Source organism: Pseudophryne corroboree, unplaced genomic scaffold (genome assembly GCF_028390025.1).
Source record: "Pseudophryne corroboree isolate aPseCor3 unplaced genomic scaffold, aPseCor3.hap2 scaffold_519, whole genome shotgun sequence".
Classification (NCBI taxonomy): domain Eukaryota; kingdom Metazoa; phylum Chordata; class Amphibia; order Anura; family Myobatrachidae; genus Pseudophryne; species Pseudophryne corroboree.
The window spans coordinates 216351-286436 of NW_026970122.1; the positions used below are offsets into that span (position 1 = coordinate 216351).

Below are 70086 nucleotides of genomic sequence, written 5' to 3' on the forward strand. Positions count from 1 at the left end.
TGGGCCCAGCATGCTTCCATTGCAGTACTCTGCTGCACATGTAAGTTCAAGAGATCCTGAAGCACTCACTCATCATGGGAAAGTACCAATGTGTTTCTTCGTTGGTTGATGGAAGAAACATCTTACAAAAACTCTCCAGATTATTGACTTTTTAAAGTTTTTCTAGGAAACGTTTTAGATGAATGCTTATTAGCCTTTGTCAGTATGAACTTTTGCAAAGTGTCTCTGTGGCGCAATCAGTTAGTATGTACGGCTATTAACCAAAAGGTTGGTGGTTCAATCCCACCCAGGGACCTAATTGACCTTGTTATCATATTTTGGTGATCTTTAAGTAGACAAGTCAAATTTCATACCCCCTGTTATGGTGTAGGGTATCTGGCCTTCTCTGATGTAATCAGAGTTAGATTTGATTCAGTGATTTTATAAAAACATCTAGGAAGCACAATTTAGCAGTGGGTTGCAGAGAAAAAGAAATATGCTGGCAAAAAAATCAAATTGCGTGATTAAACAGCTCTTCATTTTCTGGCTTTATTTTTATGCTAACAAATTTGTACTCTGAAAAGTGTCCACAAAGCCAAGTCTCTGATTAACACCTTTGTAGGGATGGTTTTTCACCTATTACTAAATTAAACTTGCTTCATTGGAAAGGCAGCAAGATGCATCCTCATTTCAATGTCTACTGAAATAATACAGGTTGACACCAGGAAACATTAACGCCACTGCATCCTTGCTGCTTTCTCATGTGGAAGTCTGTTTAATGTGAAAACAAGGTGATATCTTATTAGCACACAGGTAAGGAATTAAGAAAATCTTTATTTAAGGGTGAAGATGTTTCTCACAAAATCGTTGCCCCAATGCATCATTGAAATTCAAGCTGGAAAGATGATTTTAATATATTACTTGTACATTTTGTATTGCTCTTCTGGTGACAATGTAGTTTGTTTTTGTCAATTACCATTTTAATAATAGGGTAAAGAAAATGAAGTGGATTTTTGAAAGAAAACAATACTGTCAATATACTATTAAAACAAATTAAAATGGTAAAAGTTATTGTACTATAAGTAAAAATAAAAGAACCAAAATATCAATCCCAGTTTTGGATTACTTTAATTAACAAAAAAAAAAAAGCATACAGCAGAGGATAGTTTCAATCTGCCTACCTCTGGGTTATGGGTCCAGCATGCTTCCATTGCAGTATTCTGCTGCACATGTAAGTGCAAGAGATCCTGAAGCACTCACTCATCATGGGAAAGTACCAATGTGTTTCTTCGTTGGTTGATGGAAGAAACATCTTACAAAAACTCTCCAGATTATTGACTTTTTAAAGTTTTTCTAGGAAACGTTTTAGATGAATGCTTATTAGCCTTTGTCAGTATGAACTTTTGCAAAGTGTCTCTGTTGCGCAATCAGTTAGTATGTACGGCTATTAACCAAAAGGTTGGTGGTTCAATCCCACCCAGGGACCTAATTGACCTTGTTATCAGATTTTGGTGATCTTTAAGTAGACAAGTCAAATTTCATATCCCCCTGTTATGGTGTAGGGTACCTGGCCTTCTCTGATGTAATCAGCGTTAGATTTGATTCAGTGATTTTATAAAAACATCTAGGAAGCACAATTTAGCAGTGGGTTGCAGAGAAAAAGAAATATGCTGGCAAAAAAATCAAATTGCGTGATTAAACAGCTCTTCATTTTCTGGCTTTATTTTTATGCTAACAAATTTGTTCTCTGAAAAGTGTCCACAAAGCCAAGTCTCTGATTAACACCTTTGTAGGGATGGTTTTTCACCTATTACTAAATTAAACTTGCTTCATTGGAAAGGCAGCAAGATGCATCCTCATTTCAATGTCTACTGAAATAATACAGGTTGACACCAGGAAACATTAACGCCACTGCATCCTTGCTGCTTTCTCATGTGGAAGTCTGTTTAATGTGAAAACAAGGTGATATCTAATTAGCACACAGGTAAGAAATTACGAAAATCTTTATTTAAGGGTGAAGATGTTTCTCACAAAATTGTTGCCCCAATGCATCATTGAAATTCAAGCTGGAAAGATGATTTTAATATATCACTTGTACATTTTGTATTGCTCTTCTGGTGACAATGTAGTTTTTTTTGTCAATTACCATTTTAATAATAGGGTAAAGAAAATTAAGTGGATTTTTGAAAGAAAACTATACTGTCAATATACTATTAAAACAAATTAAAATGGTAAAAGTTATTGTACTTTAAGTAAAAATAAAAGAGCAAAAATATCAATCCCAGTTTTGATTACTTAAATTAACAAAAAAAAATGCATATAGCAAAGGATAGTTTCAATCTGCCTACCTCTGGGTTATGGGTCCAGCATGCTTCCATTGCAGTACTCTGCTGCACATGTAAGTGCAAGAGATCCTGAAGCACTCACTCATCATGGGAAAGTACCAATGTGTTTATTCATTGGTTGATGGAAGAAACATCTTACAAAAACTCTCCAGATTATTGATTTTTTAATATTTTTCTAGGAAACGTTCTAGATGTATGCTTATTAGCCTTTGTCAGTATGTACTGTTTGCAAAGTGTCTCGGTGGCGCAATCGGTTAGTGTGTTTGGCTATTAACCAAAAGGTTGGTGGTTCAATCCCACCCAGGGACGTAATTGACCTTGTGATCAGATTTTGGTGATATTTAAGTAGACAAGTCAAAATTTCAAACCCCCTCTTATTGTGTAGGGTACCTGGCCTTCTCTGATGTAATCAGAGTTAGATTTGATTCAGTGATTTTATAAAAAAACAGCTAGGAAGCACAATTTAGCAGTGGGTTGCAGAGAAAAAAAATATGCTGGCAGAAAAATCCAATTGAGTGATTAAACAGCTCTTCATTTTCTGGAATTTATTTTTATGCTAACAAATTTGTTCTCTGAAAAGTGTCCACAAAGCCAAGTCTCTGATTAACACCTTTGTAAGGATGGTTTTTCACCTATTACTAAATTAAACTTGCTTCATTGGAAAGGCAGCAAGATGCATCCTCATTTCAATGTCTACTGAAATAATACAGGTTGACACCAGGAAACATTAAAGCCACTGCATCCTTGCTGCTTTCTCATGTGGAAGTCTGTTTAATGTGAAAACAAGGTGATATCTAATTAGCACACAGGTAAGAAATTACGAAAATCTTTATTTAAGGGTGAAGATGTTTCTCACAAAATTGTTGCCCCAATGCATCATTGAAATTCAAGCTGGAAAGATGATTTTAATATATCACTTGTACATTTTGTATTGCTCTTCTGGTGACAATGTAGTTTTTTTTGTCAATTACCATTTTAATAATAGGGTAAAGAAAATTAAGTGGATTTTTGATAGAAAACTATACTGTCAATATACTATTAAAACAAATTAAAATGGTAAAAGTTATTGTACTTTAAGTAAAAATAAAAGAGCAAAAATATCAATCCCAGTTTTGATTACTTAAATTAACAAAAAAAAATGCATATAGCAAAGGATAGTTTCAATCTGCCTACCTCTGGGTTATGGGTCCAGCATGCTTCCATTGCAGTACTCTGCTGCACATGTAAGTGCAAGAGATCCTGAAGCACTCACTCATCATGGGAAAGTACCAATGTGTTTATTCATTGGTTGATGGAAGAAACATCTTACAAAAACTCTCCAGATTATTGATTTTTTAATATTTTTCTAGGAAACGTTCTAGATGTATGCTTATTAGCCTTTGTCAGTATGTACTGTTTGCAAAGTGTCTCGGTGGCGCAATCGGTTAGTGTGTTTGGCTATTAACCAAAAGGTTGGTGGTTCAATCCCACCCAGGGACGTAATTGACCTTGTGATCAGATTTTGGTGATATTTAAGTAGACAAGTCAAAATTTCAAACCCCCTCTTATTGTGTAGGGTACCTGGCCTTCTCTGATGTAATCAGAGTTAGATTTGATTCAGTGATTTTATAAAAAAACAGCTAGGAAGCACAATTTAGCAGTGGGTTGCAGAGAAAAAAAATATGCTGGCAGAAAAATCCAATTGAGTGATTAAACAGCTCTTCATTTTCTGGAATTTATTTTTATGCTAACAAATTTGTTCTCTGAAAAGTGTCCACAAAGCCAAGTCTCTGATTAACACCTTTGTAAGGATGGTTTTTCACCTATTACTAAATTAAACTTGCTTCATTGGAAAGGCAGCAAGATGCATCCTCATTTCAATGTCTACTGAAATAATACAGGTTGACACCAGGAAACATTAAAGCCACTGCATCCTTGCTGCTTTCTCATGTGGAAGTCTGTTTAATGTGAAAACAAGGTGATATCTAATTAGCACACAGGTAAGGAATTACGAAAATCTTTATTTAAGGGTGAAGATGTTTCTCACAAAATTGTTGCCCCAATGCATCATTGAAATTCAAGCTGGAAAGATGATTTTAATATATCACTTGTACATTTTGTATTGCTCTTCTGGTGACAATGTAGTTTTTTTGTCAATTACCATTTTAATAACAGGGTAAAGAAAATTAAGTGGATTTTTGAAAGAAAACTATACTGTCAATATACTATTAAAACAAATTAAAATGGTAAAAGTTATTGTACTTTAAGTAAAAATAAAAGAGCCAAAATATCAATCCCAGTTTTGGATTACTTTAATTAACAAACAAAAAAATGCATATAGCAGAGGATAGTTTCAATCTGCCTACCTCTGGGTTATGGGCCCAGCATGCTTCCATTGCAGTACTCTGCTGCACATGTAAGTGCAAGAGATCCAGAAGCACTCACTTATCATGGGAAAGTACCAATGTGTTTCTTCGTTGGTTGATGGAAGAAACATCTTACAAAAACTCTCCAGATTATTGACTTTTTAAAGTTTTTCTAGGAAACGTTTTAGATGAATGCTTATTAGCCTTTGTCAGTATGGACTTTTGCAAAGTGTCTCTGTGGCGCAATCGGTTAGTGTGTTTGGCTATTAACCAAAAGGTTGGTGGTTCAATCCCACCCAGGGACGTAATTAACCTTGTGATCAGATTTTGGTGATATTTAAGTAGACAAGTCAAAATTTCAAACCTCCTCTTATGGTGTAGGGTACATGGCCTTCTCTGATGTAATCAGAGTTAGATTTGATTCAGTGATTTTATAAAAAACAGCTAGGAAGCACAATTTAGCAGTGGGTTGCAGAGAAAAAAAATATGCTGGCAGAAAAATCCAATCAAGTGATTAAACAGCTCTTCATTTTCTGGCTTTATTTTTATGCTAACAAATTTGTTCTCTGAAAAGTGTCCACAAAGCCAAGTCTCTGATTAACACCTTTGTAAGGATGGTTTTTCACCTATTACTAAATTAAACTTGCTTCATTGGAAAGGCAGCAAGATGCATCCTCATTTCAATGTCTACTGAAATAATACAAGTTGACACCAGGAAACATTAACGCCACTGCATCCTTGCTGCTTTCTCATGTGGAAGTCTGTTTAATGTGAAAACAAGGTGATATCTAATTAGCACACAGGTAAGGAATTAAGAAAATCTTTATTTAAGGGTGAAGATGTTTCTCACAAAATTGTTGACCCAATGCAACATTGAAATTCAAGCTGGAAAGATGATTTTAATATATCACTTGTACATTTTGGATTGCTCTTCTGGTGACAATGTAGTTTGTTTTTGTCAATTACCATTTTAATAATAGGGTAAAGAAAATGAAGTGGATTTTTGAAAGAAAGCAATACTGTCAATATACTATTAAAACAAATTAAAATGGTAAAAGTTATTGTACTTTAAGTAAAAATAAAAGAGACAAAATATCAATCCCAGTTTTGGATTACTTTAATTAACAAAAAAAAAAATGCATATAGCAGAGGATAGTTTCAATCTGCCTACCTCTGGGTTATGGGCCCAGCATGCTTCCATTGCAGTACTCTGCTGCACATGTAAGTTCAAGAGATCCTGAAGCACTCACTCATCATGGGAAAGTACCAATGTGTTTCTTCGTTGGTTGATGGAAGAAACATCTTACAAAAACTCTCCAGATTATTGACTTTTGAAAGTTTTTCTAGGAAACGTTTTAGATGAATGCTTATTAGCCTTTGTCAGTATGGACTTTTGCAAAGTGTCTCTGTGGCGCAATCAGTTAGTATGTACGGCTATTAACCATAAGGTTGGTGGTTCAATCCCACCCAGGGACCTAATTGACCTTGTTATCAGATTTTTGTGATCTTTAAGTAGACAAGTCAAAATTTCAAACCCCCTGTTATGGTGTAGGGTACCTGGCCTTCTCTGATGTAATCAGAGTTAGATTTGATTCAGTGATTTTATAAAAACAGCTAGGAAGCACAATTTAGCAGTGGGTTGCAGAGAAAAAAAATATGCTGGCAGAAAAATCCAATTGAGTGATTAAACAGCTCTTTATTTTCTGGCTTTATTTTTATGCTAACAAATTTGTTCTCTGAAAAGTGTCCACAAAGCCAAGTCTCTGATTAACACCTTTGTAAGGATGGTTTTTCACCTATTACTAAATTAAACTTGCTTCATTGGAAAGGCAGCAAGATGCATCCTCATTTCAATGTCTACTGAATTAATACAGGTTGACACCAGGAAACATTAACGCCACTGCATCCTTGCTGCTTTCTCTTGTGGAAGTCTGTTTAATGTGAAAACAAGGTGATATCTAATTAGCACACAGGTAAGGAATTAAGAAAATCTTTATTTAAGGGTGAAGATGTTTCTCACAAAATCGTTGCCCCAATGCATCATTGAAATTCAAGCTGGAAAGATGATTTTAATATATCACTTGTACATTTTGTATTGCTCTTCTGGTGACAATGTAGTTTGTTTTTGTCAATTACCATTTTAATAATAGGGTAAAGAAAATTAAGTGGATTTTTGAAAGAAAACAATACTGTCAATATACTATTAAAACAAATTAAAATGGTAAAAGTTATTGTACTTTAAGTAAAAATAAAAGAGCCAAAATATCAATCCCAGTTTTGGATTACTTTAATTAACAAACAAAAAAATGCATATAGCAGAGGATAGTTTCAATCTGCCTACCTCTGGGTTATGGGCCCAGCATGCTTCCATTGCTGTACTCTGCTGCACATGTAAGTGCAAGAGATCCTGAAGCACTCACTCATCATGGGAAAGTACCAATGTGTTTCTTCGTTGGTTGATAGAAGAAACATCTTACAAAAACTCTCCAGATTATTGACTTTTTTAAGTTTTTCTAGGAAACGTTTTAGATGAATGCTTATTAGCATTTGTCAGTATGTGCTTTTGCAAAGTGTCTCTGTGGCGCAATCAGTTAGTGTGTACGGCTATTAACCAAAAGGTTGGTGGTTCAATCCCACCCAGGGACGTAATTGACCTTGTTATCAGATTTTGGTGATCTTTAAGTAGACAAGTCAAATTTCATACCCCCTGTTATGGTGTAGGGTACCTGGCCTTCTCTGATGTAATCAGAGTTAGATTTGATTCAGTGATTTTATAAAAACATCTAGGAAGCACAATTTAGCAGTGGGTTGCAGAGAAAAAGAAATATGCTGGCAAAAAAATCAAATTGCGTGATTAAACAGCTCTTCATTTTCTGGCTTTATTTTTATGCTAACAAATTTGTTCTCTGAAAAGTGTCCACAAAGCCAAGTCTCTGATTAACACCTTTGTAGGGATGGTTTTTCACCTATTACTAAATTAAACTTGCTTCATTGGAAAGGCAGCAAGATGCATCCTCATTTCAATGTCTACTGAAATAATACAGGTTGACACCAGGAAACATTAACGCCACTGCATCCTTGCTGCTTTCTCATGTGGAAGTCTGTTTAATGTGAAAACAAGGTGATATCTAATTAGCACACAGGTAAGGAATTAAGAAAATCTTTATTTAAGGGTGAAGATGTTTCTCACAAAATTGTTGACCCAATGCAACATTGAAATTCAAGCTGGAAAGATGATTTTAATATATCACTTGTACATTTTGTATTGCTCTTCTGGTGACAATGTAGTTTGTTTTTGTCAATTACCATTTTAATAATAGGGTAAAGAAAATGAAGTGGATTTTTGAAAAAAAACAATACTGTCAATATACTATTAAAACAAATTAAAATGGTAAAAGTTATTGTACTTTAAGTAAAAATAAAAGAGACAAAATATCAATCCCAGTTTTGGATTACTTTAATTAACAAAAAAAAATGCATATAGCAGAGGATAGTTTCAATCTGCCTACCTCTGGGTTATGGGCCCAGCATGCTTCCATTGCAGTACTCTGCTGCACATGTAAGTGCAAGAGATCCTGAAGCACTCACTCATCATGGGAAAGTACCAATGTGTTTCTTCGTTGGTTGATGGAAGAAACATCTTACAAAAACTCTCCAGATTATTGACTTTTGAAAGTTTTTCTAGGAAACGTTTTAGATGAATGCTTATTAGCCTTTGTCAGTATGTGCTTTTGCAAAGTGTCTCTGTGGCGCAATCAGTTAGTGTGTACGGCTATTAACCAAAAGGTTGGTGATTCAATCCCACCCAGGGACCTAATTGACCTTGTTATCAGATTTTGGTGATCTTTAAGTAGACAAGTCAAAATTTCAAACCCCCTGTTATGGTGTAGGGTACCTGGCCTTCTCTGATGTAATCAGAGTTAGATTTGATTCAGTGATTTTATAAAAACAGCTAGGAAGCACAATTTAGCAGTGGGTTGCAGAGAAAAAAAATATGCTGGCAGAAAAATCCAATTGAGTGATTAAACAGCTCTTCATTTTCTGGCTTTATTTTTATGCTAACAAATTTGTTCTCTGAAAAGTGTCCACAAAGCCAAGTCTCTGATTAACACCTTTGTAAGGATGGTTTTTCACCTATTACTAAATTAAACTTGCTTCATTGGAAAGGCAGCAAGATGCATCCTCATTTCAATGTCTACTAAAATAATACAAGTTGACACCAGGAAACATTAACGCCACTGCATCCTTGCTGCTTTCTCATGTGGAAGTCTGTTTAATATGAAAACAAGGTGATATCTAATTAGCACACAGGTAAGGAATTAAGAAAATCTTTATTTAAGGGTGAAGATGTTTCTCACAAAATCGTTGCCCCAATGCATCATTGAAATTCAAGCTGGAAATGTGATTTTAATATATCACTTGTACATTTTGTATTGCTCTTCTGGTGACAATGTAGTTTGTTTTTGTCAATTACCATTTTAATAATAGGGTAAAGAAAATGAAGTGGATTTTTGAAAGAAAACAATACTGTCAATATACTATTAAAACAAATTAAAATGGTAAAAGTTATTGTACTTTAAGTAAAAATAAAAGAGACAAAATATCAATCCCAGTTTTGGATTACTTTAATTAACAAAAAAAAAATGCATATAGCAGAGGATAGTTTCAATCTGCCTACCTCTGGGTTATGGGCCCAGCATGCTTCCATTGCAGTACTCTGCTGCACATGTAAGTTCAAGAGATCCTGAAGCACTCACTCATCATGGGAAAGTACCAATGTGTTTCTTCGTTGGTTGATGTAAGAAACATCTTACAAAAACTCTCCAGATTATTGACTTTTTAAAGTTTTTCTAGGAAACGTTTTAGATGAATGCTTATTAGCCTTTGTCAGTATGGACTTTTGCAAAGTGTCTCTGTGGCGCAATCAGTTAGTATGTACGGCTATTAACCAAAAGGTTGGTGGTTCAATCCCACCCAGGGACCTAATTGACCTTGTTATCAGATTTTGGTGATCTTTAAGTAGACAAGTCAAAATTTCAAACCCCCTGTTATGGTGTAGGGTACCTGGCCTTCTCTGATGTAATCAGAGTTAGATTTGATTCAGTGATTTTATAAAAACAGCTAGGAAGCACAATTTAGCAGTGGGTTGCAGAGAAAAAAAATATGCTGGCAGAAAAATCCAATTGAGTGATTAAACAGCTCTTTATTTTCTGGCTTTATTTTTATGCTAACAAATTTGTTCTCTGAAAAGTGTCCACAAAGCCAAGTCTCTGATTAACACCTTTGTAAGGATGGTTTTTCACCTATTACTAAATTAAACTTGCTTCATTGGAAAGGCAGCAAGATGCATCCTCATTTCAATGTCTACTGAAATAATACAGGTTGACACCAGGAAACATTAACGCCACTGCATCCTTGCTGCTTTCTCATGTGGAAGTCTGTTTAATGTGAAAACAAGGTGATATCTAATTAGCACACAGGTAAGGAATTAAGAAAATCTTTATTTAAGGGTGAAGATGTTTCTCACAAAATCGTTGCCCCAATGCATCATTGAAATTCAAGCTGGAAAGATGATTTTAATATATCACTTGTACATTTTGTATTGCTCTTCTGGTGACAATGTAGTTTGTTTTTGTCAATTACCATTTTAATAATAGGGTAAAGAAAATTAAGTGGATTTTTGAAAGAAAACAATACTGTCAATATACTATTAAAACAAATTAAAATGGTAAAAGTTATTGTACTTTAAGTAAAAATAAAAGAGCCAAAATATCAATCCCAGTTTTGGATTACTTTAATTAACAAACAAAAAAATGCATATAGCAGAGGATAGTTTCAATCTGCCTACCTCTGGGTTATGGGCCCAGCATGCTTCCATTGCTGTACTCTGCTGCACATGTAAGTGCAAGAGATCCTGAAGCACTCACTCATCATGGGAAAGTACCAATGTGTTTCTTCGTTGGTTGATAGAAGAAACATCTTACAAAAACTCTCCAGATTATTGACTTTTTTAAGTTTTTCTAGGAAACGTTTTAGATGAATGCTTATTAGCATTTGTCAGTATGTGCTTTTGCAAAGTGTCTCTGTGGCGCAATCAGTTAGTGTGTACGGCTATTAACCAAAAGGTTGGTGGTTCAATCCCACCCAGGGACCTAATTGACCTTGTTATCAGATTTTGGTGATCTTTAAGTAGACAAGTCAAAATTTCAAACCCCCTGTTATGGTGTAGGGTACCTGGCCTTCTCTGATGTAATCAGAGTTAGATTTGATTCAGTGATTTTATAAAAACAGCTAGGAAGCACAATTTAGCAGTGGGTTGCAGAGAAAAAAAATATGCTGGCAGAAAAATCCAATTGAGTGATTAAACAGCTCTTCATTTTCTGGCTTTATTTTTATGCTAACAAATTTGTTCTCTGAAAAGTGTCCACAAAGCCAAGTCTCTGATTAACACCTTTGTAAGGATGGTTTTTCACCTATTACTAAATTAAACTTGCTTCATTGGAAAGGCAGCAAGATGCATCCTCATTTCAATGTCTACTAAAATAATACAAGTTGACACCAGGAAACATTAACGCCACTGCATCCTTGCTGCTTTCTCATGTGGAAGTCTGTTTAATATGAAAACAAGGTGATATCTAATTAGCACACAGGTAAGGAATTAAGAAAATCTTTATTTAAGGGTGAAGATGTTTCTCACAAAATCGTTGCCCCAATGCATCATTGAAATTCAAGCTGGAAATGTGATTTTAATATATCACTTGTACATTTTGTATTGCTCTTCTGGTGACAATGTAGTTTGTTTTTGTCAATTACCATTTTAATAATAGGGTAAAGAAAATGAAGTGGATTTTTGAAAGAAAACAATACTGTCAATATACTATTAAAACAAATTAAAATGGTAAAAGTTATTGTACTTTAAGTAAAAATAAAAGAGACAAAATATCAATCCCAGTTTTGGATTACTTTAATTAACAAAAAAAAAATGCATATAGCAGAGGATAGTTTCAATCTGCCTACCTCTGGGTTATGGGCCCAGCATGCTTCCATTGCAGTACTCTGCTGCACATGTAAGTTCAAGAGATCCTGAAGCACTCACTCATCATGGGAAAGTACCAATGTGTTTCTTCGTTGGTTGATGTAAGAAACATCTTACAAAAACTCTCCAGATTATTGACTTTTTAAAGTTTTTCTAGGAAACGTTTTAGATGAATGCTTATTAGCCTTTGTCAGTATGGACTTTTGCAAAGTGTCTCTGTGGCGCAATCAGTTAGTATGTACGGCTATTAACCAAAAGGTTGGTGGTTCAATCCCACCCAGGGACCTAATTGACCTTGTTATCAGATTTTGGTGATCTTTAAGTAGACAAGTCAAAATTTCAAACCCCCTGTTATGGTGTAGGGTACCTGGCCTTCTCTGATGTAATCAGAGTTAGATTTGATTCAGTGATTTTATAAAAACAGCTAGGAAGCACAATTTAGCAGTGGGTTGCAGAGAAAAAAAATATGCTGGCAGAAAAATCCAATTGAGTGATTAAACAGCTCTTTATTTTCTGGCTTTATTTTTATGCTAACAAATTTGTTCTCTGAAAAGTGTCCACAAAGCCAAGTCTCTGATTAACACCTTTGTAAGGATGGTTTTTCACCTATTACTAAATTAAACTTGCTTCATTGGAAAGGCAGCAAGATGCATCCTCATTTCAATGTCTACTGAAATAATACAGGTTGACACCAGGAAACATTAACGCCACTGCATCCTTGCTGCTTTCTCATGTGGAAGTCTGTTTAATGTGAAAACAAGGTGATATCTAATTAGCACACAGGTAAGGAATTAAGAAAATCTTTATTTAAGGGTGAAGATGTTTCTCACAAAATCGTTGCCCCAATGCATCATTGAAATTCAAGCTGGAAAGATGATTTTAATATATCACTTGTACATTTTGTATTGCTCTTCTGGTGACAATGTAGTTTGTTTTTGTCAATTACCATTTTAATAATAGGGTAAAGAAAATTAAGTGGATTTTTGAAAGAAAACAATACTGTCAATATACTATTAAAACAAATTAAAATGGTAAAAGTTATTGTACTTTAAGTAAAAATAAAAGAGCCAAAATATCAATCCCAGTTTTGGATTACTTTAATTAACAAACAAAAAAATGCATATAGCAGAGGATAGTTTCAATCTGCCTACCTCTGGGTTATGGGCCCAGCATGCTTCCATTGCTGTACTCTGCTGCACATGTAAGTGCAAGAGATCCTGAAGCACTCACTCATCATGGGAAAGTACCAATGTGTTTCTTCGTTGGTTGATAGAAGAAACATCTTACAAAAACTCTCCAGATTATTGACTTTTTTAAGTTTTTCTAGGAAACGTTTTAGATGAATGCTTATTAGCATTTGTCAGTATGTGCTTTTGCAAAGTGTCTCTGTGGCGCAATCAGTTAGTGTGTACGGCTATTAACCAAAAGGTTGGTGGTTCAATCCCACCCAGGGACGTAATTGACCTTGTTATCAGATTTTGGTGATCTTTAAGTAGACAAGTCAAATTTCATACCCCCTGTTATGGTGTAGGGTACCTGGCCTTCTCTGATGTAATCAGAGTTAGATTTGATTCAGTGATTTTATAAAAACATCTAGGAAGCACAATTTAGCAGTGGGTTGCAGAGAAAAAGAAATATGCTGGCAAAAAAATCAAATTGCGTGATTAAACAGCTCTTCATTTTCTGGCTTTATTTTTATGCTAACAAATTTGTTCTCTGAAAAGTGTCCACAAAGCCAAGTCTCTGATTAACACCTTTGTAGGGATGGTTTTTCACCTATTACTAAATTAAACTTGCTTCATTGGAAAGGCAGCAAGATGTATCCTCATTTCAATGTCTACTGAAATAATACAGGTTGACACCAGGAAACATTAACGCCACTGCATCCTTGCTGCTTTCTCATGTGGAAGTCTGTTTAATGTGAAAACAAGGTGATATCTAATTAGCACACAGGTAAGGAATTAAGAAAATCTTTATTTAAGGGTGAAGATGTTTCTCACAAAATTGTTGACCCAATGCAACATTGAAATTCAAGCTGGAAAGATGATTTTAATATATCACTTGTACATTTTGTATTGCTCTTCTGGTGACAATGTAGTTTGTTTTTGTCAATTACCATTTTAATAATAGGGTAAAGAAAATGAAGTGGATTTTTGAAAAAAAACAATACTGTCAATATACTATTAAAACAAATTAAAATGGTAAAAGTTATTGTACTTTAAGTAAAAATAAAAGAGACAAAATATCAATCCCAGTTTTGGATTACTTTAATTAACAAAAAAAAAAATGCATATAGCAGAGGATAGTTTCAATCTGCCTACCTCTGGGTTATGGGCCCAGCATGCTTCCATTGCAGTACTCTGCTGCACATGTAAGTGCAAGAGATCCTGAAGCACTCACTCATCATGGGAAAGTACCAATGTGTTTCTTCGTTGGTTGATGGAAGAAACATCTTACAAAAACTCTCCAGATTATTGACTTTTGAAAGTTTTTCTAGGAAACGTTTTAGATGAATGCTTATTAGCCTTTGTCAGTATGTGCTTTTGCAAAGTGTCTCTGTGGCGCAATCAGTTAGTGTGTACGGCTATTAACCAAAAGGTTGGTGGTTCAATCCCACCCAGGGACCTAATTGACCTTGTTATCAGATTTTGGTGATCTTTAAGTAGACAAGTCAAAATTCCAAACCCCCTGTTATGGTGTAGGGTACCTGGCCTTCTCTGATGTAATCAGAGTTAGATTTGATTCAGTGATTTTATAAAAACAGCTAGGAAGCACAATTTAGCAGTGGGTTGCAGAGAAAAAAAATATGCTGGCAGAAAAATCCAATTGAGTGATTAAACAGCTCTTCATTTTCTGGCTTTATTTTTATGCTAACAAATTTGTTCTCTGAAAAGTGTCCACAAAGCCAAGTCTCTGATTAACACCTTTGTAAGGATGGTTTTTCACCTATTACTAAATTAAACTTGCTTCATTGGAAAGGCAGCAAGATGCATCCTCATTTCAATGTCTACTAAAATAATACAAGTTGACACCAGGAAACATTAACGCCACTGCATCCTTGCTGCTTTCTCATGTGGAAGTCTGTTTAATATGAAAACAAGGTGATATCTAATTAGCACACAGGTAAGGAATTAAGAAAATCTTTATTTAAGGGTGAAGATGTTTCTCACAAAATCGTTGCCCCAATGCATCATTGAAATTCAAGCTGGAAATGTGATTTTAATATATCACTTGTACATTTTGTATTGCTCTTCTGGTGACAATGTAGTTTGTTTTTGTCAATTACCATTTTAATAATAGGGTAAAGAAAATGAAGTGGATTTTTGAAAGAAAACAATACTGTCAATATACTATTAAAACAAATTAAAATGGTAAAAGTTATTGTACTTTAAGTAAAAATAAAAGAGACAAAATATCAATCCCAGTTTTGGATTACTTTAATTAACAAAAAAAAAATGCATATAGCAGAGGATAGTTTCAATCTGCCTACCTCTGGGTTATGGGCCCAGCATGCTTCCATTGCAGTACTCTGCTGCACATGTAAGTTCAAGAGATCCTGAAGCACTCACTCATCATGGGAAAGTACCAATGTGTTTCTTCGTTGGTTGATGTAAGAAACATCTTACAAAAACTCTCCAGATTATTGACTTTTTAAAGTTTTTCTAGGAAACGTTTTAGATGAATGCTTATTAGCCTTTGTCAGTATGGACTTTTGCAAAGTGTCTCTGTGGCGCAATCAGTTAGTATGTACGGCTATTAACCAAAAGGTTGGTGGTTCAATCCCACCCAGGGACGTAATTAACTTTGTGATCAGATTTTGGTGATATTTAAGTAGACAAGTCAAAATTTCAAACCTCCTCTTATGGTGTAGGGTACATGGCCTTCTCTGATGTAATCAGAGTTAGATTTGATTCAGTGATTTTATAAAAAACAGCTAGGAAGCACAATTTAGCAGTGGGTTGCAGAGAAAAAAAATATGCTGGCAGAAAAATCCAATCGAGTGATTAAACAGCTCTTCATTTTCTGGCTTTATTTTTATGCTAACAAATTTGTTCTCTGAAAAGTGTCCACAAAGCCAAGTCTCTGATTAACACCTTTGTAAGGATGGTTTTTCACCTATTACTAAATTAAACTTGCTTCATTGGAAAGGCAGCAAGATGCATCCTCATTTCAATGTCTACTGAAATAATACAAGTTGACACCAGGAAACATTAACGCCACTGCATCCTTGCTGCTTTCTCATGTGGAAGTCTGTTTAATGTGAAAACAAGGTGATATCTAATTAGCACACAGGTAAGGAATTAAGAAAATCTTTATTTAAGGGTGAAGATGTTTCTCACAAAATTGTTGACCCAATGCAACATTGAAATTCAAGCTGGAAAGATGATTTTAATATATCACTTGTACATTTTGTATTGCTCTTCTGGTGACAATGTAGTTTGTTTTTGTCAATTACCATTTTAATAATAGGGTAAAGAAAATGAAGTGGATTTTTGAAAGAAAGCAATACTGTCAATATACTATTAAAACAAATTAAAATGGTAAAAGTTATTGTACTTTAAGTAAAAATAAAAGAGACAAAATATCAATCCCAGTTTTGGATTACTTTAATTAACAAAAAAAAAATGCATATAGCAGAGGATAGTTTCAATCTGCCTACCTCTGGGTTATGGGCCCAGCATGCTTCCATTGCAGTACTCTGCTGCACATGTAAGTTCAAGAGATCCTGAAGCACTCACTCATCATGGGAAAGTACCAATGTGTTTCTTCGTTGGTTGATGGAAGAAACATCTTACAAAAACTCTCCAGATTATTGACTTTTGAAAGTTTTTCTAGGAAACGTTTTAGATGAATGCTTATTAGCCTTTGTCAGTATGGACTTTTGCAAAGTGTCTCTGTGGCGCAATCAGTTAGTATGTACGGCTATTAACCATAAGGTTGGTGGTTCAATCCCACCCAGGGACCTAATTGACCTTGTTATCAGATTTTTGTGATCTTTAAGTAGACAAGTCAAAATTTCAAACCCCCTGTTATGGTGTAGGGTACCTGGCCTTCTCTGATGTAATCAGAGTTAGATTTGATTCAGTGATTTTATAAAAACAGCTAGGAAGCACAATTTAGCAGTGGGTTGCAGAGAAAAAAAATATGCTGGCAGAAAAATCCAATTGAGTGATTAAACAGCTCTTTATTTTCTGGCTTTATTTTTATGCTAACAAATTTGTTCTCTGAAAAGTGTCCACAAAGCCAAGTCTCTGATTAACACCTTTGTAAGGATGGTTTTTCACCTATTACTAAATTAAACTTGCTTCATTGGAAAGGCAGCAAGATGCATCCTCATTTCAATGTCTACTGAAATAATACAGGTTGACACCAGGAAACATTAACGCCACTGCATCCTTGCTGCTTTCTCATGTGGAAGTCTGTTTAATGTGAAAACAAGGTGATATCTAATTAGCACACAGGTAAGGAATTAAGAAAATCTTTATTTAAGGGTGAAGATGTTTCTCACAAAATCGTTGCCCCCATGCATCATTGAAATTCAAGCTGGAAAGATGATTTTAATATATCACTTGTACATTTTGTATTGCTCTTCTGGTGACAATGTAGTTTGTTTTTGTCAATTACCATTTTATTATAGGGTAAAGAAAATTAAGTGGATTTTTGAAAGAAAACAATACTGTCAATATACTATTAAAACAAATTAAAATGGTAAAAGTTATTGTACTTTAAGTAAAAATAAAAGAGCCAAAATATCAATCCCAGTTTTGGATTACTTTAATTAACAAACAAAAAAATGCATATAGCAGAGGATAGTTTCAATCTGCCTACCTCTGGGTTATGGGCCCAGCATGCTTCCATTGCAGTACTCTGCTGCACATGTAAGTGCAAGAGATCCTGAAGCACTCACTTATCATGGGAAAGTACCAATGTGTTTCTTCGTTGGTTGATGGAAGAAACATCTTACAAAAACTCTCCAGATTATTGACTTTTTAAAGTTTTTCTAGGAAACGTTTTAGATGAATGCTTATTAGCCTTTGTCAGTATGGACTTTTGCAAAGTGTCTCTGTGGCGCAATCGGTTAGTGTGTTTGGCTATTAACCAAAAGGTTGGTGGTTCAATCCCACCCAGGGACGTAATTAACCTTGTGATCAGATTTTGGTGATATTTAAGTAGACAAGTCAAAATTTCAAACCTCCTCTTATGGTGTAGGGTACATGGCCTTCTCTGATGTAATCAGAGTTAGATTTGATTCAGTGATTTTATAAAAAACAGCTAGGAAGCACAATTTAGCAGTGGGTTGCAGAGAAAAAAAATATGCTGGCAGAAAAATCCAATCGAGTGATTAAACAGCTCTTCATTTTCTGGCTTTATTTTTATGCTAACAAATTTGTTCTCTGAAAAGTGTCCACAAAGCCAAGTCTCTGATTAACACCTTTGTAAGGATGGTTTTTCACCTATTACTAAATTAAACTTGCTTCATTGGAAAGGCAGCAAGATGCATCCTCATTTCAATGTCTACTGAAATAATACAAGTTGACACCAGGAAACATTAACGCCACTGCATCCTTGCTGCTTTCTCATGTGGAAGTCTGTTTAATGTGAAAACAAGGTGATATCTAATTAGCACACAGGTAAGGAATTAAGAAAATCTTTATTTAAGGGTGAAGATGTTTCTCACAAAATTGTTGACCCAATGCAACATTGAAATTCAAGCTGGAAAGATGATTTTAATATATCACTTGTACATTTTGTATTGCTCTTCTGGTGACAATGTAGTTTGTTTTTGTCAATTACCATTTTAATAATAGGGTAAAGAAAATGAAGTGGATTTTTGAAAGAAAGCAATACTGTCAATATACTATTAAAACAAATTAAAATGGTAAAAGTTATTGTACTTTAAGTAAAAATAAAAGAGACAAAATATCAATCCCAGTTTTGGATTACTTTAATTAACAAAAAAAAAAATGCATATAGCAGAGGATAGTTTCAATCTGCCGACCTCTGGGTTATGGGCCCAGCATGCTTCCATTGCAGTACTCTGCTGCACATGTAAGTTCAAGAGATCCTGAAGCACTCACTCATCATGGGAAAGTACCAATGTGTTTCTTCGTTGGTTGATGGAAGAAACATCTTACAAAAACTCTCCAGATTATTGACTTTTGAAAGTTTTTCTAGGAAACGTTTTAGATGAATGCTTATTAGCCTTTGTCAGTATGGACTTTTGCAAAGTGTCTCTGTGGCGCAATCAGTTAGTATGTACGGCTATTAACCATAAGGTTGGTGGTTCAATCCCACCCAGGGACCTAATTGACCTTGTTATCAGATTTTTGTGATCTTTAAGTAGACAAGTCAAAATTTCAAACCCCCTGTTATGGTGTAGGGTACCTGGCCTTCTCTGATGTAATCAGAGTTAGATTTGATTCAGTGATTTTATAAAAACAGCTAGGAAGCACAATTTAGCAGTGGGTTGCAGAGAAAAAAATATGCTGGCAGAAAAATCCAATTGAGTGATTAAACAGCTCTTTATTTTCTGGCTTTATTTTTATGCTAACAAATTTGTTCTCTGAAAAGTGTCCACAAAGCCAAGTCTCTGATTAACACCTTTGTAAGGATGGTTTTTCACCTATTACTAAATTAAACTTGCTTCATTGGAAAGGCAGCAAGATGCATCCTCATTTCAATGTCTACTGAATTAATACAGGTTGACACCAGGAAACATTAACGCCACTGCATCCTTGCTGCTTTCTCTTGTGTAAGTCTGTTTAATGTGAAAACAAGGTGATATCTAATTAGCACACAGGTAAGGAATTAAGAAAATCTTTATTTAAGGGTGAAGATGTTTCTCACAAAATCGTTGCCCCAATGCATCATTGAAATTCAAGCTGGAAAGATGATTTTAATATATCACTTGTACATTTTGTATTGCTCTTCTGGTGACAATGTAGTTTGTTTTTGTCAATTACCATTTTAATAATAGGGTAAAGAAAATTAAGTGGATTTTTGAAAGAAAACAATACTGTCAATATACTATTAAAACAAATTAAAATGGTAAAAGTTATTGTACTTTAAGTAAAAATAAAAGAGCCAAAATATCAATCCCAGTTTTGGATTACTTTAATTAACAAACAAAAAAATGCATATAGCAGAGGATAGTTTCAATCTGCCTACCTCTGGGTTATGGGCCCAGCATGCTTCCATTGCTGTACTCTGCTGCACATGTAAGTGCAAGAGATCCTGAAGCACTCACTCATCATGGGAAAGTACCAATGTGTTTCTTCGTTGGTTGATAGAAGAAACATCTTACAAAAACTCTCCAGATTATTGACTTTTTTAAGTTTTTCTAGGAAACGTTTTAGATGAATGCTTATTAGCATTTGTCAGTATGTACTTTTGCAAAGTGTCTCTGTGGCGCAATCAGTTAGTGTGTACGGCTATTAACCAAAAGGTTGGTGGTTCAATCCCACCCAGGGACGTAATTGACCTTGTTATCAGATTTTGGTGATCTTTAAGTAGACAAGTCAAATTTCATACCCCCTGTTATGGTGTAGGGTACCTGGCCTTCTCTGATGTAATCAGAGTTAGATTTGATTCAGTGATTTTATAAAAACATCTAGGAAGCACAATTTAGCAGTGGGTTGCAGAGAAAAAGAAATATGCTGGCAAAAAAATCAAATTGCGTGATTAAACAGCTCTTCATTTTCTGGCTTTATTTTTATGCTAACAAATTTGTTCTCTGAAAAGTGTCCACAAAGCCAAGTCTCTGATTAACACCTTTGTAGGGATGGTTTTTCACCTATTACTAAATTAAACTTGCTTCATTGGAAAGGCAGCAAGATGTATCCTCATTTCAATGTCTACTGAAATAATACAGGTTGACACCAGGAAACATTAACGCCACTGCATCCTTGCTGCTTTCTCATGTGGAAGTCTGTTTAATGTGAAAACAAGGTGATATCTAATTAGCACACAGGTAAGGAATTAAGAAAATCTTTATTTAAGGGTGAAGATGTTTCTCACAAAATTGTTGACCCAATGCAACATTGAAATTCAAGCTGGAAAGATGATTTTAATATATCACTTGTACATTTTGTATTGCTCTTCTGGTGACAATGTAGTTTGTTTTTGTCAATTACCATTTTAATAATAGGGTAAAGAAAATGAAGTGGATTTTTGAAAAAAAACAATACTGTCAATATACTATTAAAACAAATTAAAATGGTAAAAGTTATTGTACTTTAAGTAAAAATAAAAGAGACAAAATATCAATCCCAGTTTTGGATTACTTTAATTAACAAAAAAAAAATGCATATAGCAGAGGATAGTTTCAATCTGCCTACCTCTGGGTTATGGGCCCAGCATGCTTCCATTGCAGTACTCTGCTGCACATGTAAGTGCAAGAGATCCTGAAGCACTCACTCATCATGGGAAAGTACCAATGTGTTTCTTCGTTGGTTGATGGAAGAAACATCTTACAAAAACTCTCCAGATTATTGACTTTTGAAAGTTTTTCTAGGAAACGTTTTAGATGAATGCTTATTAGCCTTTGTCAGTATGGACTTTTGCAAAGTGTCTCTGTGGCGCAATCAGTTAGTATGTACGGCTATTAACCATAAGGTTGGTGGTTCAATCCCACCCAGGGACCTAATTGACCTTGTTATCAGATTTTGGTGATCTTTAAGTAGACAAGTCAAAATTTCAAACCCCCTGTTATGGTTTAGGGTACCTGGCCTTCTCTGATGTAATCAGAGTTAGATTTGATTCAGTGATTTTATAAAAACAGCTAGGAAGCACAATTTAGCAGTGGGTTGCAGAGAAAAAAAATATGCTGGCAGAAAAATCCAATTGAGTGATTAAACAGCTCTTCATTTTCTGGCTTTATTTTTATGCTAACAAATTTGTTCTCTGAAAAGTGTCCACAAAGCCAAGTCTCTGATTAACACCTTTGTAAGGATGGTTTTTCACCTATTACTAAATTAAACTTGCTTCATTGGAAAGGCAGCAAGATGCATCCTCATTTCAATGTCTACTAAAATAATACAAGTTGACACCAGGAAACATTAACGCCACTGCATCCTTGCTGCTTTCTCATGTGGAAGTCTGTTTAATATGAAAACAAGGTGATATCTAATTAGCACACAGGTAAGGAATTAAGAAAATCTTTATTTAAGGGTGAAGATGTTTCTCACAAAATCGTTGCCCCAATGCATCATTGAAATTCAAGCTGGAAATGTGATTTTAATATATCACTTGTACATTTTGTATTGCTCTTCTGGTGACAATGTAGTTTGTTTTTGTCAATTACCATTTTAATAATAGGGTAAAGAAAATGAAGTGGATTTTTGAAAGAAAACAATACTGTCAATATACTATTAAAACAAATTAAAATGGTAAAAGTTATTGTACTTTAAGTAAAAATAAAAGAGACAAAATATCAATCCCAGTTTTGGATTACTTTAATTAACAAAAAAAAAATGCATATAGCAGAGGATAGTTTCAATCTGCCTACCTCTGGGTTATGGGCCCAGCATGCTTCCATTGCAGTACTCTGCTGCACATGTAAGTTCAAGAGATCCTGAAGCACTCACTCATCATGGGAAAGTACCAATGTGTTTCTTCGTTGGTTGATGTAAGAAACATCTTACAAAAACTCTCCAGATTATTGACTTTTGAAAGTTTTTCTAGGAAACGTTTTAGATGAATGCTTATTAGCCTTTGTCAGTATGGACTTTTGCAAAGTGTCTCTGTGGCGCAATCAGTTAGTATGTACGGCTATTAACCAAAAGGTTGGTTGTTCAATCCCACCCAGGGACCTAATTGACCTTGTTATCAGATTTTGGTGATCTTTAAGTAGACAAGTCAAAATTTCAAACCCCCTGTTATGGTGTAGGGTACCTGGCCTTCTCTGATGTAATCAGAGTTAGATTTGATTCAGTGATTTTATAAAAACAGCTAGGAAGCACAATTTAGCAGTGGGTTGCAGAGAAAAAAAATATGCTGGCAGAAAAATCCAATTGAGTGATTAAACAGCTCTTTATTTTCTGGCTTTATTTTTATGCTAACAAATTTGTTCTCTGAAAAGTGTCCACAAAGCCAAGTCTCTGATTAACACCTTTGTAAGGATGGTTTTTCACCTATTACTAAATTAAACTTGCTTCATTGGAAAGGCAGCAAGATGCATCCTCATTTCAATGTCTACTGAAATAATACAGGTTGACACCAGGAAACATTAACGCCACTGCATCCTTGCTGCTTTCTCATGTGGAAGTCTGTTTAATGTGAAAACAAGGTGATATCTAATTAGCACACAGGTAAGGAATTAAGAAAATCTTTATTTAAGGGTGAAGATGTTTCTCACAAAATTGTTGACCCAATGCAACATTGAAATTCAAGCTGGAAAGATGATTTTAATATATCACTTGTACATTTTGTATTGCTCTTCTGGTGACAATGTAGTTTGTTTTTGTCAATTACCATTTTAATAATAGGGTAAAGAAAATGAAGTGGATTTTTGAAAAAAAAACAATACTGTCAATATACTATTAAAACAAATTAAAATGGTAAAAGTTATTGTACTTTAAGTAAAAATAAAAGAGACAAAATATCAATCCCAGTTTTGGATTACTTTAATTAACAAAAAAAAAATGCATATAGCAGAGGATAGTTTCAATCTGCCTACCTCTGGGTTATGGGCCCAGCATGCTTCCATTGCAGTACTCTGCTGCACATGTAAGTGCAAGAGATCCTGAAGCACTCACTCATCATGGGAAAGTACCAATGTGTTTCTTCGTTGGTTGATGGAAGAAACATCTTACAAAAACTCTCCAGATTATTGACTTTTGAAAGTTTTTCTAGGAAACGTTTTAGATGAATGCTTATTAGCCTTTGTCAGTATGGACTTTTGCAAAGTGTCTCTGTGGCGCAATCAGTTAGTATGTACGGCTATTAACCATAAGGTTGGTGGTTCAATCCCACCCAGGGACCTAATTGACCTTGTTATCAGATTTTGGTGATCTTTAAGTAGACAAGTCAAAATTTCAAACCCCCTGTTATGGTTTAGGGTACCTGGCCTTCTCTGATGTAATCAGAGTTAGATTTGATTCAGTGATTTTATAAAAACAGCTAGGAAGCACAATTTAGCAGTGGGTTGCAGAGAAAAAAAATATGCTGGCAGAAAAATCCAATTGAGTGATTAAACAGCTCTTCATTTTCTGGCTTTATTTTTATGCTAACAAATTTGTTCTCTGAAAAGTGTCCACAAAGCCAAGTCTCTGATTAACACCTTTGTAACGATGGTTTTTCACCTATTACTAAATTAAACTTGCTTCATTGGAAAGGCAGCAAGATGCATCCTCATTTCAATGTCTACTAAAATAATACAAGTTGACACCAGGAAACATTAACGCCACTGCATCCTTGCTGCTTTCTCATGTGGAAGTCTGTTTAATATGAAAACAAGGTGATATCTAATTAGCACACAGGTAAGGAATTAAGAAAATCTTTATTTAAGGGTGAAGATGTTTCTCACAAAATCGTTGCCCCAATGCATCATTGAAATTCAAGCTGGAAATGTGATTTTAATATATCACTTGTACATTTTGTATTGCTCTTCTGGTGACAATGTAGTTTGTTTTTGTCAATTACCATTTTAATAATAGGGTAAAGAAAATGAAGTGGATTTTTGAAAGAAAACAATACTGTCAATATACTATTAAAACAAATTAAAATGGTAAAAGTTATTGTACTTTAAGTAAAAATAAAAGAGACAAAATATCAATCCCAGTTTTGGATTACTTTAATTAACAAAAAAAAAATGCATATAGCAGAGGATAGTTTCAATCTGCCTACCTCTGGGTTATGGGCCCAGCATGCTTCCATTGCAGTACTCTGCTGCACATGTAAGTTCAAGAGATCCTGAAGCACTCACTCATCATGGGAAAGTACCAATGTGTTTCTTCGTTGGTTGATGGAAGAAACATCTTACAAAAACTCTCCAGATTATTGACTTTTGAAAGTTTTTCTAGGAAACGTTTTAGATGAATGCTTATTAGCCTTTGTCAGTATGGACTTTTGCAAAGTGTCTCTGTGGCGCAATCAGTTAGTATGTACGGCTATTAACCAAAAGGTTGGTTGTTCAATCCCACCCAGGGACCTAATTGACCTTGTTATCAGATTTTGGTGATCTTTAAGTAGACAAGTCAAAATTTCAAACCCCCTGTTATGGTGTAGGGTACCTGGCCTTCTCTGATGTAATCAGAGTTAGATTTGATTCAGTGATTTTATAAAAACAGCTAGGAAGCACAATTTAGCAGTGGGTTGCAGAGAAAAAAAATATGCTGGCAGAAAAATCCAATTGAGTGATTAAACAGCTCTTTATTTTCTGGCTTTATTTTTATGCTAACAAATTTGTTCTCTGAAAAGTGTCCACAAAGCCAAGTCTCTGATTAACACCTTTGTAAGGATGGTTTTTCACCTATTACTAAATTAAACTTGCTTCATTGGAAAGGCAGCAAGATGCATCCTCATTTCAATGTCTACTGAAATAATACAGGTTGACACCAGGAAACATTAACGCCACTGCATCCTTGCTGCTTTCTCATGTGGAAGTCTGTTTAATGTGAAAACAAGGTGATATCTAATTAGCACACAGGTAAGGAATTAAGAAAATCTTTATTTAAGGGTGAAGATGTTTCTCACAAAATCGTTGCCCCCATGCATCATTGAAATTCAAGCTGGAAAGATGATTTTAATATATCACTTGTACATTTTGTATTGCTCTTCTGGTGACAATGTAGTTTGTTTTTGTCAATTACCATTTTATTATAGGGTAAAGAAAATTAAGTGGATTTTTGAAAGAAAACAATACTGTCAATATACTATTAAAACAAATTAAAATGGTAAAAGTTATTGTACTTTAAGTAAAAATAAAAGAGCCAAAATATCAATCCCAGTTTTGGATTACTTTAATTAACAAACAAAAAAATGCATATAGCAGAGGATAGTTTCAATCTGCCTACCTCGGGGTTATGGGCCCAGCATGCTTCCATTGCTGTACTCTGCTGCACATGTAAGTGCAAGAGATCCTGAAGCACTCACTCATCATGGAAAAGTACCAATGTGTTTCTTCGTTGGTTGATAGAAGAAACATCTTACAAAAACTCTCCAGATTATTGACTTTTTTAAGTTTTTCTAGGAAACGTTTTAGATGAATGCTTATTAGCATTTGTCAGTATGTACTTTTGCAAAGTGTCTCTGTGGCGCAATCAGTTAGTGTGTACGGCAATTAACCAAAAGGTTAGTGGTTCAATCCCACCCAGGGACGTAATTGACCTTGTTATCAGATTTTGGTGATCTTTAAGTAGACAAGTCAAATTTCATACCCCCTGTTATGGTGTAGGGTACCTGGCCTTCTCTGATGTAATCAGAGTTAGATTTGATTCAGTGATTTTATAAAAACATCTAGGAAGCACAATTTAGCAGTGGGTTGCAGAGAAAAAGAAATATGCTGGCAAAAAAATCAAATTGCGTGATTAAACAGCTCTTCATTTTCTGGCTTTATTTTTATGCTAACAAATTTGTTCTCTGAAAAGTGTCCACAAAGCCAAGTCTCTGATTAACACCTTTGTAGGGATGGTTTTTCACCTATTACTAAATTAAACTTGCTTCATTGGAAAGGCAGCAAGATGTATCCTCATTTCAATGTCTACTGAAATAATACAGGTTGACACCAGGAAACATTAACGCCACTGCATCCTTGCTGCTTTCTCATGTGGAAGTCTGTTTAATGTGAAAACAAGGTGATATCTAATTAGCACACAGGTAAGGAATTAAGAAAATCTTTATTTAAGGGTGAAGATGTTTCTCACAAAATTGTTGACCCAATGCATCATTGAAATTCAAGCTGGAAAGATGATTTTAATATATCACTTGTACATTTTGTATTGCTCTTCTGGTGACAATGTAGTTTGTTTTTGTCAATTACCATTTTAATAATAGGGTAAAGAAAATGAAGTGGATTTTTGAAAGAAAACAATACTGTCAATATACTATTAAAACAAATTAAAATGGTAAAAGTTATTGTACTTTAAGTAAAAATAAAAGAGACAAAATATCAATCCCAGTTTTGGATTACTTTAATTAACAAACAAAAAAATGCATATAGCAGAGGATAGTTTCAATCTGCCTACCTCTGGGTTATGGGCCCAGCATCACTGTATGCAAATCCGTCTTCTGCAGACCTTCCCCCAGGAATGCTTGTACTAGTTGTTGCATTTGGTTTGTTGTTTGGGGGTGCTTCAGTATTAGGCAGCCTTCTGCCCTCCCATGTTCATTTGAAAATATGTGTTCTCCCTGCAGTTGTTGTCCCCAGATGAGAGTTCCCTTGTGCTGCCTCAGTTGAATCGCCTTTACTTGACAGAGATGTGCCTGAGCAGCGGCCCTCCCCAGCCCTATCCCAAATCATACTTATTTTGCATAGGAGATATCATGGTCATGAAGATTGTTCTCCCAGGGTGAGGTTCATTCATTGCATTCTGGGTATGATGACCCCTGTGATTTCCCCAAATATGGGAAACTCGACTGCATTATTTGTGGTAGTGGGGGACTGTGTTTGTGCTTTCCTCTGGTCAGCTCTGGTAAAAGTCAGATTTCTTTGTCTCAGATCTTCCTCTAGCCTTGTTCTTCTTTCGAGAGTTCCCTTGTGCTGCCTCAGTTGGATCTCCTTCACTTGACAGGGGGGTGCCCGAGCAGCGACCCTCCCCAGCTCTAGCCCAACTCCTACTTACCTGCCAGGTGAGATACTATGATCAGGAAGGTGCTTCTCCCAGGGCAAGGCTCACCCATTGCACTCTGGGTGTGCTGCCCCTTTGATTTCCCCAAATGTGGGACACTTGACTGCATAATTTGTGTTTCCCCTGGTCGGCTCTCATATAATTCAGATCTCTTTGTCTCAGGTCTCTCTTCAGCCTAGTTTGCTGTCTGTTTCCACTTCTCTTTTCTTGAGCCGCTCCCTTCTATGCCCTTGCACACTAGCCTGACTTCTCCCATCTGCTTACTTTGTGCCTTCCAACGCACAATGCGAACTACAGGTAGTGCTGCAGGGCCCACACCCTTTTACTTGCCTTACAGAGCAGCTCTGGAGCTGTTACAGTGCCCAGCTGCTGCAAGAAATCAGCTTGAATGCTTCAGGGGCTGGGGCATAGCCAACATGAGCCCCACACCGAAGGAGGGTGGAGGTGTTTAATGCGAACTAGGGGTCATCCAAGCGCCGCAAAAGGCCGCCATGCCCTGCATGCCCCTTTTCTCTTTTCATATGCAGACGAGGGTTGAAGCCAACTTTGACCCACTGCTTGGATGACATCACCATATGCAAATCCATCTGCTGCAGGCCTTCCCCCAGGAATGCTTGCACTAGTTGTTGCATTTGGTTTGTTGTTTGGGGGTGCTTCAGTATTAGGCAGCCTTCTGCCCTTCCATGTTCATCTGAAAATATGTGTTCTCCCTGCAGTTGTTGTCCCCAGATGAGAGTTCCCTTGTGCTGCCTCAGTTGAATCTCCTTTACTTGACAGAGATGTGCCTGAGCAGCGGCCCTCCCCAGCCCTATCCCAAATCATACTTATTTTGCATAGGAGATACCATGGTCATGAAGATTGTTCTCCCAGGGTGAGGTTCATTCATTGCATTCTGGGTATGCTGACCCCTGTGATTTCCCCAAATGTGGGAAACTCGACTGCATTATTTGTGGTAGTGGGGGACTGTGTTTGTGCTTTCCTCTGGTCAGCTCTGGTAAAAGTCAGATTTCTTTGTCTCAGATCTTCCTCTAGCCTTGTTCTTCTTTCGAGAGTTCCCTTGTGCTGCCTCAGTTGGATCTCCTTCACTTGACAGGGGGGTGCCCGAGCAGCGACCCTCCCCAGCTCTAGCCCAACTCCTACTTACCTGCCAGGTGAGATACTATGATCATGAAGGTGCTTCTCCCAGGGCAAGGCTCATCCATTGCACTCTGGGTGTGCTGCTCCTGTGATTTCCCCAAATGTGGGAAACTTGACTGCATAATTTGTGTTTCCACTGGTCGGCTTTCATATAATTCAGATCTCTTTGTCTCAGGTCTCTCTCCAGCCTAGTTTGCTGTCTGTTTCCACTTCTTTTTTTTTGAGCCCCTCCCTTCTATACCCTTGTGCACTATCCTGACTTCTACTCCTGTCTGCTTACTTTGTGCCTTCCAATGCACAATGCAAACTACAGGTAGTGCTGCAGGGCCCACAACCTTTTACTTGCCTTACAGAGCAGCTCTGGAGCTGTTACAGTGCCAAGCTGCTGCAAGAAATCAGCTTGAATGCTGGGGCATTGCCAATATGAGCCCCACACCGAAGGAGGGTGGGGGTGTTTAATGCGAACTAAGGGTCATCCAAGCGCCGCAAAAGGCCGCCATGCCCTGCATACCCCTTTTCTCTTTTCATATGCAGATGAGGGTTCCAGCCAACTTTGGCCCACTGCTTGGATGACATCACTGTATGCAAATCCGTCTTCTGCAGACCTTCCCCCAGGAATGCTTGTACTAGTTGTTGCATTTGGTTTGTTGTTTGGGGGTGCTTCAGTATTAGGCAGCCTTCTGCCCTCCCATGTTCATTTGAAAATATGTGTTCTCCCTGCAGTTGTTGTCCCCAGATGAGAGTTCCCTTGTGCTGCCTCAGTTGAATCTCCTTTACTTGACAGAGATATGCCTGAGCAGCGGCCCTCCCCAGCCCTATCCCAAATCATACTTATTTTGCATAAGAGATACCATGGTCATGAAGATTGTTCTCCCAGGGTGAGGTTCATTCATTGCATTCTGGGTATGCTGACCCCTGTGATTTCCCCAAATGTGGGAAACTCGACTGCATTATTTGTGGTAGTGGGGGACTGTGTTTGTGCTTTCCTCTGGTCAGCTCTGGTAAAAGTCAGATTTCTTTGTCTCAGATCTTCCTCTAGCCTTGTTCTTCTTTCGAGAGTTCCCTTGTGCTGCCTCAGTTGGATCTCCTTCACTTGACAGGGGGGTGCCCGAGCAGCGACCCTCCCCAGCTCTAGCCCAACTCCTACTTACCTGCCAGGTGAGATACTATGATCAGGAAGGTGCTTCTCCCAGGGCAAGGCTCACCCATTGCACTCTGGGTGTGCTGCTCCTGCGATTTCCCCAAATGTGGGACACTTGACTGCATAATTTGTGTTTCCTCTGGTCGGCTCTCGTATAATTCAGATCTCTTTGTCTCAGGTCTCTCTCCAGCCTAGTTTGCTGTCTGTTTCCACTTCTCTTTTCTTGAGCCGCTCCCTTCTATGCCCTTGCGCACTATCCTGACTTCTCCCGTCTGCTTACTTTGTGCCTTCCAACGCACAATGCGAACTACAGGTAGTGCTGCAGGGCCCACACCCTTTTAGTTGCCTTACAGAGCAGCTCTGGAGCTGTTACAGTGCCCAGCTGCTGCAAGAAATCAGCTGGAATGCTTCAGGGGCTGGGGCATTGCCAACATGAGCCCCACACCGAAGGAGGGTGGGGGTGTTTAATGCGAACTAAGGGTCATCCAAGCGCCGCAAAAGGCCGCCATGCCCTGCATACCCCTTTTCTCTTTTCATATGCAGATGAGGGTTCCAGCCAACTTTGGCCCACTGCTTGGATGACATCACTGTATGCAAATCCGTCTTCTGCAGACCTTCCCCCAGGAATGCTTGTACTAGTTGTTGCATTTGGTTTGTTGTTTGGGGGTGCTTCAGTATTAGGCAGCCTTCTGCCCTCCCATGTTCATTTGAAAATATGTGTTCTCCCTGCAGTTGTTGTCCCCAGATGAGAGTTCCCTTGTGCTGCCTCAGATGAATCTCCTTTACTTGACAGATATATGCCTGAGCAGCGGCCCTCCCCAGCCCTATCCCAAATCATACTTATTTTGCATAGGAGATACCATGGTCATGAAGATTGTTCTCCCAGGGTGAGGTTCATTCATTGCATTCTGGGTATGCTGACCCCTGTGATTTCCCCAAATGTGGGAAACTCGACTGCATTATTTGTGGTAGTGGGGGACTGTGTTTGTGCTTTCCTCTGCTCAGCTCTGGTAAAAGTCAGATTTCTTTGTCTCAGATCTTCCTCTAGCCTTGTTCTTCTTTCGAGAGTTCCCTTGTGCTGCCTCAGTTGGATCTCCTTCACTTGACAGGGGGGTGCCCTAGCAGCGACCCTCCCCAGCTCTAGCCCAACTCCTACTTACCTGCCTGGTGAGATATTATGATCAGGAAGGTGCTTCTCCCAGGGCAAGGCTCACCCATTGCACTCTGGGTGTGCTGCTCCTGCGATTTCCCCAAATGTGGGGCACTTGACTGCATAATTTGTGTTTCCTCTGGTCGGCTCTCGTATAATTCAGATCTCTTTGTCTCAGGTCTCTCTCCAGCCTAGTTTGCTGTCTGTTTCCACTTCTCTTTTCTTGAGCCGCTCCCTTCTATGCCCTTGCGCACTATCCTGACTTCTCCCGTCTGCTTACTTTGTGCCTTCCAACGCACAATGCGAACTACAGGTAGTGCTGCAGGGCCCACACCCTTTTACTTGCCTTACAGAGCAGCTCTGGAGCTGTTACAGTGCCCAGCTGCTGCAAGAAATCAGCTTGAATGCTTCAGGTGCTGGGGCATAGCCAACATGAGCCCCACACCGAAGGAGGGTGGAGGTGTTTAATGCGAATTAGGGGTCATGCAAGCGCCGCAAAAGGCCGCCATGCCCTGCACATCCCTTTTTTCTTTTCATATGCAGACGAGGGTTGAAGCCAACTTTGACCCACTGCTTGGATGACATCACCATATGCAAATCCATCTGCTGCAGGCCTTCCCCCAGGAATGCTTGCACTAGTTGTTGCATTTGGTTTGTTGTTTTTTGGGTGCTTCAGTATTAGGCAGCCTTCTGCCCTCCCATGTTCATCTGAAAATATGTGTTCTCCCTGCAGTTGTTGTCCCCAGATGAGAGTTCCCTTGTGCTGCCTCAGTTGAATCGCCTTTACTTGACAGAGATGTGCCTGAGCAGCGGCCCTCCCCAGCCCTATACCAAATCATACTTATTTTGCATAGGAGATATCATGGTCATGAAGATTGTTCTCCCAGGGTGAGGTTCATTCATTGCATTCTGGGTATGATGACCCCTGTGATTTCCCCAAATGTGGGAAACTCGACTGCATTATTTGTGGTAGTGGGGGACTGTGTTTGTGCTTTCCTCTGGTCAGCTCTGGTAAAAGTCAGATTTCTTTGTCTCAGATCTTCCTCTAGCCTTGTTCTTCTTTCGAGAGTTCCCTTGTGCTGCCTCAGTTGGATCTCCTTCACTTGACAGGGGGGTGCCCGAGCAGCGACCCTCCCCAGCTCTAGCCCAACTCCTACTTACCTGCCAGGTGAGATACTATGATCATGTAGGTGCTTCTCCCAGGGCAAGGCTCACCCATTGCACTCTGGGTGTGCTGCCCCTTTGATTTCCCCAAATGTGGGAAACTTGACTGCATAATTTGTGTTTCCCCTGGTCGGCTCTCATATAATTCAGATCTCTTTGTCTCAGGTCTCTCTTCAGCCTAGTTTGCTGTCTGTTTCCACTTCTCTTTTCTTGAGCCGCTCCCTTCTATGCCCTTGCGCACTATCCTGACTTCTCCCATCTGCTTACTTTGTGCCTTCCAACGCACAATGCGAACTACAGGTAGTGCTGCAGGGCCCACACCCTTTTACTTGCCTTACAGAGCAGCTCTGGAGCTGTTACAGTGCCCAGCTGCTGCAAGAAATCAGCTTGAATGCTTCAGGGGCTGGGGCATAGCCAACATGAGCCCCACACCGAAGGAGGGTGGAGGTGTTTAATGCGAACTAGGGGTCATCCAAGCGCCGCAAAAGGCCGCCATGCCCTGCACGCCCCTTTTCTCTTTTCATATGCAGATGAGGGTTGAAGCCAACTTTGACCCACTGCTTGGATGACATCACCATATGCAAATCCATCTGCTGCAGGCCTTCCCCCAGGAATGCTTGTACTAGTAGTTGCATTTGGTTTGTTGTTTGGGGGTGCTTCAGTATTAGGCAGCCTTCTGCCCTCCCATGTTCATCTGAAAATATGTGTTCTCCCTGCAGTTGTTGTCCCCAGATGAGAGTTCCCTTGTGCTGCCTCAGTTGAATCTCCTTTACTTGACAGAGATGTGCCTGAGCAGCGGCCCTCCCCAGCCCTATCCCAAATCATACTTATTTTGCATAGGAGATACCATGGTCATGAAGATTGTTCTCCCAGGGTGAGGTTCATTCATTGCATTCTGAGTATGCTGACCCCTGTGATTTCCCCAAATGTGGGAAACTCGACTGCATTATTTGTGGTAGAGGGGGACTATGTTTGTGCTTTCCTCTGGTCAGCTCTGGTAAAAGTCAGATTTCTTTGTCTCAGATCTTCCTCTAGCCTTGTTCCTCTTTCGAGAGTTCCCTTGTGCTGCCTCAGTTGGATCTCCTTCACTTGACAGGGGGGTTCCCGAGCAGCGACCCTCCCCAGCTCTAGCCCAACTCCTACTTACCTGCCAGGTGAGATACTATGATCATGAAGGTGCTTCTCCCAGGGCAAGGCTCACCCATTGCACTCTGGGTGTGCTGCTCCTGCAATTTCCCCAAATGTGGGACACTTGACTGCATAATTTGTGTTTCCCCTTGTCGGCTCTCGTATAATTCAGATCTCTTTGTCTCAGGTCTCTCTCCAGCCTAGTTTGCTGTCTGTTTCCACTTCTCTTTTCTTGAGCCGCTCCCTTCTATGCCCTTGCGCACTATCCTGACTTCTCCCGTCTGCTTACTTTGTGCCTTACAATGCACAATGCAAACTACAGGTAGTGCTGCAGGGCCCACACCCTTTTACTTGCCTTACAGAGCAGCTCTGGAGCTGTTACAGTGCCCAGCTGCTGCAAGAAATCAGCTTGAATGCTTCAGGGGCTGAGGCATAGCCAACATGAGCCCCACACCGAAGGAGGGTGGAGGTGTTTAATGCGAACTAAGGGTCATCCAAGTGCCGCAAAAGGCCGCCATGCCCTGCACGCCCCTTTTCTCTTTTCATATGCAGACGAGGGTTGAAGCCAACTTTGACCCACTGCTTGGATGGCATTACCATATGCAAATCAATCTGCTGCAGGCCTTCCCCCAGGAATGCTTGCACTAGTTGTTGCATTTGGTTTGTTGTTTGGGGGTGCTTCAGTATTAGGCAGCCTTCTGCCCTCCCATGTTCATCTGAAAATATGTGTTCTCCCTGCAGTTGTTGTCCCCAGATGAGAGTTCCCTTGTGCTGCCTCAGTTGAATCTCCTTTACTTGACAGAGATGTGCCTGAGCAGCGGCCCTCCCCAGCCCTATCCCAAATCATACTTATTTTGCATAGGAGATACCATGGTCATGAAGATTGTTCTCCCAGGGTGAGGTTCATTCATTGCATTCTGGGTATGCTGACCCCTGTGATTTCCCCAAATGTGGGAAACTCGACTGCATTATTTGTGGTAGTGGGGGACTGTGTTTGTGCTTTCCTCTGGTCAGCTCTGGTAAAAGTCAGATTTCTTTGTCTCAGATCTTCCTCTAGCCTTGTTCTTCTTTCGAGAGTTCCCTTGTGCTGCCTCAGTTGGATCTCCTTCACTTGACAGGGGGGTGCACGAGCAGCGACCCTCCCCAGCTCTAGCCCAACTCCTATTTACCTGCCAGGTGAGATACCATGATCAGGAAGGTGCTTCTCCCAGGGCAAGGCTCACCCATTGCACTCTGGGTGTGCTGCTCCTGCGATTTCCCCAAATGTGGGACACTTGACTGCATAATTTGTGTTTCCTCTGGTCGGCTCTCATATAATTCAGATCTCTTTGTCTAAGGTATTTCTCCAGCCTAGTTTGCTGTCTGTTTCCACTTCTCTTTTCTTGAGCCGCTCCCTTCTATGCAGTTGCGCACTATCCTGACCTCTCCCGTCTGCTTACTTTGTGCCTTCCAACGCACAATGCATACTACAGGTAGTGCTGCAGGGCCCACACCCTTTTACATGCTTTACAGAGCAACTCTGGAGCTGTTACAGTGCCCAGCTGCTGCAAGAAATCATCTTGAATGCTTCAGGGGCTGGGGCATAGCCAACATGAGCCCCACACCGAAGGAGGGGTCATCCAAGCGCCACAAAAGGACACCATGCCCTGCACATCCCTTTTTTCTTTTCATATGCAGACGAGGGTTGAAGCCAACTTTGACCCACTGCTTGGATGACATCACCATATGCAAATCCATCTGCTGCAGGCCTTCCCCCAGGAATGCTTGCACTAGTTGTTGCATTTGGTTTGTTGTTTGGGGGTGCTTCAGTATTAGGCAGCCTTCTGCCCTCCCATGTTCATCTGAAAATATGTGTTCTCCCTGCAGTTGTTGTCCCCAGATGAGAGTTCCCTTGTGCTGCCTCAGTTGAATCTCCTTTACTTGACAGAGATGTGCCTGAGCAGCGGCCCTCCCCAGCCCTATCCCAAATCATACTTATTTTGCATAGGAGATACCATGGTCATGAAGATTGATCTCCCAGGGTGAGGTTCATTCATTGCATTCTGGGTATGCTGACCCCTGTGATTTCCCCAAATGTGGGAAACTCGACTGCATTATTTGTGGTAGTGGGGGACTGTGTTTGTGCTTTCTTCTGGTCAACTCTGGTAAAAATCAGATTTCTTTGTCTCAGATCTTCCTCTAGCCTTGTTCCTCTTTCGAGATTTCCCTTGTGCTGCCTCAGTTGGATCTCCTTCACTTGACAGGGGGGTACCCGAGCAGCGACCCTCCCCAGCTCTAGCCCAACTCCTACTTACCTGCCAGGTGAGATACTATGATCATGTAGGTGCTTCTCCCAGGGCAAGGCTCACCCATTGCACTCTGGGTGTGCTGCCCCTGTGATTTCCCCAAATGTGGGAAACTTGACTGCATAATTTGTGTTTCCCCTGGTCGTCTCTCGTATAATTCAGATCTCTTTGTCTCAGGTCTCTCTCCAGCCTAGTTTGCTGTCTGTTTCCACTTCTCTTTTCTTGAGCCGCTCCCTTCTATGCCCTTGCGCACTATCCTGACTTCTCCCGTCTGCTTACTTTGTGCCTTCCAACACACAATGCAAACTACAGGTAGTGCTGCAGGGCCCACACCCTTTTACTTGCTTTACAGAACAGCTCTGGAGCTGTTACAGTGCCCAGCTGCTGCAAGAAATCATCTTGAATGCTTCAGGGGCTGGGGCATAGCCAACATGAGCCCCACACCGAAGGAGGGTGGAGATGTTTAATGCGAATTAAGGGTCATCCAAGCGCCACAAAAGGACGCCATGCCCTGCACATCCCTTTTTTCTTTTCATATGCAGACGAGGGTTGAAGCCAACTTTGACCCACTGCTTGGATGACATCACCATATGCAAATCCATCTGCTGCAGGCCTTCCCCCAGGAATGCTTACACTAGTTGTTGCATTTGGTTTGTTGTTTGGGGGTGCTTCAGTATTAGGCAGCCTTCTGCCCTCCCATGTTCATCTGAAAATATGTGTTCTCCCTGCAGTTGTTGTCCCCAGATGAGAGTTCCCTTGTGCTGCCTCAGTTGAATCTCCTTTACTTGACAGAGATGTGCCTGAGCAGCGGCCCTCCCCAGCCCTATCCCAAATCATACTTATTTTGCATAGGAGATACCATGGTCATGAAGATTGTTCTCCCAGGGTGAGGTTCATTCATTGCATTCTGGGTATGCTGACCCCTGTGATTTCCCCAAATGTGGGAAACTCGACTGCATTATTTGTGGTAGTGGGGGACTGTGTTTGTGCTTTCCTCTGCTCAGCTCTGGTAAAAGTCAGATTTCTTTGTCTCAGATCTTCCTCTAGCCTTGTTCTTCTTTCGAGAGTTCCCTTGTGCTGCCTCAGTTGGATCTCCTTCACTTGACAGGGGGGTGCCCGAGCAGCGACCCACCCCAGCTCTAGCCCAACTCCTACTTACCTGCCAGGTGAGATACTATGATCAGGAAGGTGCTTCTCCCAGGGCAAGGCTCACCCATTGCACTCTGGGTGTGCTGCTCCTGTGATTTCCCCAAATGTGGGAAACTTGACTGCATAATTTGTGTTTCCTCTGGTCGGCTCTCGTATAATTCAGATCTCTTTGTCTCAGGTCTTTCTCCAGCCTAGTTTGCTGTCTGTTTCCACTTCTCTTTTCTTGAGCCGCTCCCTTCTATGCCCTTGCGCACTATCCTGACCTCTCCCGTCTGCTTACTTTGTGCCTTCCAACGCACAATGCATACTACAGGTAGTGCTGCAGGGCCCACACCCTTTTACATGCTTTACAGAACAGCTCTGGAGCTGTTACAGTGCCCAGCTGCTGCAAGAAATCATCTTGAATGCTTCAGGGGCTGGGGCATAGCCAACATGAGCCCCACACCGAAGGAGGGTGGAGATGTTTAATGCGAATTAAGGGTCATCCAAGCGCCACAAAAGGACGCCATGCCCTGCACATCCCTTTTTTGTTTTCATATGCAGACGAGGGTTGAAGCCAACTTTGACCCACTGCTTGGATGACATCACCATATGCAAATCCATCTGCTGCAGGCCTTCCCCCAGGAATGCTTACACTAGTTGTTGCATTTGGTTTGTTGTTTGGGGGTGCTTCAGTATTAGGCAGCCTTCTGCCCTCCCATGTTCATCTGAAAATATGTGTTCTCCCTGCAGTTGTTGTCCCCAGATGAGAGTTCCCTTGTGCTTCCTCAGTTGAATCTCCTTTACTTGACAGAGCTGTGCCTGAGCAGCGGCCCTCCCCAGCCCTATCCCAAATCATACTTATTTTGCATAGGAGATACCATGGTCATGAAGATTGTTCTCCCAGGGTGAGGTTCATTCATTGCATTCTGGGTATGCTGACCCCTGTGATTTCCCCAAATGTGGGAAACTCGACTGCATTATTTGTGGTAGTGGGGGACTGTGTTTGTGCTTTCTTCTGGTCAACTCTGGTAAAAGTCAGATTTCTTTGTCTCAGATCTTCCTCTAGCCTTGTTCTTCTTTCGAGAGTTCCCTTGTGCTGCCTCAGTTGGATCTCCTTCACTTGACAGGGGGGTGCCCGAGCAGCGACCCACCCCAGCTCTAGCCCAACTCCTACTTACCTGCCAGGTGAGATACTATGATCAGGAAGGTGCTTCTCCCAGGGCAAGGCTCACCCATTGCACTCTGGGTGTGCTGCTCCTGCGATTTCCCCAAATGTGGGACACTTGACTGCATAATTTGTGTTTCCTCTGGTCGGCTCTCGTATAATTCAGATCTCTTTGTCTCAGGTCTCTCTCCAGCCTAGTTTGCTGTCTGTTTCCACTTCTCTTTTCTTGAGCCGCTCCCTTCTATGCCCTTGCGCACTATCCTGACTTCTCCCGTCTGCTTACTTTGTGCCTTCCAACGCACAATGCGAACTACAGGTAGTGCTGCAGGGCCCACACCCTTTTAGTTGCCTTACAGAGCAGCTCTGGAGCTGTTACAGTGCCCAGCTGCTGCAAGAAATCAGCTTGAATGCTTCAGGTGCTGGGGCATAGCCAACATGAGCCCCACACCTAAGGAGGGTGGAGGTGTTTAATGCGAATTAGGGGTCATGCAAGCGCCGCAAAAGGCCGCCATGCCCTGCACATCCCTTTTTTCTTTTCATATGCAGACGAGGGTTGAAGCCAACTTTGACCCACTGCTTGGATGACATCACCATATGCAAATCCATCTGCTGCAGGCCTTCCCCCAGGAATGCTTGCACTAGTTGTTGCATTTGGTTTGTTGTTTGGGGGTGCTTCAGTATTAGGCAGCCTTCTGCCCTCCCATGTTCATCTGAAAATATGTGTTCTCCCTGCAGTTGTTGTCCCCAGATGAGAGTTCCCTTGTGCTGCCTCAGTTGAATCTCCTTTACTTGACAGAGATGTGCCTGAGCAGCGGCCCTCCCCAGCCCTATCCCAAATCATACTTATTTTGCATAGGAGATACCATGGTCATGAAGATTGTTCTCCCAGGGTGAGGTTCATTCATTGCATTCTGGGTATGATGACCCCTTTGATTTCCCCAAATGTGGGAAACTCGACTGCATTATTTGTGGTAGTGGGGGACTGTGTTTGTGCTTTCTTCTGGTCAACTCTGGTAAAAATCAGATTTCTTTGTCTCAGATCTTCCTCTAGCCTTGTTCCTCTTTCGAGAGTTCCCTTGTGCTGCCTCAGTTGGATCTCCTTCACTTGACAGGGGGGTACCCGAGCAGCGACCCTCCCCAGCTCTAGCCCAACTCCTACTTACCTGCCAGGTGAGATACTATGATCATGTAGGTGCTTCTCCCAGGGCAAGGCTCACCCATTGCACTCTGGGTGTGCTGCCCCTGTGATTTCCCCAAATGTGGGAAACTTGACTGCATAATTTGTGTTTCCCCTGGTCGTCTCTCGTATAATTCAGATCTCTTTGTCTCAGGTCTCTCTCCAGCCTAGTTTGCTGTCTGTTTCCACTTCTCTTTTCTTGAGCCGCTCCCTTCTATGCCCTTGCGCACTATCCTGACTTCTCCCGTCTGCTTACTTTGTGCCTTCCAACACACAATGCAAACTACAGGTAGTGCTGCAGGGCCCACACCCTTTTACTTGCCTCACAGAGCAGCTCTGGAGCTGTTACAGTACCCAGCTGCTGCAAGAAATCAGCTTGAATGCTTCAGGGGCTGGGGCATTGCCAACATGAGCCCCACACCGAAGGAGGGTGGAGGTGTTTAATGCGAACTAAGGGTCACCCAAGCGCCGCAAAAGGCCGCCATGCCCTGCACGCCCCTTTTCTCTTTTCATATGCAGACGAGGGTTGAAGCCAACTTTGACCCACTGCTTGGATGGCATTACCATATGCAAATCAATCTGCTGCAGGCCTTCCCCCAGGAATGCTTGCACTAGTTGTTGCATTTGGTTTGTTGTTTGGGGGTGCTTCGGTATTAGGCAGCCTTCTGCCCTCCCATGTTCATCTGAAAATATGTGTTCTCCCTGCAGTTGTTGTCCCCAGATGAGAGTTCCCTTGTGCTGCCTCAGTTGAATCTCCTTTACTTGACAGAGATGTGCCTGAGCAGCGGCCCTCCCCAGCCCTATCCCAAATCATACTTATTTTGCATAGGAGATACCATGGTCATGAAGATTGTTCTCCCAGGGTGAGGTTCATTCATTGCATTCTGGGTATGCTGACCCCTGTGATTTCCCCAAATGTGGGAAACTCGACTGCATTATTTGTGGTAGTGGGGGACTGTGTTTGTGCTTTCCTCTGCTCAGCTCTGGTAAAAGTCAGATTTCTTTGTCTCAGATCTTCCTCTAGCCTTGTTCTTCTTTCGAGAGTTCCCTTGTGCTGCCTCAGTTGGATCTCCTTCACTTGACAGGGGGGTGCCCGAGCAGCGACCCTCCCCAGCTCTAGCCCAACTCCTACTTACCTGCCAGGTGAGATACTATGATCAGGAAGGTGCTTCTCCCAGGGCAAGGCTCACCCATTGCACTCTGGGTGTGCTGCTACTGCGATTTCCCCAAATGTGGGAAACTTGACTGCATAATTTGTGTTTCCTCTGGTCGGCTCTCGTATAATTCAGATCTCTTTGTCTCAGGTCTTTCTCCAGCCTAGTTTGCTGTCTGTTTCCACTTCTCTTTTCTTGAGCCGCTCCCTTCTATGCCCTTGCGCACTATCCTGACCTCTCCCGTCTGCTTACTTTGTGCCTTCCAACGCACAATGCATACTACAGGTAGTGCTGCAGGGCCCACACCCTTTTACATGCTTTAAAGAACAGCTCTGGAGCTGTTACAGTGCCCAGCTGCTGCAAGAAATCATCTTGTACATCTACCCAGTGGGCTGTCACAGTCATATAGTCCTGACCCTGCCCTGCTCCACTTGTCCACATGTCCGTGGTTAAGTGGACATTGGGTACAACTGCATTTTTTAGGACACTGGTGAGTCTTTTTCTGACGTACGTGTACATTCTCGGTATCGCCTGCCTAGAGAAGTGGAACCTAGATGGTATTTGGTAACGGGGGCACACTACCTCAAGAAATTGTCTAGTTCCCTGTGAACTAACGGCGGATACCGGACGCACGTCTAACACCAACATAGTTGTCAAGGCCTCAGTTATCCGCTTTGCAACAGGATGACTGCTGTGATATTTCATCTTCCTCGCAAAGGACTGTTGAACAGTCAATTGCTTACTGGAAGTAGTACAAGTGGGCTTACGACTTCCCCTCTGGGATGACCATCGACTCCCAGCAGCAACAACAGCAGCGCCAGCAGCAGTAGGCGTTACACGCAAGGATGCATCGGAGGAATCCCAGGCAGGAGAGGACTCGTCAGAATTGCCAGTGACATGGCCTGCAGGACTATTGGCATTCCTGGGGAAGGAGGAAATTGACACTGAGGGAGTTGGTGGGGTGGTTTGCGTGAGCTTGGTTACAAGAGGAAGGGATTTACTGGTCAGTGGACTGCTTCCGCTGTCGCCCAAAGTTTTTGAACTTGTCACTGACTTATTATGAATGCGCTGCAGGTGACGTATAAGGGAGGATGTTCCGAGGTGGTTAACGTCCTTACCCCTACTTATTACAGCTTGACAAAGGCAACACACGGCTTGACACCTGTTGTCCGCATTTCTGTTGAAATACTTCCACACCGAAGAGCTGATTTTTTTGGTATTTTCACCAGGCATGTCAATGGCCATATTCCTCCCACGGACAACAGGTGTCTCCCCGGGTGCCTGACTTAAACAAACCACCTCACCATCAGAATCCTCCTGGTCAATTTCCTCCCCAGCGCCAGCAACACCCATATCCTCCTCATCCTGGTGTACTTCAACACTGACATCTTCAATCTGACTATCAGGAACTGGACTGCGGGTGCTCCTTCCAGCACTTGCAGGGGGCGTGCAAATGGTGGAAGGCGCATGCTCTTCACGTCCAGTGTTGGGAAGGTCAGGCATCGCTACCGACACAATTGGACTCTCCTTGTGGATTTGGGATTTCAAAGAACGCACAGTTCTTTGCTGTGCTTTTGCCAGCTTGAGTCTTTTCATTTTTCTAGCGAGAGGCTGAGTGCTTCCATCCTCATGTGAAGCTGAACCACTAGCCATGAACATAGGCCAGGGCCTCAGCCGTTCCTTGCCACTCCGTGTGGTAAATGGCATATTGGCAAGTTTACGCTTCTCCTCCGACAATTTTATTTTAGATTTTTGAGTCCTTTTTTTACTGATATTTGGTGTTTTGGATTTTACATGCTCTGTACTATGACATTGGGCATCGGCCTTGGCAGACAACGTTGCTGGCATTTCATCGTCTCGGCCATGACTAGTGGCAGCAGCTTCAGCACGAGGTGGAAGTCGATCTTGATCTTTCCCTATTTTTGGAACCTCAACATTTTTGTTCTCCATATTTTAATAGGCACAACTAAAAGGCACCTCAGGTAAACAATGGAGATGGATGGATACTAGTATACTTATGGATGACGAGCGACTGCCGACACAGAGGTAGCTACAGCCGTGGACTACCGTACTGTGTCTGCTGCTAATATAGACTGGATGATAATGAGATAAAATTAAAATATATATATATATATATCACACTAGTACTGCAGCCGGACAGGTATATATTATGTAATGACGGACCTGCTGGACACTGTCTGTCAGCACTGCAGACTCCTAAAGTAAGCTACTAGTATCAAGAAGATAGAAAAAAAAAAACCACGGGTAGGTGGTTTACAATTATGGATGGACGAGCGACTGCCGACACAGAGGTAACTACAGCCGTGGACTACCGTACTGTGTCTGCTGCTAATATAGACTGGATGATAATGAGATAAAATTAAAATATATATATATTATATATCACACTAGTACTGCAGCCGGACAGGTATATATTATGTAATGACGGACCTGCTGGACACTGTCTGTCAGCACTGCAGACTCCTAAAGTAAGCTACTAGTATCAAGAAGATAGAAAAAAAAAAAAACACGGGTAGGTGGTATACAATTATGGATGGACGAGCGACTGCCGACAGAGAGGTAGCTACAGCCGTGGACTACCGTACTGTGTCTGCTGCTAATATAGACTGGATGATAATGAGATAAAATTAAAATATATATATATATCACACTAGTACTGCAGCCGGACAGGTATATATTATGTAATGACGGACCTGCTGGACACTGTCTGTCAGCACTGCAGACTCCCAAAGTAAGCTACTAGTATCAAGAAGATAGAAAAAAAAAAAAACCACGGGTAGGTGGTATACAATTATGGATGGACGAGCGACTGCCGACACAGAGGTAGCTACTACAGCCGTGGACTACCGTACTGTGTCTGCTGCTAATATAGACTGGATGATAATGAGATAAAATTAAAATATATATATATATATATATATATCACACTAGTACTGGCGCCGGACAGGTATATATTATGTAATGACGGACCTGCTGGACACTGTCTGTCAGCACTGCAGACTCCTAAAGTAAGCTACTAGTATCAAGAAGATAGAAGAAAAAAAAACCCACGGGTAGGTGGTATACAATTATGGATGGACGAGCGACTGCCGACACAGAGGTAGCTACAGCCGTGGACTACCGTACTGTGTCTGCTGCTAATATAGACTGGATGATAATGAGATAAAATTAAAATATATATATATTATATATCACACTAGTACTGCAGCCGGACAGGTATATATTATGTAATGACGGACCTGCTGGACACTGTCTGTCAGACTCAGCACTGCAGACTCCTAAAGTAAGCTACTAGTATCAAGAAGATAGAAAAAAAAAACCACGGGTAGGTGGTATACAATTATGGATGGACGAGCGACTGCCGACACAGAGGTAGCTACAGCCGTGGACTACCGTACTGTGTCTGCTGCTAATATAGACTGGATGATAATGAGATAAAATTAAAATATATATATATATCACACTAGTACTGCAGCCGGACAGGTATATATTATGTAATGACGGACCTGCTGGACACTGTCTGCAGAATGCGTTTATAAAAACACCACACGACGAGTGTTTAACTTTTTCAGGCAGACAATCACAATATACTGGTGGTCAGCAGACAATCACAATACTGGTGGTCAGTGGTCACTGGTCAGTCACACTGGCAGTGGCACTCTGGCAGCAAAAGTGTGCACTGTACTTAAAATATGTACTCCTGCTATAACTGCTCCCCAGTCTCCCCCACAATTAAGCTGTGTGAGCAGTGAGCACTCAGCACAGTCAGATAATGATATACAGTATTACATATAATGCAGCACACTGGGCTGAGCACAGATATGGTATGTGACTGTGTCACACTGTGTATCGTTTTTTTTCAGGCAGAGAACGGATTAATTAAACTGGTGGTCACTGGTCACACTATCAGCAGCAAGTAGTACTCCTCCTAATAATATGCTCCCCAAAATTTGTGTCTCTCTCTAGTACTCTAGTCTAAACGGAGAGGACGCCAGCCACGTCCTCTCCCTATCAATCTCAATGCACGTGTGAAAATGGCGGCGACGCGCGGCTCCTTATATAGAATCCGAGTCTCGCGATAGAATACGAGCCTCGCGAGAATCCGACAGCGGGATGATGACGTTCGGGCGCGCTCGGGTTAACCGAGCAAGGCGGGAAGATCCGAGTCGCTCGGCCCCGTGTAAAAAAACCTGAAGTTCGGGCGGGTTCGGATTCCGAGGAACCGAACCCGCTCATCTCTACCCTCTATACAGTACACTGACCTCTATATACCTGCTAGTACATCCCTGATGCCTATATTCCCTAAGCTACATCCCTGATGCCTCTATTCCCTACGCTACATCCCTGACGCCTCTATTCCCTATGCTACATCCCTGACGCCTCTATACCCTACGCTACATCCCTGATGCCTCTATTCCCTACGCTACATTCCTGATGCCTCTATAACCTACGCTACATCCCTGACGCCTCTATACCCTACGCTACATCCCTGACGCCTCTATACAGTACAATGCATTACTGATCCCTCTAGACCATACATCCTCATTACATCAGAGAGATAGTGAAACACTGGAAAAAATAAGGATAAAGTGGACTACAGAAACTGATGCTCTAAACAAAGGAGAGAGAGAGAGAGAGAGAGAAAAGCACAAGGGAAAGTGGGCAATCGGAACACCATAGAGAGAGGAGAGATAGAAATGCCTGAAAAAGTAAAGGGGGTTGGGTATGGCATCCGGCGCTCGGGATTCCAGCAGTCATATGATACCTAATCCTAACCCTCTGGGGGGGTGGCGGATAGGGCTAACCCTCAGGGGGTGGCAGCTAGGACTAACCCCCCCCCCCCTCCTAGTGCCTTCCCTAACACCCGCTCCCCCGGTCCTAACCCTCCCTCCAATACTCGCCTTCGGGATGTTGGCTGTCTGTGTGCCGGCACCAGTCTCCCAAGTGGTGTCAGGATTCCAACATCGGTCAAATGACCGCCGGTATACCGTCTGCCGGGATGGTAAATGTATCCTGAGGACAGGTAGTGAGTGTGGAGGGATAGGTGGTTCAGTAAAATGTAACAGCTCAAACTGCGATCATTCACTGATAAATTGATTTATAGCTCTCCCTTTTTAACCATTGCAGTCATAAAAGCAATGTTTTTTAAACTTTTAAATAAAGCTTGTTAGCATCCCCAGCACACTGTATATGCTGGGAGATGTAGTTCTCAATATGAAAACATTTAATTACTGTATGAACTCTAATTCCCCAACTGAAACCTCTCACAAACACACACTCCTAAATCTAGTACACACACACACACACACACACACACACACACACACACACACACACACACACACATTTCCCCAGTACTGACAACTCTCATCACTTCCACACACTGACAACTCCCTCCTGCTCCTCTCCCCACTGACACTGACAGCTCCCTCACAGTCACACACATCCTCCACCCCCCCACACACACACTGATAGCACACATCCCCCCCCTCCTCGACACTAACTGTCACGGACTGCTTGGGCAGCAGGGGGCAGGCTCTGACTTGAAGTGCTGAAATTCAACAGCTCTCTCGAACTTGCAAGGCATGGCTGTGCAGCTGTCTCCAGCCATCTCCTTGCCCACTGTGTAATTTGTGGCGTTCTCTGATGTTCCCCGCTCTGCCTCTACAACCGGCACATAATGTACAGCAGTGGTGACTCCTGAGTATGGGCCTGGAGAACTCCGCCTACCGGGGGGTAGGGATTAATAATTTCAAAGGGGCAGAGCTAGGAGTGAAGCAGTGGACAGCAGTTGAGGGGCGTTTCAAACTGTAACAGGGTTGGGACAATTTCAGTATCCTTCCCTCACCGTCTAATTGGTCAGTCCCACGCCGAGACTGCAGAACTCTATCCCTTAGCCACGGTTGGCACAGCTGGATGGTGCCCCTGGCAAGTGCCATCCTGGCCAAGGGGTAGATACGCCCCTGAGGGTCAGGGCCAGCAACAGAAATCTCGGGGCCCAGTACACTGATATCTCTGGGGCCCCCTCAACCCCCCCTTAACTTGGCAGAGGGATCTTTAAAAAAAAATGGAGCCTTTGACTCGGACCGTCAGTGAGGCCGGCAGGTGGTTTTCATACTGGGCTATCCAGCTCTTCGGTGGCGGTGGCAGGGACATTCAGAAAAGGGCCAGCACAGCAACATGCATAATAATGGCAATACAGTATGGACCACAGGGACTGGACAAAGTGATGGGGTAAAAGGAGGGGGGAGGGTTTAGTTGGCCTGTTAATTGTTTTCCTGCTTAAATTGAGCAGTTGGTGGATACACTTTAAAAAGCAATATTGGCACTGTGGCCCCATTATTTCTGTTCTTAATACTTGGAGCCCTGAACAAGTGTCCCCTTTGTCCCCCCTGTCACCGGGCCTGTTCAGGCGTTACCTATGGAGAAGCTGCGACATGACATCCTAGGACACGATACTGCACCATGCATCACCATTATATTTCAGTGTGCCTTGTCAATATTTAAATCTTGTTCTGTGTGACGTGAGTTGTAAATGGTTGAAAATCTCTGTGCTACAGTATCGTCACCATGTAGTTATAACAACACCGCAAAACCACCAAAAGACGTGTTTTGGTAGAGGGACTGCTGGAGGGGCCCATTGGGGCCCCCAGTTTGCTACCCCACCCCAGTATACCTGTGCTGTAGCCAGTGGAAGGGGCACTATCTTCCCGGTGATCTCTTCGGGAAGATGGTGCCGCACATAGAAAGCAAAGACTCTGGCTGCACTCTCCTGCCCTCGCTCTAAGCAAGGTGATCGGGCCACAAAAGGACCCCTGTCGGACCCCGGCCTGTGGGCCACAAAAGGATGCATTGGGGGCGGCATGCGGCCCATGGGTTTGACACCCCTGCCCTAGAGTATCACAATTTGTTTCACGGCACCCCTAGGCCAAAGTTTTTTTTATTGAGAAATTCAGAAAAAAATATAAAATTAAGTAAATTGTGTTTATAGCATGTCATCCTCAGGTTCAGTTATGTTGTGAGGGAATGGTTTTGCCAATTTAATAAAGTATAAATAATTTTAATTGGTCCTGGACCACCAAACTATGCTACCAGTGCAAGAACCCCAGTTTGGAAACTACTGCCATAAAATAAACCTTTTTTGTTTTTTTTAAACTACATGTAATACACCTTCGATCTCAGTTCCTAAAAGGTTTTAAACCTTTGCATACAGTAAACTACACATATTTAAAAATCCTACACCGGGCACAAGTGCTCACGGGCCAATTTCATGGCAGTCTCGGATAGGAGGGCATTGTGGATTCACCAAGGGAATGCTGATGCTGACTCCAAGAAGAAAGGGAGTCTCTTCCCTATGAAGGTGAAGCCTTGTTTGGCGACGGCCTAGTTAATTTGATCTCGGCAGCTCCCGCAGGTAAGTCATCCTTCTTGCCCTATGTTCCCTCTCAACGGATGAAGACGCATCATTATCTGACGCAGTCATTTCGTCCCAATAGATATGCAAGAAGTTAAGATTCCCCTTTCTTTGCAGGTAGAGGAAGGAAAAGAGGGAAGAGGTCTGTAGCCTCTTCAAGATCGCAGGAGCAGAGATCGTCCTCTGCTTTTGCCAAATAAACCGCATGACGCTGGGGCTCTCTTGCAGGAGCCCGCACCAGTGGGGGGCACGTCTAAAACTCTTCAGTCAGTTCTGGATTCATTCGGACCTGGACTCGTGGGTTTTACAAATAGTGTCCCAAGGGTACAAACTGGGGTTTCAAGACGTTCCCCCTCACCGATTGTTCAAATCAGCCTTAGTCAGCAGGGAGAAGGTTTTTATTCAAGCCTCTTCGTGGTCCCGAAGCCGGACGGCTCAGTCAGACCAATCTTAAATCTGAAATCCCTTAATTTCTACCTAAAGAAATTCAATTTCTAGATGGAATCTCTCAGGGTAGTGATCTCCAGTCCGGGGGATAAAGGAGATTTCATGGTTTTGGTAGACATAAAGGATGCCTACTTATATGTTCCCATTTAGCCACTGCATCAAGCTACCTGAGGTTTGCAATTCAGGATTGTCATTACCAATTTCAGACGTTGCCGTTTGGTCTGTCCACGGCTCCGAGGATTTTCACCAGGGTGATGGCGGAAATGATGGTTCTCCTTCGCAAGCAAGGAGTCACAATTATCCCGTACTTGGATGATCTCCTGATAAAGGCGAGATCCAGGGACCAGTTGGTGCAAAACATCTACTCTCCCTGACAGTTCTTCAACAACATGGTTGGCTCCTAAACTTGCCAAAATCGCAGTTGGTCCCAATGACGCGGTTGTTGTTTTTGGGAGTGATACTGGACACAGAAGAGGTTTTCTTCTAGTGGAAAGGCTCTGGAGATCCAGAGTCTGGTCAAACAAATTCTGAAACCAGCAAGAGTGTTAATCCATCATTGCATTCAGTTGCTGGGGAAGATGGTTGCGGCCTACGAGGCCATTCAGTTTGGCAGGTTCCATGCCAGAGTGTTCCAGTGGGACCTGTTGGACAAGTGGTCCGGATCCCACCTACACATGCACCGGAGGATAATCCTGTCTTCCAAGACCAGAATCTCACTCCATTGGTGGCTGCACAGTTCTCACCACCTAGAGGGGCGATGGTTCGGGATCCAGGACGGGATCCTAGGGACCACGGATGCAACCCTCTGAGGCTGGAGAGCAGTCACACAGGGGGAAAACATCCAAGGAAGATGGTCAAGTCTTCCTTGGATGTTTTCATCTCCACATAAATGTTCTGGAGTTAAGGGCCATTTAATAACTGCAGACACAGTACGCACTGGGACAGGTGCCCAGCATCCTCTACGGACTAAGAGAAAAGGATTTACCGGTAGGTATTAAAATCCTATTTTCTCTAACGTCCTAGAGGATGCTGGGGACTCCGTAAGGACCATGGGGATAGACGGGCTCCGCAGGAGACATGGGCACTTTAAGAAAGACTTTAGTTCTGGGTGTGCACTGGCTCCTCCCTCTATGCCCCTCCTCCAGACCTCAGTTTGATACTGTACCCAGTGGAGACTGGGTGCTTTTCAGGAGCTCTCCTGAGCTTTCTGACAGAAAGTATTTTGTTAGGTTTTTAATTTTCAGGGAGCACTGCTGGCAACAGACTCCCTCATCGAGGGACTGAGGGGAGAGAAGCAGCCCTACTCTCTGAGTTGCAAGGTCCTGCTTCTTAGGCTACTGGACACCATTAGCTCCAGTGGGATTGGTACGCAGGATCTCACCCTCGCCGTCCGTCCCAGAGCCGCGCCGCCGTCCCCCTCGCAGAGCCGGAAGATAGAAGCCGGGTGAGTATGAGAAGAAAAGAAGACTTCAGAGGCGGCAGAAGACTTCATGATCTTCACTGAGGTAACGCACAGCACTGCAGCTGTGCGCCTTTGCTCCCATACACCTCACATACTCCGGTCACTGTAAGGGTGCAGGGCGCAGGGGGGGCGCCCTGGGCAGCAATATAAACCTCTTTCGCAAAAATATAACATATTTACAGCTGGGCACTTTATATATGTATAAGCCCCCACCAATTTTACAGTTTAAGCGGGACAGAAGCCCGCCTCCGAGGGGGCGGGGCTTCTCCCTCAGCACTCACCAGCGCCATTTTTTCTCCACAGCACCGCTGAGAGGAAGCTCCCCAGACTCTACCCTGCTTATACCACGTTAGACAAGAGGGTTGAAAAGAGGGGGGGGGGGCACATAATTCGCAAATTACATACAGCAGCACTACTGGGCAAACATTAAGTTACTGTTTTATTCCTGGGTTATATAGCGCTGGGGGGTGTGCTGGCATACTCTCTCTCTGTCTCTCCAAGGGGCCTTGTGGGGAAACTGTCTTCAGAAAAAGCATTCCCTGTGTGTGAAGTGTGTCGGTACACGTGTGTCGACATGTCTGAGGAAGAAGGCTATATTAGAGAGGAGCGGGAGCAAATGAATGTGGTGTCTCCGCCGACAGCTGATTGGATGGATATGTGGAATGTTTTAAATGCTAGTGTAAACTCATTGCACAAAAGATTAGACAAGGCAGAAGCTTTGGGACAGTCAGGGTTTCAACCCATGCCTGATCCTATGTTGCAGGGACTGTCAGGGTCTCATAAGCGCCCACTATCCCAGATTGTTGACACAGATACCGACACGGATTCTGACTCCAGTGTCGATTACGATGATGCAAAGTTACAGCCAAAATTGGCAAAATCCATTCGATTTATGATTATGGCAATAAAAGATGTTTTGCACATCACAGAGGAACCCCCTGTCGCTGACAAGAGGGTACATATGTACAAGGGAAAGAAGCCTGAGGTAACCTTTCCCCCCTCACACGAGCTGAACGAGTTATGTGAAAAAGCTTGGGAATCTCCAGATAAAAGACTGCAGATTTCCAAAAGGATTCTTATGGCGTATCCTTTCCCATCAACGGATAGGTTACGATGGGAATCCTCCCCTAGGGTGGACAAAGCATTAACACGCTTATCCAAGAAGGTAGCCCTCCCGTCCCAGGATACGGCTACCCTCAAAGAGTGTGCTGACCGCAAACAGGAGATTACCCTGAAGTCCATTTATACACATTCAGGTACCTTACTCAGACCGGCAATTGCGTCGGCCTGGGTGTGTAGTGCTGTAGCGGCATGGACAAATACCTTATCTGAGGGGATGGATAGCCTAGACAAGGATACTATTTTATTGACCCTGGGGCATATAAGAGATGCTGTCCTATATATGTGTGTATGCAAACTACAGGTGGTGCTGCAGGGCCCACACCCTTTTACTTGTCTTGTAGAGCAGCTCTGAAGCTGTTACAGTGCCCAGCTGCTGCAAGAAATCAGCTTGAATGCTTCAGGGGCTTGGGCATGGCCAACATGAGCCCCACACCGAAGGAGGGTGGGGGTGTTTAATGCAAACTTGGGGTTATCCAAGCGCCGCAAAAGGCCGCCATGCCCTGCATGCCCCTTTTCTCTTTTCATATACAGATGAGGGTTCCAGCCAACTTTGGCCCACTGCTTGGATGACATCACCGTATGCAAATCCGTCTGCTGCAGACCTTCCCCCAGGAATGCTTGCAATAGTTGTTGCATATGGTTTAATGTCTGAGGGTGCTTCAGTATTAGGCAGCCTTCCGCCCTCCCATGTTCATCTGAAAAGATGTGGTCTCCCTGCAGTTGTTGTCCCCAGACGAGAGTTCCCTTGTGCTTCCTCAGTTAAATCTCCTTAACTTGACGGGGGTGTGCCCGAGCAGCCACCCTCCCCAGCCCTATCCCAACACATACTTATCTTGCATATGAGATCTCTTGATCATGAAGATAGTTCTCACAGGTTGAGGTTCATCCTGGCCCCGCTCCCCGCTGGAGAGCGCTGATGGGGACAGCAGCGGGGCTTCAGCAGAAGGCTGAGTACGTGTGGCCAGAGACCTCCCTTCCCATGTGCAGGCCTGCAGAGTCTGCCGCGCAGGATGGGGCATGTGGCACTCTCCCTCCCAGGGGCTCTTCCAGATGTAGCTCCTCAGCAGTATTTTTCCCGGGCTGCGCGGCGCTCTCCCCGACTGGCATCCGCCCTGGAACACTGCCTTCCTCAACGCAACATCAGCAGGGGGCCCTGGCCTCATCACCATCCCAGGTCTTTCTCATGTATGTATCATGTATGTGTGTGTGATATATGTATGAATCATGTATGTTTGTGATATATATATATATATGTATGTATGTATCTATCTATCTATCTATCTATCTATCTATCTATCTATCGTATGTGTGTGTATATATATGTATCTATCATGTATGTATGTATGTATCTATCTTGTATGTATGTGTTCTATCTATCTATCTATCTATCTATCTATCGTGTGTGTGATATATGTATGTATCTATCATGTATGTGTTATATGTATGTATCACACCTTCCTCTATACACATACATACATACATACATACATACATACATACATACATACACACACCTATATCTGTACGTACACTGACATACACACACCAACATCTATACATTAACACGCTGACCCCTAAACGTACACCAACGTACCCACACCTGCATCTATACCTACACATGCTGACACGTGGACGTACACCGGCTTACCCACATGTGAATCTATACATACATGTGCTGACACCTGGACATACACTGATGTACCCACACCTAACATCTATACATACACATGCTAACACCTGGACGTATACAGACGTACCCACATTTGCATCCATGCATATATAGATGTAGGTGTGTGTACGTCAGTGTACGTCCAGGTGTCAACGCGTGTATGTATAGATGCAGGTGTGGGTACGTCTGTGTATGTCCAGGTGTCAGAATGTGTATGTATAGATGCAGGTGTGGGAAGGTCAGTGTAGGTTCAGGTGTCAGCGCGTGTATGTATAGATGCAGGTGCTTGTATGTCCAGATGTCAGTGCATGTATGTATAGATGCAAGTGTGGGTACGTCGGTGTATGTCCATTTGTCAGCGCGTGTATATATAGATGCAGGTGCTTGTATGTTGGTGTATGTCCAGGTGTCAGCATGTGTATGTATAGATGCAGGTGTGGGAATGTTGGTGTATGTCCAGGTGTCAGGGCGTGTATGTATGGATATTAGGTGTGGGTACATCAGTGTATGTCCAGGTGTTAGCGCATGTATGTATAGATGTATATATACACACACATACGATAGATAGATAGATATATAGATAGATAGATACATATTATAAGGGCACGGTCGTGCCCTTATATTAAGGCTGAATCGAACAAACGGAATTCTCCCATAGGGAACTTCTGAGATGGGGGCATGGTGTTTGAGGGGCTACACCTCAAAACTGATTGGACATACTGAGCTGAAATTTGGCATGGGCGTGTAGAATCGTCACCCGGTGCTGCATGCCAAATTTCAGGGCAAAATAATAAAAAATGAGGAATTGGGAGTAAGCTAAAATTCCAACTGTCAGTTTTTTTCTGTGACTTCCTTTGTGGCTTTTTGACACCGTTTTCCTATAGAGTGAATTAGATATTTTTTGGGAAGGCATAACTCCGGATAGAGGACGAATTAAGACTTGGGGTTTGTTTTACTAGATAGAGTATGCCCCAGCGTAGTGCCTTTTGGGGTTGTGGTTTTTCAGAAAGTTATAGGGTTTTTTTAATTAAGAGAAATATGCCCCATTATAGAGATAGGGCTTTTCAATTTGTTGCGGCTGCGCAGTGGCCGCCAGGAGAGCGAGCGAGAGTGAGTGAGGGAAGGGGTCTCGTGCAGGCTGAGGTTATAAAAGTAGCTGCTGGCGGCGGGAGGAGAGCCAGCGGTTCCTGGGTGTGTGCACCTGCGGTCCCTTACAGACTGCAGCGACCCATTAGGACTGTGGAGGAGAGGGGTAGCGGCATAGCAGCCGCAGGCTTACCGAAAGTGCTCACTACTGAGCAATATGGTCCCCTTACCCGAAGTGGGAGCCGCAGCGGGAGGAATAGCTGGAGTTGCGCCGCAGGAGAAAGTCAGAGGACATCCAGAAGAGACATCCGGTGCAGCGCTGACTCCTGACTGACAGCGCTTGCCTACTGAGCGGTGTGGTACCCCCACACCTGAAGCGGGAGCGGCATCCGGAGAAGACAGCTGTGCTGCACGGAAGAAGTCAGGCAGCAGCAGCACCAGCGGGCTGAGGTGGGGAGGATCAGTATGGTCCCTTACGTGCGGCTCACATTCAGATCCATCCGGCTCCCTTCCCCTCCTCCCCTGCACCCTTAGCAGCCTGCCCCCACATCTCATTCACCCACCGCCGCAGACTCCTCCCCCACACGGTTATTATAATAAGGCCACCCCCCTACCCCCTTCCCTCCCTGCTGTGTGTCCAGCCACCCCCCCCCTCACCTGCTGTGTGTCCGGCCTACCCCCCCCCCTCACCTGCTGTGTGTCCAGCCCCCCCCCCTCACCTGCTGTGTGTCCAGCCCCCCCCCTCACCTGCTGTGTGTCCGGCCTACCCCCCCCTCCCTGCTGTGTGTCCAGCCACCCCCCCCTCACCTGCTGTGTGTCCGGCCTATCCCCCCCCTGCTGTGTGTCCAGCCCCCCCCCATCCCTGCTGTGTGTCCGGCCTACCCCCCCCCTCCCTGCTGTTTGTGCCGGCCTACCCCCCCCCTCCCTGCTGTGTGTCCAGACCCCCCCCCCCTCACCTGCTGTGTGTCCAGCCACCCCCCCCTCACCTGCTGTGTGTCCGGCCTACCCCCCCTCCCTGCTGTTTGTCCGGCCACCCTCCCCTCCCCTGCTGTGTGTCCGGCGGCCTACCCCCCCCTCCCTGCTGTGTGTCCGGCCTACCCCCCCCTCACCTGCTGTGTGTCCAGCCCCCCCCCTCACCTGCTGTGTGTCCAGCCCCCCCCTCCTCCCCTGCTGTGTGTCCGGCCTACCCCCCCCCCCCTCTCTGCTGTTTGTCCGGCCACCCTCCCCTCCCCTGCTGTGTGTCCGGCCACCCTCCCCTCCCCTGCTGTGTGTCCGGCCACCCTCCCCTTCCCTGCTGTGTGTCCGGCCTACCCCCCCCTCCCCTGCTGCGTGTCCAGCCCCCCCCCTCACCTGCTGCGTGTCCAGCCCCCCCCTCACCTGCTGTGTGTCCAGCCCCCCCCTCACCTGCTGTGTGTCCAGCCCCCCCCCCTCACCTGCTGTGTGTCCAGCCCCCCCCTCACCTGCTGTGTGTCCAGCCCCCCCCTCACCTGCTGTGTGTCCACCCCCCCCCTCACCTGCTGTGTGTCCAGCCCCCCCCCTCACCTGCTGTGTGTCCAGCCCCCCCTCACCTGCTGTGTGTCCAGCCACCCCCCCTCCCCTGCTGTGTGTCCGGCCTACCCCCCCCCCCTCCCTGCTGTTTGTCCGGCCACCCTCCCCTCCCCTGCTGTGTGTCCTGCCTACCCCCCCTCCCTGCTGTGTGTCCAGCCACCCCCCCCTCACCTGCTGTGTGTCCGGCCTACCCTCCCCTCCCCTGCTGTTTGTCTGGCCACCATCCCCTCCCCTCCCCTGCTGTGTGTTCGGCAACTCCCCCCTCTTCCCGCTGTGTTCGGCCACCCCCTACCCCCTCCCCTCCCTGCCGTGTGTCCGGTCACCCTCCCCTCTCTGCTGTGTGTCCAGCCACCCCCCCCTCTCTGCTGTGTGTCCGGCCACCCCCCCCAGACACGCAGCGCCTGAGACACACAGACATGCAATGCCTGACACGCATACGCATATGCAGCGCCTGACACACACGCACACACACAGCACCTGACACACACACACACACACACACACACACAGCACCTGACACACACGCACACACACAGCACCTGACACACACACAGCACCTGACACTCACACGGACCTGACACACGCGCACTCACACGCAGCACCTGACACACACGCAGCACCTGACACACGCACACACAGACGCAGCACCTGACACTCACACGGACCTAACACACACGCACACACTCACACGCGGCGCCTGACGCACATAGACATGCGGCGCCTGACGCACACGCGGCGCCTGACTCACACGCGGCGCCTGACGCACACGCGGCGCCTGACGCACACGCGGCGCCTGACGCACACGCGGCGCCTGACGCACACGCGGTGCCTGACAGACACGCGGCGCCTGACACACACGCACAGGCAGCGCCTGGCACACACGCACAGGCAGCGCCTGGCACACACGCACAGGCAGCGCCTGACACACACGCAGCGCCTGACACACACAGACACGCAGCGCCTGACACACACAGACACGCAGCGCCTGACACACACAGACACGCAGCGCCTGACGCACAGGCAGCGCCTGACACACACGCACAGGCAGCGCCTGACACACGCAGCGCCTGACACACGCAGCGCCTGACACACACACGCACCTGACACTCACATGCTCCTGACATACGCAGCACCTGACATACTCACGCGCAGCACCTGACACACACGCAGACACGCAGCATCTGACACACACACACGCAGCACCTGACACACACACGCAGCACCTGACACACAAACACGCAGACACGCAGCGCCTGACACACACGCAGACACGCAGCGCCTGACACACACGCAGACACGCAGCGCCTGACACACACGCAGACACGCAGCGCCTGACACACACGCAGACACGCAGCGCCTGACACACACGCAGACACGCAGCGCCTGACACACACGCAGACACGCAGCGCCTGACACACACGCACACACGCAGCGCCTGACACACACGCAGCGCCTGACACACACGCAGACACGCAGCGCCTGACACACACGCAGACACGCAGCGCCTGACACACACGCAGCGCCTGACACACACGCAGCGCCTGACACACACGCAGACACGCAGCGCCTGACAGACACGCAGCGCCTGACAGACACGCAGCGCCTGACACACACGCAGACACGCAGCGCCTGACACACACGCAGCGCCTGACACACACGCAGACACGCAGCACCTGACAGACACGCAGCGCCTGACACACACGCAGACACGCAGCGCCTGACACACACGCAGACACGCAGCGCCTGACACACACGCAGACACGCAGCGCCTGACACACACACAGACACGCAGCACCTGACACACACGCAGACACGCAGCACCTGACAGACACGCGCACACACACACACACACACACAGCACCTGACACAGATATGCAGCGCCTGACACACACACGCAGACATACAGCGCCTGACACACACACACGCAGACATGCAGCACCTGACACACACATGCAGCACCTGACAGACACACACACCCACACACACACACAGACATGCAGCACCTGACACACCCACACACACATGCATCACCTGACACACCCACACACACAGACATGCATCACCTGACACACCCACACACATATACAGACATGCAGCACCTGACACACACACACACAGACATGCAGCGCCTGACACACACACACATACAGACATGCAGCACCTGACACACACACACACACATACAAACATGCAGCACCTGACACACACACACACACACGCAGCACCTGACACACATATATACATGTGGCATTTAACGCACACACGCACAGCACCTGACACACAATCATATACACTCAGAGCACCTAACACACACATACACTCGCAGCACCTCACACACACTCGTATACACACGCAGCACCTGCCACTCACACATATATACACATGCAGCACCTGCCACTCCCACATACATGAACAGCACCTGACACACACATACACGTGCAGCACCTGACAGTCACACACATACAGATGCGACAGCTGACACAAACACATACACGCTCAACACCTGACACCCACGTGGCAGCTGACGCATACAAATGCAGCACCTGAAATACACACATATACACGTGCAGCACCTGAGACACACACATACACGAACAGCACCTGAGACACACACACACACATGTATGTACACGCGCGGCTCCAGGCACACACATACGTACGTACACACGCGGCACTTGACACACACACGTACACGCGCGGCACCTGACACACACACACACACACGTACGTACGTACGTACGTACGTACGTATGTACGTACGTACATGTGTGGCACCTGACACACACACGTATGCACACGTGTGGCTCCTGACACACACGCGCGTTGCTCCTGACACACACATGTACGTACACGCTCGGCTCCTGACACACACACGTATGTATACGCGCGGCACCTGAAACCTACACGTATGTACGTATACGCGCGGCTCCTGACACCCTCACGCATGTACACGCGTGGCTCCTGGCACACACACACACACACACACGTACGTACACGCGCGGCACCTGACACATACACGCGTGTACGTACACACATGCACAGCACCTGACATACACACATGTAGGTACGCGCCACCTGACACACACACACGTACACGCACGACACCTGACACACACACGTACGTACGTACGCGCACGGCACCTGACACACACGTACATACTAGTGATGAGTGGGTTCGGTTCGTCGGAATCCGGACCCCCCGAACTTCACCCATTTTACATGGGTCCGAGGCAGGTTCGAACCTTCCCGCCTTGCTCGGCTAACCCGAGCGCGCCCGTACGTCATCATCCCGCTGTCGGATTCCCGCGAGATTCGGATGTCTGCATTCGTGGAAAGGGGTCCCATGTGTAAACATGGGACCCCTTTCAGTCCGTCTGGTCCGGGTGTTCGGTTTGTTGTTTTGCCAAGTACGTGGATTTAATCTGGAACCTGGATCAGGTGAGTATAATTATCTTTTATTTTCAGGTACCCGTGGATTCTACTTGGAGAAGAGGACCGACTGCTTCGTGTCAACATAGGTAAGTATGTGTGTGTCGGCAGGTGTGAAATAAAGTTAAACTTTCACGGTGTCTGTGTCCTGTTTTTATTTGGGTATTTTTTCCCCAGTAGAACTACAGGTACCAGCGGGCCCGTTTTTCTCCCGCATGCTGGTACTTGTGGTTCTCAAAGTACCAGATTGAGGGGGAGGCTTGCTGGGACTTGTAGTACTACTGGAAAAAACAATATTCTTTCAATTTTCTCAAGGCTATCAGCCTCCCATCCGCAGCCCTCGGGCTTCAGCCCTGGCCCTTGGGTGGCTGGGGGGGGACCCCTTGATTGAAGGGGTCCCCACTCCCCCAGGGTACCCCGGCCAGGGGTGACTAGTTGGATATTTAATGCCACGGCCGCAGGGCACTGTATAAAAGTGACCCCCGGCTGTGGCATTATCTGTCCAGCTAGTGGAGCCCGATGCTGGTGTAAAAATAATGGGGGACCCTACTCTTTTTGTCCCCCGTATTTTTTGCACCAGCACCAGGCGCAGAGCCCGGAGCTGGTTTTAAAAATACGGGGGATCCCCTGTCCGTTTTCCCCCCGGATTTTTAGAACCAGGACCGGCTCGAAGAGCCCGAGGCTGGTTATGCTTTGGAGGGGGGACCCCACGCAATTTTTCTTTTCCGGGTTTTTCACATTCCATTTAAAAAAAAATAATAATAATAATAATCTTTTAAAAAATATATAAATAATACTTGTGCCTCCAAAAAAGACAAATAAAGTACCTAATCCCTTCTAATATAAATAGATATGCTATTACCCCAAAAAAAACATGTTTTAAATTTTTTTTATTAGATTCCGCCTGCAAAGTGTGGCGGATTGAAAATGACGAATTTACTGTTTAAAAGCACTGTTGTCGAATTTACAAACTTCAATTGAATATACTTTTGTTGAATTGCCGCATTTGTACCATTGCAGAAAAGTCGAATTTGTCAAATGTCGAATTTTAAAAAGTCGAATTTTGAAAGGATGCAAGAATAGGCCCCGCCCCCTTCTTCACATCAGCCGTCCCCTTCTACCCCTGTACATTGCTCTCTCCTGTCTGTGCTCTCTCCCGTCTGTAGGACTAGGCCCCGCCCCCTTCTTACCCTCCAGTGACTGCTCTCTCCTGACAAGTGGACCAGGCCTGCCCCCTACACGCTGCTGGTGTCTTCATTGTTACTTGGTCTGGAGCTCCGTTGGGGAGAGAACTCACGTGAGCTCATTAAGAATGAGGAACTGGGATGTTTTAATTTTATTGTGAGTAGTGTAGTGTGGTGATGTAGTATGTTGTATGGGGGGTATAGTGTAACTATGAAGTGCAGCATATGGGAGGGCTATAGCATAGTGATGTAGTGTGGCATATGGGGGGTGGTAGCGCATAGGCGTGCGTACAGGGGGTGCCTGGTGCGCACAGGCACTCCCTAATGTCCAGCACCGCTGCACGCCACGCTTGCTGTGGCACAGTGATCGCTGAGTGTGTGATCGGTGGAGCCTAGCCTGTAGCTCATTTCCGTACCTCCCACCACCGCTGCGCCCGCCCCCCCCTCTGCCTGCTGCTAATACTATGCTGAGTGCATTCGTCGGCGGCCTCACTGGGGGGACTGGTGTCACCTTGCAATGTGACGTGGTGATGTCCGCCTATGCTCTCCTCCCGCCCACCCGTGCTTTCCTCCCGCTGCGGTCTCTCAGTCCTAGTGTGCCGCGGCTGCCACACCACTGGCAGTGTTCCTCTAGGGGGGACAGGGAGCCGCCGGCAGACACATTCTGCTGAGACTTACTTGTCAGTGCGGGTTCCGGATGGCAGGCGGCGGGTGGGAGGGCAGACGGGGAGCAGGTGTCACAAGGAGTGTGTGGGTAACTAATTCACAATACTTCCGCTCAACGTGGCACTGCTGGTCCTTCATCTCCCATGTCTCTTCACCAGGTGGCGGGCGGCCCGGAAATTAAGTGATGTGTTGTGCAGCAGTCAGTGTGAAGTGACTGTGAGTAACACTGATGGTGCTGATGATGCTGCTGCAGAATCGGGAAGCAATTAATTCATAAATATAATGTACTCAGTGTATTATACATACATAAACATGTACATACGTGTATTTGTGTATACATGTATATACATGAGTGTGTGTGCATATATATATATATATATACAGCCAGTTCCCAGGAACAAAAGTCCTCCCCCGCTTCCGCTAAGTCCACAGCATGACGCTGGGGCTCCACTGGTGGAGCCAGGTGCGGTGGGGGCCCGTCTCAAGTGCTTCAGCAATCAGTGAGCTTGCTCACAGGTGGATCCCTGGATTCTACAAGTAGTGTCTCAGGGATTCAAGCTGGAATTCGAGACGTCGTCCCCTCGCCGTTTCCTAAAATCTGCCTTGCCAACATCTCCCTTGGACAGGGAGGCTGTGATAGAGGCAAATTCACAAGCTGTATTTGCAGCAGGTGATAGTCAAGGTACCCCTCCTTCAACAAGGAAGGGGTTACTATTCCACAATGTTTGTGGTACCGAAACCGGACGGTTCGGTGAGACCCATTTTAAATTTTAAATCTTTGAACACGTATATAAAACGGTTCAAGTTCAAGATGGAATCGCTCAGGGCGGTTATCTCAAGCCAGGAGGAAGGGGATTACATGGTATCACTGGACATCAAGGATGCTTACCTGCATGTCCCCATTTACTCTCCTCACCAGGAGTACCTCAGATTTGTGGTACAGGACTGTCATTCTGCGGCGGGACTGCCGCATTCTAGATCAGTAAAAGCCCATTCCACGAGGAAGGTGGGCTCTTCTTGGGCGGCTGCCCGAGGGGTCTCTGCTTTACTACTTTGCCGAGCTGCTACTTGGTCGGGGTCAAACACATTTGCAAGATTTTACAAGTTTGACACCCTGGCTGAGGAGGACCTGGAGTTCGCTCATTCGGTGCTGCAGAGTCATCCGCACTCTCCCTCCCGTTTGGGAGCTTTGATATAATCCCCATGGTCCTTACGGAGTCCCAGCATCCACTTAGGACGTCAGAGAAAATAAGATTTTACTCACCGGTAAATCTATTTCTCGTAGTCCGTAGTGGATGCTGGGCGCCCATCCCAAGTACTTGTACATAGTTATTGTTAACAAAAGGGTTATTGTTGAGAGCCATCTGTGCAGAGGCTCCGTTGTTGTCATACTGTTAACTGGGTATAATATCACGAGTTGTACGGTGTGATTGGTGTGGCTGGTATGAGTCTTACCCGGGATTCAAAATCCTTCCTTAGTGTCAGCTCTTCCGGGCACAGTATCCTAACTAAGGTCTGGAGGAGGGTCATAGGGGGAGGAGCCAGTGCACACCAGGTAGTCCTAAAGCTCTCTTTAGTTGTGCCAAGTCTCCTGCGGAGCCGCTATTCCCCATGGTCCTTACGGAGTCCCAGCATCCACTACGGACTACGAGAAATAGATTTACCGGTGAGTAAAATCTTATTATATATATATATATATATATATATATATATATATATATATATGACTTGGGGTTTGTTTTATTAGATAGAGCATGTCCCTGTGAAGTGCCTTTTGGGGTTGTGGTTTTTCAGAAAGTTACAGGTTTTTTTTAATTAAGAGAAATATGCCCCATTATAGAGATCGGGCATTTCAATTTGTTGCCTGCGCAGTGGCCGCCAGCAGGGGGTGTACTAGAGTGCCTTCTCTTGAGAGCCGCAATATGGCCGCCTTCTCCCCGGTTATTCTGTAAATAGGAAAATAACCTCACAGGTTCACATAGGGCAGAGTTGCCACTACTAGTGCAGGGCTGTAACTTACAGTACTAAGGAAAAGCCATATACTAAAGCGGCACGGTGACCTCACCCCTCTCAGAGACACCAGGGCGCAGCACACTGGTACACACACCTGTTAGCTCAGGGCAGCACTATAGGACCCTCCTGTAATGCTGTGCTGGCGGCGTGTAGTGATCAGGGCACTGGGAGACTGGCTGGCTGGTCTCCGTCTCTGCTGCCTATAGAACTTCCACCTCTGTTATATATCAGGGCTGCTCTCCTGTTGTTATGATTCCAATACTCTGGTCTGGGGATATCTTATAGCAAGGACCTGAGTACTGGAACGTAATGCTTGGAAAGGGAGTGGGAACGGGAATAGCCCCTGGCGCCCTATCTCCGTTGTCTCGCCCGTGCTGTCAGAAATCTCTTGCGAGACTATGGTTGCTTGGGCCCATGGCAGCCGCGTTTGAAGGGCGGATTACGTCTGCCCAACTCCGATGCCCCCTCAGGTCTTAATGGGAGACCAAGAGAAATCCGAGACAGGGTGATAACAAGGGGCCCTCTACTAAACAACAAAGCCAGGGGCTCAAAACTAACTTTAAACTAGAGTATGTGCGGAAAACCGCCAGGGAAAAGGACAACCAAAATACCCACTTGTCCACTCTTCTACCCGGCACCGGCGAGTTCCGGAGAGGAGTGTGGGAGCGTAAACCTCCGCAAATGCACCAACACAGAATACAAAATAAAGCGGCCTAGGCCGCAGCACGCGGCAGAGCCGCCACTCACGAAAACCACACGAGATCCTCTAGCAACTGTTGCGGGGTAAATGTGCTTCCTAGCTGTTTTTATAAAATCACTGAATCAAATATAACTCTGATTACATCAGAGAAGGCCAGGTACACTACACCATAACAGGGGGTTTGAAATTTTGACTTGTCTACTTAAAGATCACCAAAATCTGATAACAAGGTCAATTAGGTCCCTGGGTGGGATTGAACCACCAACCTTATGGTTAATAGCCGTACATACTAACTGATTGCGCCACAGAGACACTTTGCGAAAGTCCATACTGACAAAGGCTAATAAGCATTCATCTAAAACGTTTCCTAGAAAAACTTTAAAAAGTCAATAATCTGGAGAGTTTTTGTAAGATGTTTCTTCCATCAACCAACGAAGAAACACATTGGTACTTTCCCATGATGAGTGAGTGCTTCAGGATCTCTTGCACTTACATGTGCAGCAGAGTACTGCAATGGAAGCATGCTGGGCCCATAACCCAGAGGTAGGCAGATTGAAACTATCCTCTGCTATATGCATTTTTTTTTGTTAATTAAAGTAATCCAAAACTGGGATTGATATTTTGTCTCTTATTTTTACTTAAAGTACAATAACTTTTACCATTTTAATTTGTTTTAATAGTATATTGACAGTATTGTTTTCTTTCAAAAATCCACTTCATTTTCTTTACCCTATTATTAAAATGGTAATTGACAAAAACAAACTACATTGTCACCAGAAGAGCAATACAAAATGTACAAGTGATATATTAAAATCATCTTTCCAGCTTGAATTTCAATGATGCATTGGGTCAACAATTTTGTGAGAAACATCTTCACCCTTAAATAAAGATTTTCTTAATTCCTTACCTGTGTGCTAATTAGATATCACCTTGTTTTCACATTAAACAGACTTCCACATGAGAAAGCAGCAGGGATGCAGTGGCGTTAATGTTTCCTGGTGTCAACCTGTATTATTTCAGTAGACATTGAAATGAGGATACATCTTGCTGCCTTTCCAATGAAGCAAGTTTAATTTAGTAATAGGTGAAAAACCATCCCTACAAAGGTGTTAATCAGAGACTTGGCTTTGTGGACACTTTTCAGAGAACAAATTTGTTAGCATAAAAATAAAGCCAGAAAATGAAGAGCTGTTTAATCACGCAATTTGATTTTTTGCCAGCATATTTCTTTTTCTCTGCAACCCACTGCCTAATTGTGCTTCCTAGATGTTTTTATAAAATCACTGAATCAAAACTAACTCTGATTACATCAGAGAAGGCCAGGTACCCTACACCATAACAGGGGGTATGAAATTTGACTTGTCTACTTAAAGATCACCAAAATCTGATAACAAGGTCAATTACGTCCCTAGGTGGGATTGAACCACCAACCTTTTGGTTAATAGCCGTACACACTAACTGATTGCGCCACAGAGACACTTTGCAAAAGTCCATACTGACAAATGCTAATAAGCATTCATCTAAAACGTTTCCTAGAAAAACTTTAAAAAGTCAATAATCTGGAGAGTTTTTGTAAGATGTTTCTTCTATCAACCAACGAAGAAACACATTGGTACTTTCCCATGATGAGTGAGTGCTTCAGGATCTCTTGCACTTACATGTGCAGCAGAGTACAGCAATGGAAGCATGCTGGGCCCATAACCCAGAGGTAGGCAGATTAAAACTATCCTCTGCTATATGCATTTTTTTGTTTGTTAATTAAAGTAATCCAAAACTGGGATTGATATTTTGGCTCTTTTATTTTTACTTAAAGTACAATAACTTTTACCATTTTAATTTGTTTTAATAGTATATTGACAGTATTGTTTTCTTTCAAAAATCCACTTCATTTTCTTTACCCTATTATTAAAATGGTAATTGACAAAAACAAACTACATTGTCACCAGAAGAGCAATACAAAATGTACAAGTGATATATTAAAATCATCTTTCCAGCTTGAATTTCAATGATGCATTGGGGCAACGATTTTGTGAGAAACATCTTCACCCTTAAATAAAGATTTTCTTAATTCCTTACCTGTGTGCTAATTAGATATCACCTTGTTTTCACATTAAACAGACTTCCACATGAGAAAGCAGCAAGGATGCAGTGGCGTTAATGTTTCCTGGTGTCAACCTGTATTATTTCAGTAGACATTGAAATGAGGATGCATCTTGCTGCCTTTCCAATGAAGCAAGTTTAATTTAGTAACAGGTGAAAAACCATCCTTACAAAGGTGTTAATCAGAGACTTGGCTTTGTGGACACTTTTCAGAGAACAAATTTGTTAGCATAAAAATAAAGCCAGAAAATAAAGAGCTGTTTAATCACTCAATTGGATTTTTCTGCCAGCATATTTTTTTTCTCTGCAACCCACTGCTAAATTGTGCTTCCTAGCTGTTTTTATAAAATCACTGAATCAAATCTATTCCAATGAGCACACAAATCTGTGAATTAGCAGCTCCACCATTGTGTGAGTGACAGCAATCTCACTCTGTGAGAGTGCTGAATCTGCACTTACCCACAGGCTGTGATGGCATACCATATCTGTATTGCGCAAGGAACACGTCCATTAAGGCGTCAGCCTTAATGATCGGAATTTCATTGCTTTTTGGAGTTTGAGTGGAAGAGTTACAACAGGTTTCTGAAATTTCGATCATGTCTAAGAAGCCTTAATGGGACATGTGAAACCGTAAGGTTTTTTGTCTATGGAATTTCATCGCTTTTTTTAAATTTATTTTTTTTATTCAGAAATGTAAAATTTCACTGTAAGAATAAACATTTGATTTTTTAAATGTTTAATGAAAATGTTCGTATAACATCACTGTTCTGTGCAAAATTATTTTATTAACCAAACCAAATTGTTTAAGGTCCGTACACACTTAACGATTTAATGAGCGATGTCGCTCATTTTATCGTTAAGTGTGTATGCAGCCAGCGACAAACGATGCGCGGCCCCGCGGGTCGGCAACAATCTTTGCTGTCGGTAGGGCATGCAGGAAGGATGTGGACTGTCGTCCACGACCTTCATGCAGGGCTGGCGGGGGCGTGACGTCACTGAGCGATATGAGCGGTCGGCCGCCGGCCGGCCCGGGAGGGGAAACATTAGACGATGTAGCTCACAGAGCGACATCGTTTAATGTGTACGGGCCTTTAGACTTTGGTCAAAATATTTTGCTGCCTTTGCAGCTGATGCAGGGAGGGGGGTAGGCGGCAGCAGCCTGTAACTGAGGCTGGAGGTAGGCGTGAAATGCATTGCTTGTACGTGTGAGTGCGTGGTGTCAGGTGCTGCGCGTGTATATGTGTGTGTGTGTCAGGTGCTGCCTGTGTATGTGTGTGTCAGCTCCTGTGTGTATGTGTGTGTCAGGTGCTGCGTGTATATATGAGTGTGTCTGATGCTGCGTGTGTATGCGTCAGCTGCCGCACGTGTGTGTGTGTGTCAGGTGTTGCGGGTGTATATGTGTGTGAGTATCAGGTGCACCGTGTGTGTACAAGTGTATGTCTGGTGCTGTGCATGAATACGTATGTCTGTGTCAGGTGATGCGCGTGTACATGAGTGTGCGTCAGGTGCTGCGCGTGTACATGAGTGTGCATTAGGTGCTGCGCGTGTACATGAGTGTGCGTCAGGTGCTGCGTGTGTACATGAGTGTGCCTCAGGTGCTGCACGTGTCTATGTGTGTGTGAGTAAGGCACTGCGTGTGTATGTGTGTGTCTGATGGTGTGCGTGTGTATGTATGTGTCAGGTGCTGCGTGTATATGCATGTGTCAGGTGCTGCGTGTATATGCATGTGTCAGGTGCTGCGTGTATATGCATGTGTCAGGTGCTGCGTGTATATGCATGTGTCAGGTGCTGCGTGTATATGCATGTGTCAGGTGCTGCATGTTTATTTTATTGTGTCTGATGGTACGTGTGTGTGTCAGGTGCCGCACGTGTATATGTGTGTGTGTGTCAGGTGTTGCGCGTGTATGTGTGGGTCAGGTGCTGCATGTTTATTTTATTGTGTCTGATGCTACGTGTGTGTGTGTCAGGTGCCGCACGTGTATGTGTGTGTGTCAGGTGTTGCGCGTGTATGTGTGGGTCAGGTGCTGCATGTTTATTTTATTGTGTCTGATGCTACGTGTGTGTGTGTGTGTGTCAGGTGCCGCACGTGTATGTGTGTGTGTCAGGTGTTGCGCGTGTATGTGTGTGTCAGGTGCCGCGCATGTATGTGTGTGTCAGGTGCTGTTCCCCTTCTTCCCATCCCAGCTCTCTCTGTAGAATACAGCTCTGCACCCAGAGAGAGGGAAAGACTAGGGGGCTGATCACTGCACTGCTCACTTTTTGGTCATGAGTTCGGCCTCCTGTTTCTTCCAGTGCTGTGTTCCTGCAGCCTAGCCCTCCCTGTTGTGCCAGAGAATCAGCCCTTCCTTCCCCTGACAGAGAGAGAGAGCCCGAGGCAGATACACTCTTCCCGTAGCTGGCCTACCCCCAGTACTTCAGCACTGGCCATGCGGCAGTCAACAAAGGAGACCAGCAGGGGGTTCTGGCAGCATCAGCTGTGGCCGCAGCTGGATCGGGGAGGCCTGCAGTGTCTGAGGTGGGCAACACTTCCTCCGCCGCTGTCACCTTCCCCTGCCGGAGAGAAAGCCAGAGACATACCCTTCCCGTAGCTGGGATACCCCTAGTACCTCAGCGCTGGACAGGCAGAAGTCTATGGGGGGGACCGGCAGGGGTTTCGGGCCGCAGCAGTAGCAGCGGCCGCAGTCAGATCAGGGAGGCCTGCAGGGTCAGAACTGGGCAGCACTTCCACCAACACTGTCACCTCTGTGCTGGGCATGTACACCAGTCCGTACGGACGGAGGTGTCCACAACAGGCAGCAGTATAATGAGTCAGACAAACTCATTACATGCTGCCCACTGCTGCACCGCATGCCCTCAATGGAGGAAGCCTAGATGCGGTCCCCAGCGGCAGCGAGGGAGAAGTGTGATCACATCACCCTTCAACCCGGCACCTCACAATCAGCTGGGGATCTGCAGTAGCTTCATCTCTCTCTTCCTCTCCCTCTCTGACAGCACAGCAGCCCCTCTGGGTCCCATGTAGCTCTGCCCCCCTGCTCACAGTTCACTCGGCCTCTCCTGATTAAAAAGAAAATAAGAGCCTGACCTGCTGCTCAGATGCGAGGAGGGGACGGGCGGTAGGTCCTCTGTGAGTACACTACACAGTCAAAATTAACTCTGACTCCTCACAACAGTGTGGACTGCAGGCGACGTCAGATGCCAATTTGGGTGTGCTTGCTTCACTACCTGCCCATCAAGCCCAACGTGGCATTTTGTATTAGGAACCCTATAACAGCATTCCGACATCCCTCCCTATGACGCTGCCATCCATACACTGCCGCTCTCATACATCCGTACACCGCCACTCTCATACATCCGCACACTGCCGCTCTCACACAACTGTACACTGTTGCTCTCATACATCCATACACTGCCGCTCTCATACATCCGTACAACCCCGCTCTCATACATCCGTACAACCCCGCTCTCATACATCCGTACAACCCCGCTCTCATACATCCGTACAACCCCGCTCTCATACATCCGTACAACCCCGTACTCTTACAGCCGCACTCTTACAGCCGTACTCTTACAGCCGTACTCTTACAGCCACACACTGCCGCACTCTTACAGCCGCACACCGCCGCACGCATACAGCCGCACACCATCGCACTCATACAGCCGCACACCATCGCACTCATACAGCCGTACATTGCCGCTCTCATACATCCGCACACTGCCGCTCTCATACATCCGCACACTGCCGCTCACATCTATACATACATAGCCTCCATACATCTACACATCCAATCCCCGCGCAAGGGAACACTGAAATCACTATCACTTTTCCCCGGGGTGTGACCACAGCCAGCCACTACTCCGGCCACCTTCTTGTGACACCAAAATGCATCTTACCTATCATCAGGGTGGTGCTGCTGCTGGGGGCAGGTTGCTGCCTCAGTCTCCTAGTTGGTGCTGCGATTGGAGGGGGTACTGCTTCCCTGTGCTGCCACTGTCTCCCGGATCATCGTGCCGCTGGCTGAATTGCAGCTTGACGCTACTGCTGCCGGGAGTAACAGCTTCCTGACTGTTGTTGCTGGTGGCTGCCTACTGCTCATTGCCGCCGGAACACTGACCGGCTCGGCAGTGATGCTGGCGGAGGAGTAGTGGCGGTGGGGTGGTGCCTGCTCCCTTCCCTCGAGCATGCCGCAGTGTAAAAAAATAAATAATAGAGAGCATACCAGGGTGAGAGTCTGTATGGATCACAGTGATTACACGGGGCACAGCATAAGGACACCTTGCTGTGAGGGGCTCTGCCCACACAGATTGCTGCACCCTCTCTGATGTCAGCCGCTGCCCTCTCGTTCTCTGGGCGGCCAGTTCCAGTGTGAGGTAGGAGAGGAAGAGAACACACAGGTGTTAGGCGCCGTGGTCCGCGATGTCCTCGCGGCCCGGCGCCTAGCAACTAGGGACGCCGAGCGTGCTAGCCGCTGGCTCCCTAGCAACGCTAGGACGCCGGGCGCGCTGAGCCGCCTGGACCCTAGCAACGGGGACGCCATGGACGGACTGCGCTCCCCTTGCAGGGTCAATCAAGTGAACTACACACACACACTTGTCTTCTGGTCGTGCAGCAAGGCAGCTGCACGGCATTGTGCTAATCAGGCTCTGAACTTCTGATTGAAGGACTCCCTGCTAAATACCTTTTCAGTGCTTCACACAGACGCCGGTAATAGCTTCCTGCATGCTGCTTTGGTTTGCTGACGTCTGTTCCAGTTCTGCTGTGTCCGGTCATTCCTGTCCTCAGAGTTCCTGAATCTTAGTGTTGTCATCTCTTCCCAAGGAGTCTTCCAGTCCTCATTTACCCGCAACAGTCGCTAGAGGATCTCGTGTGGTTTTCGTGAGTGGCGGCTCTGCCGCGTGCTGCGGCCTAGGCCGCTTTATTTTGTATTCTGTGTTGGTGCATTTGCGGAGGTTTACGCTCCCACACTCCTCTCCGGAACTCGCCGGTGCCGGGTAGAAGAGTGGACAAGTGGGTATTTTGGTTGTCCTTTTCCCTGGCGGTTTTCCGCACATACTCTAGTTTAAAGTTAGTTTTGAGCCCCTGGCTTTGTTGTTTAGTAGAGG

General features: G+C 44.2%; 23 non-coding genes and 3 pseudogenes across 23 annotated transcripts; all 26 read left to right on the top strand.

Moving 5' to 3' along the window:
• The first annotated feature begins 4900 nt into the window (after nt 1-4900).
• TRNAN-AUU (transfer RNA asparagine (anticodon AUU)) lies at nt 4901-4974 on the top strand. The gene has a single exon. It is a non-coding gene; the product is annotated as a tRNA-Asn (tRNA).
• A 12791-nt stretch (nt 4975-17765) lies between these two features.
• On the top strand, nt 17766-17839 carry TRNAN-AUU (transfer RNA asparagine (anticodon AUU)). The gene has a single exon. It is a non-coding gene; the product is annotated as a tRNA-Asn (tRNA).
• A 9324-nt stretch (nt 17840-27163) lies between these two features.
• On the top strand, nt 27164-27327 carry LOC135031638 (U1 spliceosomal RNA). Its single transcript, XR_010227306.1, has one exon. It is a non-coding gene; the product is annotated as a U1 spliceosomal RNA (small nuclear RNA).
• Nucleotides 27328-27479: 152 nt separating this feature from the next.
• LOC135031607 (U1 spliceosomal RNA) lies at nt 27480-27621 on the top strand (annotated as a pseudogene).
• Nucleotides 27622-28313: 692 nt separating this feature from the next.
• LOC135031616 (U1 spliceosomal RNA) lies at nt 28314-28477 on the top strand. Its single transcript, XR_010227285.1, has one exon. It is a non-coding gene; the product is annotated as a U1 spliceosomal RNA (small nuclear RNA).
• A 152-nt stretch (nt 28478-28629) lies between these two features.
• LOC135031598 (U1 spliceosomal RNA) lies at nt 28630-28792 on the top strand. Its single transcript, XR_010227270.1, has one exon. It is a non-coding gene; the product is annotated as a U1 spliceosomal RNA (small nuclear RNA).
• A 665-nt stretch (nt 28793-29457) lies between these two features.
• Nucleotides 29458-29621, top strand: LOC135031630 (U1 spliceosomal RNA). The gene has a single exon (XR_010227299.1). It is a non-coding gene; the product is annotated as a U1 spliceosomal RNA (small nuclear RNA).
• A 152-nt stretch (nt 29622-29773) lies between these two features.
• On the top strand, nt 29774-29936 carry LOC135031647 (U1 spliceosomal RNA). Its single transcript, XR_010227315.1, has one exon. It is a non-coding gene; the product is annotated as a U1 spliceosomal RNA (small nuclear RNA).
• A 671-nt stretch (nt 29937-30607) lies between these two features.
• Nucleotides 30608-30771, top strand: LOC135031617 (U1 spliceosomal RNA). Its single transcript, XR_010227286.1, has one exon. It is a non-coding gene; the product is annotated as a U1 spliceosomal RNA (small nuclear RNA).
• A 152-nt stretch (nt 30772-30923) lies between these two features.
• On the top strand, nt 30924-31086 carry LOC135031600 (U1 spliceosomal RNA). Its single transcript, XR_010227272.1, has one exon. It is a non-coding gene; the product is annotated as a U1 spliceosomal RNA (small nuclear RNA).
• A 672-nt stretch (nt 31087-31758) lies between these two features.
• Nucleotides 31759-31922, top strand: LOC135031635 (U1 spliceosomal RNA). The gene has a single exon (XR_010227303.1). It is a non-coding gene; the product is annotated as a U1 spliceosomal RNA (small nuclear RNA).
• Nucleotides 31923-32074: 152 nt separating this feature from the next.
• Nucleotides 32075-32216, top strand: LOC135031609 (U1 spliceosomal RNA; annotated as a pseudogene).
• A 692-nt stretch (nt 32217-32908) lies between these two features.
• LOC135031627 (U1 spliceosomal RNA) lies at nt 32909-33072 on the top strand. Its single transcript, XR_010227295.1, has one exon. It is a non-coding gene; the product is annotated as a U1 spliceosomal RNA (small nuclear RNA).
• Nucleotides 33073-33224: 152 nt separating this feature from the next.
• On the top strand, nt 33225-33360 carry LOC135031657 (U1 spliceosomal RNA; annotated as a pseudogene).
• A 698-nt stretch (nt 33361-34058) lies between these two features.
• Nucleotides 34059-34222, top strand: LOC135031619 (U1 spliceosomal RNA). The gene has a single exon (XR_010227287.1). It is a non-coding gene; the product is annotated as a U1 spliceosomal RNA (small nuclear RNA).
• Nucleotides 34223-34374: 152 nt separating this feature from the next.
• Nucleotides 34375-34537, top strand: LOC135031652 (U1 spliceosomal RNA). Its single transcript, XR_010227320.1, has one exon. It is a non-coding gene; the product is annotated as a U1 spliceosomal RNA (small nuclear RNA).
• Nucleotides 34538-35183: 646 nt separating this feature from the next.
• Nucleotides 35184-35347, top strand: LOC135031632 (U1 spliceosomal RNA). Its single transcript, XR_010227301.1, has one exon. It is a non-coding gene; the product is annotated as a U1 spliceosomal RNA (small nuclear RNA).
• A 152-nt stretch (nt 35348-35499) lies between these two features.
• LOC135031605 (U1 spliceosomal RNA) lies at nt 35500-35662 on the top strand. Its single transcript, XR_010227276.1, has one exon. It is a non-coding gene; the product is annotated as a U1 spliceosomal RNA (small nuclear RNA).
• A 671-nt stretch (nt 35663-36333) lies between these two features.
• Nucleotides 36334-36497, top strand: LOC135031620 (U1 spliceosomal RNA). The gene has a single exon (XR_010227288.1). It is a non-coding gene; the product is annotated as a U1 spliceosomal RNA (small nuclear RNA).
• A 152-nt stretch (nt 36498-36649) lies between these two features.
• LOC135031649 (U1 spliceosomal RNA) lies at nt 36650-36812 on the top strand. The gene has a single exon (XR_010227317.1). It is a non-coding gene; the product is annotated as a U1 spliceosomal RNA (small nuclear RNA).
• Nucleotides 36813-37483: 671 nt separating this feature from the next.
• Nucleotides 37484-37647, top strand: LOC135031625 (U1 spliceosomal RNA). The gene has a single exon (XR_010227293.1). It is a non-coding gene; the product is annotated as a U1 spliceosomal RNA (small nuclear RNA).
• A 152-nt stretch (nt 37648-37799) lies between these two features.
• On the top strand, nt 37800-37962 carry LOC135031648 (U1 spliceosomal RNA). The gene has a single exon (XR_010227316.1). It is a non-coding gene; the product is annotated as a U1 spliceosomal RNA (small nuclear RNA).
• A 671-nt stretch (nt 37963-38633) lies between these two features.
• Nucleotides 38634-38797, top strand: LOC135031639 (U1 spliceosomal RNA). The gene has a single exon (XR_010227307.1). It is a non-coding gene; the product is annotated as a U1 spliceosomal RNA (small nuclear RNA).
• A 152-nt stretch (nt 38798-38949) lies between these two features.
• Nucleotides 38950-39112, top strand: LOC135031606 (U1 spliceosomal RNA). The gene has a single exon (XR_010227277.1). It is a non-coding gene; the product is annotated as a U1 spliceosomal RNA (small nuclear RNA).
• A 671-nt stretch (nt 39113-39783) lies between these two features.
• LOC135031621 (U1 spliceosomal RNA) lies at nt 39784-39947 on the top strand. Its single transcript, XR_010227289.1, has one exon. It is a non-coding gene; the product is annotated as a U1 spliceosomal RNA (small nuclear RNA).
• Nucleotides 39948-40099: 152 nt separating this feature from the next.
• Nucleotides 40100-40262, top strand: LOC135031655 (U1 spliceosomal RNA). The gene has a single exon (XR_010227323.1). It is a non-coding gene; the product is annotated as a U1 spliceosomal RNA (small nuclear RNA).
• The last annotated feature ends 29824 nt before the right edge of the window (nt 40263-70086 follow it).